We start from the raw sequence: 72,089 nt of genomic DNA on the forward strand, positions 1-72,089 counted from the left end.
TGACTGAAGAAACTTTCCACTTGAATAGGAAGTTCCAGGCTAGCAAATACTGTTCTTATTCATTTTAATAATTTTGATGATGATTTAGTAACTGATTCCTAAGAACTCCTTTTCCTAACCTTCTTATTTGTAACTACCTGCATTCAACAAATACATGTTGTGCAAACTGATGCTAATGAACTCAAGGGTGCCTTTGGGATTTTCACAAGCACTGAGAGGATGGATTGGAGGACGCACAAGCACAAATGATAACTCGTTTTCTTCTTCTTTCTATGTTACAACTGAAGGTGGGGAGAAATGACTTCATAATTGGTTCTTGCCATGTTATATACATTCAGTAATGTCATGGGTATGCTCCTGTTTCACCTCATGGGAAAGTAGTTATAGACACATAACTGTGGATGAACTGTCTGGGGAAAAAAATTTCCAATCTGAGATTTCTCTGTATATTATAAAATAATGAGATATAACCATCCTGAGTGACCTAGTTTGATTATAAAGCCACTATGGAACAGACTAACACAGATCTAAGCCCAGAACAATCCTGTCTCTCTTTTAAGGCTGCATAATTCGCAATCCATGTCTATGGTGGTATAATTTGCTGCTTTTCAGCTAGTGGTACTAGGGCAGTGATTTTCAACCTTTTTCATCTCATGGCACACTGGCAAGGCATTAAAATTGTCAAGGCACACTATCAGTTTTTTTGACAATTGACAAGACACACTGCACTGCTGGTGGGGAATTCACATCTCACAATGACCTCCCCCAACTCCCATGGCACACCTGTGGACCATTCACGGCACACTAGTGTGCTGCCAGTGGCGTAGCTAATGAACATGTAGCCCGGTGCAGAGCTCAAAATGATGCCCCGGAAGTGACCTCACACCCAGGCTTTTTAAAAAGTGCAAATTGGGGGAAAACCTGCCTCCTCCCCCCAGCAGTTCACCATCCACTTGATCCGCCACCACCCCAAGCCAGTGGCATAGCTAAGGCATCTATCTGCTATGTGGGATCAAAGAAGATTTTGTAGCCCCCCTACATGACAAAACCAAATTTAATTAAGTAAATAAAGTGTGCCCCTTATTGGTTAGAGACACTGCTGGGGTGGACGGTTATTCTCTCCCTGTTAAATACAAGAGAAGCACCACTGGAAAAAGTGCCTCTTTAACAGTTAGCAGGAGTAGCTGTATTATGATACATGGAAATGAGAGCTAACTCACATTGACACCTTATTGGTTCCATGCTGTATCATAATAACATCCCATTGGCTCTAAGAATAAGAAGTCTCGTAGGTCAGTTTTGAGTTAAGAAAATCCACTTTTTGTTCCTTAAGGCAGTTGTGTATTTGTTTTCTGGTTAATTGGCCATAACTCTTGATGGCATAACGATATTCCAATGAGGTTTGTTTCATTGCATTCTGCATTAGATTACCTTTCCAATGATATAATCCATGATAGTATTATTCATACATAGCAAGATTTGCGTATTTTTGGCCACTAGTGTCAAGCTCAGCTTGTTGCCCCCCCAAGGCTTGTTGCCTGGTGTGACTGCTATCCCCTGCACCCCCTTAGCTACACCACTGTGTGCTGCAGAACACTGATTAGAACATAAGAACAGCCCTGCTGGATCAGGCCATAGGCCCATCTAGTCCAGCTTCCTGTATCTCACAGTGGCCCACCAAATGCCCTAGGAGCACACCAGATAACAAGAGACCTGCATCCTGGTGCCCTCCTTGATTGAAAATTGTTATACTAGGGATACTTGACTGCTCTGCTCGCTGATCACATGGCAGTGCTGCACAGGCTCAGTCCTGTTGGAAGGTGATATGGCTGGGCCAGTGATAGCCTAGTGGGCAAGATGGGTCTCTGCTGCTGCTAGACCCTTTAAAAAGGGACTGTTTGAGAAACAGACATTCCCATATCATCCTTCCAAAATTTCTGCCTGAAGCTGCTTTTCCTTGAGAGGGGGGCCATCCCCACTCTGGAATGTTCCTAGAGTTTGTGTGCATGTGTGTAATATGCAGTTAGGTTCTTAAGACTCAGTCTTTAAAAGTGTTCTTAACCATAGGTAATGTATTCCTTGATTTACTGGAAATTAGTGCACACCGGACATGCACAATGCTATTGTTTCCATTAGGGTGCTTCTAGGTCTCTCCCCCAATCCGGACTTATTTTCCTTTCAATCCCTTAAGGATAGAAGCAGCAATAATATTTTGTTATTTTTGGGCATGGTTTGAATTGGCACTGATAAGCCACACTCATAAATTTGTACAGGAAAATCATGAGAGAGAGAGAGAGAGAGAAAAAAAAACCAATGTAAATATTAGCCCGTTAATTGATGCAATTTTCAGAAAAGGTAGACTACAGCCTAAGTGGGTAGACTACAGCCTAAGAAAATGGGAACGTTGGATTCATTAAATCTGTTTTCATGGAAAACAAACGAAGCCATTATTACCGTATGAATAACACTCTTCCCTGTGGATATTGTTTTGTACCATTGTGGATTCAAGCACCCATTTATGTAATTGCATAATGACAAAGGCTCCATTTGCAGACAGTGCTCTCGTTTCAGAATGCCTCAGAACTAGAGACTTATTACTGGTTTTCCTCAAACCCATTCATGTACCAGTAAAAGGGCACTGAACTAAGTGAGAATAAGACATCCAGCTCCTTTATTAAAACTGAACATGATTTTTGGACAAGAGTGAGGACAGCATGTAGAAGTGTAGTTCAGGGCTTTTTAATTTTTTTAAAAAGCTCATTCTTAATGGTGCAAAATATAAATAGTGAAATCTGTTACCTAGAAAGCTCTTTTTTACAGGCAAGTGCTTAAGCTTACTGGACCCTGTCTAACTTTCCTTGTTAGACATCTATCCATTTGGATAATTTCATATGTTTTGGTCTTTCCTATCTCCATTAATGCAGATTCTCCAAATAGAACTTGGCTTCTCCTTAACCTTCAGCTTAAATGGTGAGCAGAAGCAGATATAATCCTGCCTATTGGTGCATGGGTTAGGAACTGTAGGTGGATGGTTGCCGGTCCAGAGCATTCCAAACCTGTTGCAGCCATTGAGGGCCACGCCAAATGAGGGGATGCATCGCAGTCCTCACTGGCTCTCTGAAGCATGCATCTGTCTAACACATGGATTGGTTGCAGTCACCAGGGCAGTATTGTATTGTACTGGTGATACTTACAACAGCCTTGTAAGGTAAGCTTGTACCTATTATTATTGTCACATTGCAGCTGAGGAGCTGAGCAGGAATGCTTGCCTAAGGTCACCTAATGGCAGAGGTGAGATTCTTTAGACTGGGGACGCTCTATTTAGAAGTTCACAACCCAGTCCTAAACTGCGCTGGTGCAGTGGGGTCACATGGCCTCTGCTGCATCCAATGTGGGTTCGGAGTAGGCTGGAGTTCTCAGGATATTTTTCCCCTTACCCCAAGTAACATCCCAGCCCCGCCCTATGGGGCTACTAGGATCTCCACCAGCTATTTAGCTGGCGGAAGTCCAAGCAGCCTAGTGTAAAGCTGGCTGGCCCAGGAAGGAGGTTAGGATATGGTGGAGTCCTGCTCCCCTCCTGGGCCCAATCCACCCTCATTTCACTCTCCCTCACCCAGAAATGCCTCTCCCTGCTTCCATTCCACCCTCCTGCTGCTCAGCGCAACTCATACCTCCAGTGGTGGACCTGGCACAAAATGTAGCATCAGTGAGCTGACACAGGCTTTCCTGCTGGTGCTGCCTATACTAGTAGCAAACATGCTTTATGGCACATTTATGACACTTTAGGTCAGTGGTGGCTGCGCTGGTGGAACAGTGAGTAGGATTATGCTCCTAGTGCCTTTGCCATGATGCTACACCAGCCTCTCACCAATCAGTGTGACTTCATGGAATTGATGAAGAGCTACATTGAGCTAGTAGCTGAAAGCACAGGTGGAATAATTTCTGTCTTTCTATTAAATCATCGCTTTGCTCTTTAATTTCTTAGGCCATAAGAAATCTGCATATGGGGTTTAGAATGCCAGGTGAAGTATTTCACCATCCCTTGGCTTTTGACATGCTGTTTTCTGTAGAATTTCTGTACAATGTGAAACTCAGGACATTTACAGATGGATTTGGATATGGGAGATCTGGAACAAAAAGATTTTGAAAATACACAGGGGATTGCAAATCCCTGTGCTCTTTGCCAATAGATTTAGAAGGGAATGCATAAAAGTCACATCAATCTTCTTTGTGTGAAGCTACTTGGGAATAAGATGGCTGTGAATCTATGATAGAGATATACATTTCGTTATCTATTTATCTATTTATCTATTATCTGTATCTATTTCAAGCCAGATAATTTTTATGAGCAATGACAGAATTTGATTTTGATTTATGGGCCAGGAAGTGAGTATATGTTTAAATGTTGTGAGACTCTGCATGTCCTGTGATCTTAGGACTGGCTTGGATGGCAGATACCACTGCAACTAATTTTATGGAGAGAGGTGCAGAAGGGAAGGAAGAGATTTTGTACTCTAGAAATATTGCAGGGTTTTGCCAGGATAATTTTTGACAAAAGAGAAAAGACGGTGGGTCATGGGGGGGGGGGGAGAACCAAGTGATATAAGCCTATTTGTTGTGTAGTTGGACAAAAACAACAAATCTGCATTTTCTAGGTTAGAATACAGAATTCATAATGGGTTGTATTTTTCCAAAAATTGCACTGTGCTGTATTTCAGCGGAAAGCTGATGTCTTGCCCATTTTACCTTGGACCTTATTTGTGAAGTGTGAGTAATGATGGATATATACAAACTAACAGAGCAATCCTAACTGGTACTTAAGTTGGCATACGTTTCCTGTGCTGGCTTCTGGGTATTGCACACGGGCTGTAAAGTACATTAGCACCACTTCTATAGTCACTGAGGCCGGCACAGAGGTCTGCACCAACTCCCAGATGCTGGATCTGAACCCTGTGGTGGTAAGTTTGTGCCAGGCGAAGCAGGCTGGCACAGGAGATGGGAGAGAATGTCAGAAGGGTGGGATGGAGACAGGGAGGAGGCAATTTTGGGCAGGGAGAGGGCAGCCTAGGAGGCAGATAAGGCCTGGGAGGGGGGCGCAGGTTGAATCCCTACCCCTGTCCCTGGCCCAAGCAGCATTTACACGGGCTGCTTGGATACACACTTGCAAAATCGCAGGTGCATATCCGATTAGCCCTGTAGGGGTGACTGGGGTGTGATACAGGGTAAGGAGAAAAATATCATCTTACCCCAAGTTGCCTTCCTGCTGGCACCTGCCTTGCACTGGATACAATGCAGGCAACTCAGCCAGCCTGTTCCAGCACTTGTTAGGATTGTGCCCTAAGATGCCCAATAGAATTTTTCTCCCTTTGAATTATGGCATGTTTATATTTTTATTTTTTTAATTTGCTTTTCTTTTTTGTCCCATTAACAGGATACTTAAAGTGACTACTGCTAAATCAGATTAGAACAACAAAATCACACACATTCCAAAATAAATCAAAACAAAGTCAAACCAATAGGGAATATGTCATTCAAACTACTTTTAAAAGCATCTTTCCAAAGTTAATTGCCATGCGGGGTTCTCTTTGAGAGGCACAACAGAACACCATACAACAGGGGTGTCAAACATAAGGCCCGGGGGCCATATGCAGCCTGCGGAAGCTTTTCATCCGGCCCTCAGGCTCTCAGCTGCTGAGCAGTGCTGAGGTGTTACTACTGAAAGGGCAGCCCACATGAAGATTGGGCTCTCCCATATCTTGCAATATGACAAAGATTTGCGTATTTTCTCTTGTCGTTTGCAGTTAATGAGTTCCTAAGTGAGAAAAAGTGCATATTTTTGGTTAAGACCTGCTTAATGACATCACTTCCTGCCTAATGACATCACTTCTGGCCCTTAGCAGGCATCATGAATGCTGTTTGGCCCTCTGTATGAAACAAGTTTGACACCCCTGCCATACAAGTTGCACAGTTCTTTGGATCTTGGTCACAATTTTTATGGCTTGAGCAGGTTATTAATAATTTCCATTTGAGATCCTTTCAAGTCAGCAAACTCCTTCCTGGACACGACATTCCTTTTTGAGGGAGGGAGCACCTTATTGTCAAACCATATTGTCTCTTTGTACATGTGGTTTGAAAATGCTCCCTACTCAAGCTTATGGAGGATGGTTTGCCCTATACCACTTGCTAAAGATACGACTGGAGCCAGTGACTTGGGGCCAAACTGAGAGGTGGGGCTTTCCTAATGATGCTCTACTTTCTCTTTTGTTTTGTCATGAATTATCATTAACAGTATTTTTATACCACTTTTGAACAAAAAAGTTCACAATGTCACATTTTCAAAAAATGTAACTAATCTGATCTTTGTATACTGTTCTTAATTGCTCCATGCTATATGTTTTGGTTTTTGATCCCCTACTACACTTATATTATAGCTTTTATCTCTTACATTCACCCTAGCAAATCCTGTGTGGCAGATTAATTGCCTGAATTTGTCACTTGTTAACCTATGTATCTCGATTAGATCTTGGTCAGGGATGTAAATACTATTTTTTCTGATTCAAGCATGTTTTGCAATAATTTTGTAATAGTACTATCATCCATTTGAAGTGAACAACTTAAAATGATTTCATGTCAGCTATTTTTAGACTAAATTCTATTTTTACTGCCCTGTATGTACATGTCTTAATTAACCTTGTGTAACTGGTATAGTAAGTCATAGTGATTCTACTTATGCTTGCACATTTATGATAACTTGCTCATTATGCAATACAGTATAAGAAGATTCTCACTAGGTGCATGTTGCAAGAGTTTAATTGAAAGGAGTGGTGTCATGCTGACTTTAGCTAATGATCTTGCCTATATGTGTTAGTTAGACCAACTGAGAAGATAAAGCACATTATTTCACACACCTCTATTGCAGAAATTGTACAACAGAAAAACAGTAGGTTCTTATTCTTATTCAGTTCAGATCCAATAACTATTTCCATATACTCAAGGGGGTCACATCTGAATATTTTAGATACTGGAGACTCCTAATGAGATAATGTTTCTTTATTAATGATATACTGATATACTGAAAGTGCATGAACTTTCACATGAGGGCTTTCAGCTATAATAAGTGAGCACTGGAGTGTTTTCTGTGAGCTTAAGTCATGTCATCTCATAGGGTAAAAATCAGCTATGATATTAGGTTTGTCAAAGTTTGTTTTTAGAATAACATAGTTGGAGGAATTAGAGGTCCAAAATCATAACATAGATTATAGCTGTAATATACACATGACAAAAACCTGTCACGTGATCTTATATCATGCACCTCCAATAATAATTGTTTGTCCATTACCTTCAACTGCTGGTTCATATTTGAACTGGTATGGAGCAAGCTAGACATCTCTTTGCCTTGTCTTGATTTCAGTGAACGTAAACCCTGAATAAATAGTAAATACAGGTTGAGTCTCATTATTTGTGAGGGTTCTGTTCCCAGAACTCACAGGAATGGCAAAAATCACACTAAAGCAAATCAATTTTTTTAAAAAGTCCTTTGCTCAGTGATTTAAAAACAGCCTTGCTGATCTTTGTGATGTTAAGGCAGTCATTAGGCAGCCAATCCATCAATCAGTCTCTCTTCAGGCCAGCCAGCAACCCCTCCCTTCACCTAGAGCAAAGTGATCTTTCTTTCAAGTGCTCAGGGGGAAGGGAGGGGTTGCTTTGTCTTGGAGTGAAACCTGAAGAGAGAATGATCTGATGGATTGTCAACTGGCTGTGTGCTCTCTCTCTCCCCCCCTCCCCCCAATTAAGGAGGCCATTGTTAACTGTCTTCCTTTAATTTATATGGCTCTTCTCATTGCATTGCACAGAGGCATATTTGCAGGGTGGTGGTAGATGAAGCATAGTTGCTGCAGGTGGTAGGGAGTTGGATGAGGGGACAACAGGTCACCAGCTGGGTCACATTCTGCTGCTCCCTGAAAGTGCTGCTTCGCAGGCAGAATCTTCAGGGGCCTTTGGATGTTCAGCTCTATTTGCACAGGTCCATGGGTCACATAAGATCCTGGCCTGCATCTGCAAATTAAGAGCATGTGTTTACCGATAATCACATAAAATGAGCACAAGGCTGGGTTTTAAAAGAGTTCCTGATCTTAGACCTTGAGAACACACTGAGGCACATTCTCGGCCATCTAAAGGGAGTGTGCCAGCAGACCAAGCAAACCTCCTAGTAAATTATTCATCACTAATTGTCTTCTGCCGTGTTGCCACCAAAGCCTAATGTGAAAAGAGATAATTATTTCTTAGAGCAAATGCCCAAATGAACATCATCATGCCATTTTGAAAGGCTCCTATCTTTTTCAGATAAGAGAGGATGTAGCCAAATTTTACAAGCTTGTGTGTACAGTTGACACTTCTGGTCTCACCAAGAACAAGAGGCTTTGTGGGATCAGGGCAATTTGGAGGACTGTTTTACTAGTTCATAAGATGGGCAGTGGGTTGCACCTTTGCCCGTATCTGCCATTTCAGCTGTGGGGGATTCTGAAATGGAATCCCCACGGATAAGGGGGCACTACTGTACACTACCCTGAGCTTCTTGGAGGAAAGGCAGTTTAAAAATGTAAACATATTCAAACCAGAGGAATTATGATTTTCAGCTTTGTCCCTCCAATATGTCTGTCTCTCTCTCTCTCTCTTTCTGAGATCTTCATAGCTGCCTCCAGCCTGGAAACCACTGTGTCCTAGAAAACTCTCCCCATCTGAGCCAGCACTTACTGTTCCACCACAGTGCCACATCTTATTGCCCTCCATTGCTATACAGGGATGCTCTGGATAATTGAATCTATTGCCCAGTATTCCAGCAGGCTGTGCAGCGGGATGTCCCAAAGTGTGCAGATTCAACTGCCTAAAGCGTCCCTGTACAGCAATCGAGGGTGATAAGACATCGCGCTGCGGTGGAATAAGAAGTGCTGCTAATGGGGGGGGGATTAGGTAGGGTGCCGGATCCTGCCTCTGGGCCAAAGTCTGGAGAGTCCTGATGTGGAAAATGACCTGAGGGGAAAGAGTTAGCCACTATTCCTCTCAGGTCAATTTTCAATCAGATTTGGATCCCTCAATAGATGCAGCAAACTAAATAAGAAAATTAAGCTCAAACATTGCCGTGTCTCCTGCATCACATTCTCTTTGACCCTCATTCTGTTCCATGTGTAGACTAGGTCTCAGTTTATGTTCTTGAGATGGAAGAGCGGTTCTTGGCAGTGACTCTGATATTGCAAACCGAAAATGAGCTCCAAAAATGGTTGAGCTTATCTCCAGATTTAAAATATAGGCTTCAAAATCAGATTTTAACTATGGCAGACTTCACATCTGCTGCAGGGTATTTACAGTGATAGTAAACAGTGTGTATATGTATCCCTGTATTCACATAATATATGCACAGTTTTCTCAGTACAAATAATTTGTCTCTTTAGCCAAAGGAAACAATTGAGTTTTATATAAATATCTTTTTAAAATTTTTATTTAGATGCTGTAGTAGTTTTAATTGAAGATGTGATGGTGCACACTGATTTGTATGTTTTCTTCCAAAAGCTGAGTCACATGGTAACTAGACATGTCAGAAACCTTTTGACACTAGGCCACTACCCATGTGAGGGAGGGAGGAAGAGAAAAAGAAATACTTGCATTTATTTTGTCTGAATTAAAAGAGAAAAATGGCAGTTCTTAGTAGTGATGCACACGAGGAAAAAAATAATGGTAATCCAAGATGGCCAAAAATATAGCCATGGCCAGAGCTCATTCTGATCCACATGTGCACTGGGGCAAAACAAGCTATTTCCCAGGACAGTGGCCTTTTTGGATATTGATAAAAGTCCTTTTTCTTTCTTTGCTTATATTTTCAACTCAGGCTTTCTGTTCAGGTATCCTGTGTACTATGTGCTTATTCTGGCTGAGACACAACAGTTTGCCCAATCCAATTACATAAATTTATGCACAGATTTCTACACACAAATCACTTGGGCACTATAGACATACATCAGATGTGCATTGTCTGAATGTGACTGCCACCTGTTGTAGTGCTTTTTATTATAGAAATGTGGCTGGAGCATAATTGAGGTGAGAACAGCTTTCTGGGCTCTGAGGGGCCTCATTAACTATATCTACGACCTGCTCTGCCAATTCATATCCAAACTCCTTGCCTACCCCTTTAATTTAAAACAGTGCAATCCTATGCAGATTTACTCCAAAGTAAGGCACACTGTTCAAGGGGGCTTACTGCTAAATAAGTATGCATACAATTGCATTGTAAGGGAAGTTGTAAGTTTTCACAATCCATTAAATGAATCAGTGATGCGAGTATAGACAGAATGCCCTTGGATGTCATGCTGTTCATCTGTGTATTTACATTTCACTGCAAATTGGTAGAGAGGTAATATATACAGAAGGAATCAAGTTTAATAACTGGTATTCCCAGGAGGACTGGGGAAGACTCTTGTCTAAAACTCTGGAAAGCCTTTAACAGTCAGGGTGGACAACGCTGAGCAAGATGGGCCAGTCATTTGACTCAGTAGAACCAGTATGTATAACTTTCTAAACTGCTTGTATACAAAGGGAAAACTTTCCAAAAAAAGTACACTACAGTACAACACCTTGTGAAACTGAGCACTCTGTGGGCAAGTGGTGTCAGTTCCACTTTTTCATACTTGTTGGCAACCTTCAGTCTCGAGAGACTATGGTATCGCACTCTGAAAGGTGGTTTTGGAACATCGTCTAGTGTGGCTGAAAAGGCCAATTCAGGAGTGACAATCTCTTCCACACCGCGAGCAAGTGCAGCCTGTCCCTGGTCTGTCTCCCTGGCTATGGGCCTTCCATCTTTGCCTCTTTGCCTCAGACTGTTGGCCAAGTGTCTCTTCAAACAGGGAAAGGCCATGCTGCACAGCCTGCCTCCAAGCGGGCCGCTCAGAAGCCAGGGTTTCCCACTTGTTGAGGTCCACTCCTAAGGCCTTCAGATCCCTCTTGCAGATGTATCGCAGCTGTGGTCTACCTGTAGGGCGCTTTCCTTGCACGAGTTCTCCATAGAGGAGATCCTTTGGGATCCGGCCATCATCCATTCCCACAACATGACTGAGCCAACGCAGGCGTCTCTGTTTCAGCAGTGCATACATGCTAGGGATTCCAGCACATTTCAGGACTGTGTTGTTTGGAACTTTGTCCTGCCAGGTGATGCCGAGAATGTGTCGGAGGCAGCGCATGTGGAAAGTGTTCAGTTTCCTCTCCTGTTGTGAGCGAAGAGCCCATGACTCGCTGCAGTACAGAAGTGTACTCAGGACGCAAGCTCTGTAGACCTGGATCTTGGTATGTTCCGTCAGCATCTTGTTGGACCGGACTCTCTTTGTGAGTCTGGAAAACGTGGTAGCTGCTTTACCGATGCGTTTGTTTAGTTCGGTATCAAGAGAAAGAGTGTCAGAGATCGTTGAGCCAAGGTACACAAAGTCATGGACAACCTCCAGTTCATACGCAGAGATTGTAATGCAGGGAGGTGAGTCCACATCCTGAACCATGACCTGTGTTTTCTTCAGGCTGATCGTCAGTCCAAAATCTTGGCAGGCCTTGCTAAAACGATCCATGAGCTGCTGGAGATCTTTGGCAGAGTGGGTAGTGACAGCTGCATCGTCGGCAAAGAGGAAGTTACGCAGACATTTCAGCTGGACTTTGGACTTTGCTCTCAGTCTGGAGAGGTTGAAGAGCTTTCCGTCTGATCTGGTCCGGAGATAGATGCCTTCTGTTGCAGTTCCAAAGGCATGCTTCAGCAGGACAGCGAAGAAAATCCCAAACAAGGTTGGTGCAAGAACACAGCCCTGCTTCACGCCGCTTCGGATGTCAAAGGGGTCTGATGTGGAGCCATCGAAGACAACAGTGCCCTTCATGTCCTTGTGGAAGGATCTGATGATGCTGAGGAGCCTGGGTGGACATCCAATCTTGGGGAGAATCTTGAAGAGGCCATCCCTGCTGACCAGGTTGAAGGCCTTCGTGAGATCTATGAAGGCTATAAAGAGTGGCTGTCGCTGTTCCCTGCATTTCTCTTGCAGTTGTCTAAGGGAGAATACCATATCAGTGGTGGACCTGTTGGCTCGGAATCCGCACTGTGATTCTGGATAGACGCTGTCTGCAAGTACCTGGAGCCTCTTTAGTGCAACTCGGGCAAACAACTTTCCTACAACGCTAAGGAGAGAGATGCCACGGTAGTTGTTGCAGTCACCCCTGTCGCCTTTGTTCTTGTACAGCGTGATGATGTTTGCATCCCTCATGTCTTGAGGTACTCCACCTTCTCTCCAGCAGAGACAGAGGATTTCATGCAGCTCAGTGACGATGATCTCTTTGCAGCACTTTAGGACTTCAGCAGGGATGCTGTCTTTTCCAGGTGCCTTGCCAAAGGCAAGGGAGTCCAGGGCCACGTGAAGTTCTTCTAGGGTTGGTTCACTGTCAAGCTCCTCCAGCACAGGCAGGCACTCAATGTTGTTCAGCGCTTCTTTGGTGACTACATTTTCTCTGGAATATCGCTCAGAGTAGTGCTGCACCCAGCGTTCCATCTGCTGCGTCCAATCCTGGATGACCTCGCCTGTGGCAGACTTCAGAGGGGCAATTTTCTTCTGTGTTGGACCTAGGGCCTGCTTGATACCATCATACATCCCCTTGATGTTGCCCGTGTCAGCTGCTATCTGTATCTCGGAACAGAGCTGGAGCCAGTAGTCGTTAGCACATCTCCTGGCAGTCTGCTGGACTTTGCTGCAAGCAGCTCGGAGGACCTGCAGGTTGCGCTCACTGGGACAGGCCTTGTATGCTGCTTGAGCTCTCCTCTTTTCCTCAATGACTGGTGTCAACTCCTCAGAGTGGGCTTCAAACCAGTCTGCCGTCTTGTTGGTCTTCTTGCCAAATATGGACAAGGCGTTGTTGTAAACGGCATTCTTGAAATGTTCCCATCTGTTGGATGCGTTTGCGTCGGCCGGGCCTGGAAGAGATTCCTCAAGCGCTCGTGCAAATTCCTCCACTTTTCTCTGATCCCGGGTCTTGCTGGTATCAATGCGAGGTCTTCCTTCCTTTTTCGTGTGGTACAGTCGCTTTGTTTGCAGTTTCACTCTGCTGCACACCAGGGAATGGTCGGTGTCGCAAGCAGCACCCTGATAACTGCGCGTGATCTTGATGCTGGGAAGGCTGGAGCATCTGGTGAGAATCAGGTCGAGCTGGTGCCAATGCTTTGAACTTGGGTGTCTCCAAGAGACTCTATGTTGGGGCTTTGTGTTGAAGAACATGTTGCTGACACAGAGACCGTGAAGACAGCAAAACTCTAGCAGGTGTTGGCCATTTTCATTCATCTTCCCAGTGCCGAACTGACCTAAGCAAGTGGGCCACGAACTATTATCAGCACCAACTCTAGCACTGAAATCGCCGAGGATGAACAATGGCTCTTTTACGGGGATCTTCTTGATAGTGGTGGCCAGGTCATCATAGAATTTCTTTGGCTTCTGCTGGAGATGACAGAGTCGGTGCATAAGCACTGATGAAAGTGACAGGTCCTGCTGATGACTGGAGCTGCAGGGACAAAATTCTTTCACTTCCCACAGTAGGTGGGATGATGGATTTCAGCAGGGTATTTCTGACCGCAAAGCCAACACCATGTTCCCTGGTTTCGTTTGGTGGTTTTCCCTGCCAGAAAAATGAGAAATTTCTCTCCTTGACAGATCCGGAATCTGGCAGCCTAGTCTCTTGAAGGGCGACGATGTCCATCTGCAGTCTGCTCAGCTCCATGTCGATGACAGCTGTTTTGTGTGTGTTGTCTATTTCTTGCAGGTCATCAGAGAAGCCAAGTGTCATTGTTCTTAGGTTCCAGGTGCCCAGCTTTAGGGCAGGAGTTTTCTGTTTTCTATTGCTTGGTGCAGAGTTGTCGATCCGCTTGTCGGTTTTCACCCTAAACCCCATGCACCCCGTGAGGTTAACGGACCGTGGCGAGGCAACACCTTACTGGCTGGGGACTGCCCAGCTTAAGGCGGGTGGTAGCTGCCCAATGAGATGCAATGATCTCTCCCACCGTCGGAAGCAGCCCCTGGTGTCACGCTCTACGCCAATCGAGCGAAGACTTATAACCGGTAACTGCTGCTTCCCGTGTTGTGCCGACGCCGTATGGCGAAGTTGGAGTGTCCTCTCCAGTACGCGAAGCCTGGGTAAAGAAGGTATGGAGGATAGGCTGTTACCCATGCAGCAAATCCCCCCCTCTCCACGTCGCTGGAATGATCCAATGGAAAGGCAGAAACCAATACGGTTGGTTCCAGCAGCGTCGCAGGAGTTGCCAGAGCATGACTGTGTTCAGCCACAAACTGCCTCAGGGACTCCGGCTCCTGATTTTGCCTCGAGGTTGACTCCTGAAGCCTTTTCCACAACTGAATGTAGCCACAAGGCAGTGGAGGTTTGAGATCAGAGTTTTCCTTCTCTTAGATGAGCTGCCTTTCCAGGCTGACGAGGCTCATCTACCCGTTTGTCTCACCACTGCTCCCTCTTCAATTTCCTGATACCCACAAACCCCTCTCTTGCCCCTCCCCCTGCATCCCGTTTGTCTCACCACTGCTCCTTCTCCAGTTTCCTGATACCCACAAGCCCCTCTTGCCCCTCCCTCTGCATCCCGTTTGTCTCACCACTGGTCCTTTTTCATACAGTTGTGACATTTACTTACATATAATAGTACACTTTCCTGCAGGTGGGCCCCTTGCAGAGATCCTTCACTGTTATCAGTTTCTTGTTGGTAAGAAGCCCAAGGATATTGTAGTCATCTTTAACTACCCTGTGAAAATATGAGAAGCAGCAATACCATTCCAACTTGTTCCAGAATCCCACTGCATTTTCTCTTCTCAATAGGTTAATCCTGTGAAGGTATGGAAGATGTCCATGTCACATCAGATGCACTTAATACCTAATTATTTGAATGCCGTAGGCATTGCTCATGTCCATCCACTAGAGCTGTGTCAGTTTCTTTTGCATTGTCTCTCCTCTTTCCCTTCCTCTGTCACTTCTTTTTTTAAGACCTTGCTCTGTTCTTGCATGTCACCCTGTCCATTGGCTCAGTACAGAGAAATTTTAGGATCAAGGTAGTGGCTAGTGGCTTGTGGAGCATGTTGGAAGAATGTCAAGCAGGTGACTGAGCATGTTCTGCCTTTATGAATAATTTTAAAGTTACGTTAAAACTGTGGACAATTTGAAAGGGAGGAAAAACATCTATTTGTATGCCTTATTCTTCACAGGAGGCTAAGAAAAGTGCCATTAGTATGATCAGGTTGTGTTTTGCCTTCATTCTTTGAAACAGAAGGGTCTCAAACAGAGTTCTGTGTCAAATTGCAAACCTTAGTAAATAATGTATAAATCATGTCAGGAAGAGTCTGTAGCTGTGCTGAATCCTGCCAGCATTTGCCAGTTATATTTATCAAATCTATTTCCTCATACCTTATTTCTATTGTAGACTTTTCATCCTGCATATATTATTGAAGAAGGAATCTACAGGTTGCATGCCGGGTACCACATGAAATGAATATTTCAGAAGGCCTTTGTTATTAGCATAACGTGTGGATTAAATGTTAAAAACTTCTGAGTAACTCTGCAGCATAAAATAACACGTGTGCCTGCCTTTGATGCTGCTGGGAAGGGAATGGCGCCAACATTGATGAATGGTGCAGGCTACAGAGGCATAGTACTGTAAATTAGTGGCGTTTATTCTAGCTACTCTTTTCTTTGTGGTCTTTGAAGTGTTTTTTTCCACATTAGCCATCATGCAAAATGAAAGGGAGGAAAGTCTGCCGAAGCCAAGTTTGAAGAAAAGTGAGATACAGTGGCCTGCTTCAAATGCAACAGCTTTCCGTTACAGCAAAGTGTAGGAAAAAGCATGCAACCAACACAGAAGTTCTTATTTACATCACACCATAAGCATATTGCATGAGGCACTCATCCATGTGGCTGTGTTAGTGTTTGCAACAAAAATAGACATGTTTACAATTATCACATGACTATTTATACTGCAGAACTAGTTTTGTAGGGGAATTGTCGTGTTTGAGGCAGTCCACAGTAAACACCTGATGACACAGAGACAAGCCAAAGAAAAGGTGCTGGGTGTAAACTTTTGGCAGTTCTGTAGCTTCCAAGTTTCAGATCAGAGATGGACAGTTTGCAGCAGATCATTTATCATCCAAGACAATAAATGGTAACATCCAGGAAGCATGGCAAAGAAGTAGAAAAAAGGATTCTGTGTGCAAAACAAATCTACAATTAGCAATACTTCCTAGAGTTGGGGCTCCACTCCTAAATGCTTGTTAGTTTCCCCTATTTTGTACCTAGCACATCCACTCACTTGGATAAATACACATGGTTTGCTTGGAATTTCACAAGGTGGTATTAGGTTGCTGGATGTGTACGCATTCAGCAGAATGGCAATACTTATTAATGGCAAATGACATTTTGTAATGTTTGAAAATATGTTTTTTTTGTGTTTTACTGTGGCAGAGTGGAAAACTTGGCTTAAAAATCCAACTATCACAGTGCAAGCCTATAAATGCCTACTCAAAAGTAAGCCCATTGAATTCAATGGGAATTACTCCCAGGTAGTGTGTATGGGATTGCAGCCTGAATAAATAATAAAAATTGTAGGTAGCCATCAAGGGGCCCAGTCCTATCCAGCTTTCCAGTGTTGGTGCAACCACAATGCAGCCCTGAGGAAAAGGAACAAATGTTCCCTTACCTGGAGGAGGCCTCCACGACTGTTCCCCTACTGCAGGATGCAGCGCATGCCTCATTGGAATGACAGCATCAGTGATGGAAAATTGGATAGGATTTTGCCCTAGGTCCATTAAAAAACAACCATATCCTAATAGTCTATTTGTTGGCAACCTTCAGCCTTGAAGGACTATGGTATCGCACTCTGAATGATGGTTCTGGAACAGTGTCTAGTGTGGCTGAAAAGGCCGATTCGGGAGTGACAATCCCTTCCACACGAGGAGCAAGTGTAGTCTGTCCCTTGTCTGTCTCACTGGCTATGGGCCTTCCTTCTTTGCCCCATTGCCTCAGTCTGTTGGCCAAATGTCTCTTTAAATTGGGAGAGGCCATGTTGCACAGCCTGCCACCAAGCGGGATGCTTAGAGACCAAGGTTTCCCATCCATTGAGATCCAATCCTAAGGCCTTCAGATCCCTCTTGCAGATGTCCTTGTATTGCAGCTGTGGTCTAGCTGTAATAATAATAATAATATAATATACAGTATTTATATACTGCCTTTCTTGGTCTTTATTCAAGACTTTATTCAAGGCGGTTTACACAGGCAGGCTTATTAAATCCACGCAGGGATTTTTACAAATTGAAAGAAGGTTCTCTCTTTCAAGAACCACCACATTGAAGCTGTTACACTCCGATCTGGTTTAACATTCTGGCCTCCATCCTCCCACACTCCGAGCAGATGGAACAGCTCAGCTGCAGCTTGCCAGCTGCTTCAAGGTCGCATGGTGCCGGTGGCCTCGAACTGGCGACCTTGTGGATGTTAATCTTCAGGCAAATGGAGGCTCTACCCTCTAGACCAGACCTCCTGCCCTCCTGTAAGGTGCTTTCCCTGCACGAGTTCTCCAAAAAGGAGATCTTTTGGGATCCGGCCATCGTCCATTCTCATGACATAACCAAGCCAATGCAGACGTCTCTTTCAGCAGTGCATACATGCTAGGGATTCCATCTTGTTCCAGGACTGTGTTTAGAACTTTGTCCTGCCAGGTGGTACCAAGGATATGTTGATCCGCTTGTTGGTTTTCACCCTAAACCCCATGCACTCAATGAGGTTAACAGACCATGGCAAGGCAGCACCTTACTGGCTGGGGACTGCCCAGCATAAGGCGGGCGGTAGCTGCTCAATGAGATGCAATGATCTCTCCCACTGTTGGAAGCAGCCCCTGGCGTCACGTTCTACGCCAATCGAATGAAGACTTATAACTGGTAAACTGCTGCTTCCCGTGTTGGGCTGACGCCATATGGTGAAGTTGGAGTGTCCTCTCCAGTGCGGGAAGCCTGGGTAAAGTAGGTATGGAGGGTAGGCTGTTACCCATGCAGCAAATCTCCCATCTCCATGTTGCTGGAGTGGTCTAATAGAAAGGCAGAAGCCAATATGGTTGGTTCTAGCAGCGGTGCAGGAGTTGCCAGAGTGTGACTGTATACAGCTGCAAACTGCCTCAGGGACTCTGGCTCTGGATTTTGCCTCGAGGTTGACTCCTGAAGCCTTTTCCATAACTGGATATAGCCACAAGGCAGTGGAGGTTTGGGATCAGAGTTTTCCTTCTCTCAGATGATTCTGTTTATTAGGATTAACCAAAATAATACAAAATCTTGAGTGGCTGAGTTCTTCAGAACCCTTCTGTCATTTATATTTGAATGGATTTCTAATCCATGTGGAGCACTAAATTATTTTTGGTTTTGAGATTGGTCTTGAGTTCAGTGACAGTTCAAGGATCATTGTAAGGTTTCCATGCACCACCTTCTGAGCTTTACTGCCACATTAATAGGTGTGACCTGGTTATGGATCAAGATATCCTTTATCACTACTCAGTATGAACAAACAGCCAATTCCTAATGGGAACTAGAGTTACCATAAGGCAGCCATAAAGTGCTCTTAGGCAGTGTGTGCATCCTGAACCTTCCTGTGCATGTCATCCTAATGCTGGTCACCCAGTAGGGCAAGTAAGTCAGTGCAGGAGTGGGCAACACTGGGTGAGTTGAAGGGAGGAACAGGGGCAGGGAGACTGCAGGTGGGCAAGGATCTGGTGGTGATGGCATGCACCAGACCATATCCTTTGTTGTTGCAGCCTCCCTGTCCCCTTTCTCTCCTCAGACCAGCTAAAGAGCTGGTGCAGGTCCAAGGTGACCCATTGCTGGGTGGGAGGCTTACAGAGGGGAAGGGGGATTTAAATCTCACTTCTTTTTCTGAAGTATCCTGTCCCCCCCCCCCCCCGATACAGTGTGCACCTTTTTGGTGCAGCTGCACTGGCAGTGTGTGTGTGTGGGGGGGGGGGGAGGATAGGAATGAGACAACAGTCTGTTGGCTCATAAATTATCAATACTGTTTGAGATTATAGCATCGAGCATGTTCATTTCCTATTTTGGTAGTTCTTTGGAGTACATGAGTTAAAAAGGCAAAATGTAAATTCTTAAAACCTCTATCATGTTGAAACATTCCCATTTTCGTGGACAACATAATTGCTGGAGATAGGTAACCTTTCTACTAACATCACATTGGCTTGGTAAATAAACTAAACTACTTAAACAATTATAAGTGTTGGAAGATAAGCCAAATCTGACATTCGAAGTCAGCTTTCCATTCAGTCACCCAAACAGGAGCCTTTGGAAACATACATTTCCCAAGAGGCAACAGGGCTCCTAGCACTTATTGTAAGTATTCCAGAAAGGGAGGTAGACATCAGAGCTCCCTTCTTCCCTCTTAGCATGATCAGACTACTATTGCTCCTGGCCCAGTGGGTAAATGTTGGTAAAAGGCGAGGTGTTAGGAAGTTAAGATGAAAATTTTTCTCTGGCTAAGATTTTAATATAAGCTGGAGAAAAATTTGGGTGCTTGTGGTAGCTTCCTTGTCTTTGAGATGGGCATTACATGAAGTATATGTCCAGGCTTGAGTCTAACAAATTTCACCAGTATCTCCAGTTGCTGTTAAAACTTAACCACACATTCAAATACGGTTTCACCATTTCTTCAAAACAGGTAGGATGTTCCTACACTAATGATTATTTTTTTGGTGTGGAATGGTATTGCCTGATCTGTTATGGAAAGTAAGACCCTTATCATGGTGTGTGGGGTGGGAATGTCTCCATTAATAAGAATTGTAATCATTGGGTTGTATCCAAAGAAAGTTAGTCATGACTAAGCAGCACTTAAATCAATGAGTCCAGTTAGTCGTGACAGACTTACATCCCATTAATTTCCAGGGGACTGAGCCATGGCTAACTTTCTTTGGATAGAACCCATTCTGTGTAAATTAGCTGAATTATATCTTTTGGCTGTGCTAGCTATAGCTGGGATAGCACCCCAACAGAACACTACGATCCTGTGCCAAAGATGCCTGCGTACACCATTCTTTCCTGTAATATTGTCTTAGCAGCTGACTGTCTGCTTTTTTTATCCACTGGTTTTTTATTTCTGGCTATCTGCCTGCCAGGCATGCATATGGAAACTGCTGAATTGTTCTTCCTGCCAGTGGCATAGCTTAGGGAGCGCAGGGGGTAGCAGTTGCACCGGGCAACAAACTTTAGGGGGACAACAAGCTGAGCTTGACACTAGTAGCCAAAATTGTGAAAAAAATTGGTATGTACGAATAATACCATTGTGTTATATATCATTGGAAATGTAATGGAATGCAAAATACAGTGAAACAAACCTTATTGGAATACCTGTATTCTATCAAAGGTTATGGCCAATGAACCAGAAAATGAAAACACAGCTTCCTTATGGAACAAAAAGTGGATTTTTTAAAACTGAAAACTGACCTATGAGACTGAGGGCGCAATCCAAACTGCTCCTTGGGCTGATGCAAGTCCCTTGCGCTGGCCTCGGAGGGTAGCGAACGTGCTATAAAGCACGTTTGTGCCTCCTTAGGAGGCAATTGCGTTCGTGCATCCAGATGTGCCAACACATGGAGGCTGAATCCAGCCTCCTTGGCAGCTTCCCTGTTGAGGCTTGCGTTGACTCGGCTGAGCTGATGCAAGCAGCAAAGGGAAGCGGGGAGGAGGCAGGAGAGAGGTGTTCCTGGGCAGGCGGAGGGTGGGGATGGGCGGACCCTGGGATGGGCGGCCAGGGAGAGGGAGGCTGGGCTGGGAAATGGAAGTTATGCCGGATCCCAACCCCCATTCCTGGGGAGAACAGAGCAACTTTAAGCCGCTCCGCTCTCCTCGGACTTGTGCCATCTCCTGAGGTGGCACAAGTCTGAAGAGACCCATAGGGGCCAGCAGCCCTTACCTGGGGGTAAGGGAAAATGTTTCCCCTTGCCTCTGGCTAAGCCGCTTCTGGCCGCAATCCTGTGCTGGATACAGTGCAAGCCTATTGGCTTGCCTGTTCCAGCGCAGGATAGGATTGTGCCCTGATTGTTTTGAGAGCCAAGGAGATGTTATGCTATAGCATGGAACCAGTAAGATGTTAATATGAGTCAGCTCTCATTTCCATGTAACATAATACAGTTACCCCTGCTAATTGAGTAAAGAGGCACTCTTTCAGGTTGTGCTTCTCTTACATTTTGCAGGGGGAGAATAACTGTCTTCACCCCAGCAGTGTCTCTAACCAATAAGGAGCACACTTTTAATTTTTTTACTCAATTAAATTTGATTTTGTTGTTGGTGGGGGGCGCTACAAAATCTTCTTTGACCCCAGGTAGCAGATAGATGCTTTAGCTATGCCACTGCCTGGGGGGGGGAGGTGGCAGAGCAAGTGGGTGGTGAGCTTCTCAGGGGAGAAGGCAGGTTTTCCCCTGATTTTCACTTTCTTAAAAACCGGGTGTGACATCACTTCTGGGCATCGTTTTGAGCTTGGCACAGGGCTACATGGTCATTAGCTATGCCACTGCTTCCTGCTGTACTCCTCAGGCTGATTTTAGGATTGCTAACCTGTGTCCTGTAACTTTAACATGACACACCAATCTTTTGGCCAGGGAAGGTGTTTCCAGTGCATAACTGAAAGGATGGGAGGAGCTTTGTTTGCTAAATGTCAACTTGTCATGTACATGTTGAAAGACATGGAATCATTTGGCACTGAGTGTTCAAAACATTTTGCATGTTTCATTTTGTTGTAATGGTTGCAACAACCTTGTAAGCTGAGTATTATTATTCCCTACTACAAACTGAGGGTTTAGGCATTATGGCTTGCTGAAGATCACCTGCTTGAGTTTATAGAAAAAACATGAGTTAACATTCAGACTTCCTAGCTGTGAACTTCATAGTGTGAACTCTTAATCACTATATGATGCCAGCTCTTGTGGTTTTTAAAAACTTTTTGGTAATGTAGTGACAAACTTTGGATTGTAAACAATGGACTGCCTTGATCTGGGGTGTAACTGAGCATGTGAGGGGTCGAGGGAGGACAGATGTGGAAGAGGCAACACATGAGCCTGAGGTTCATTGATACAGCACCAAACCATAGTTTGGTATCAAACAAGTATGTTGCTACTTAATCAACCTCTGGGGTGGCCAGGCTTTGAGGTAAGTACTCCACAGAGAAAGTCCCAAAGATGAACAAACATAGTACGGTTGAAGTACGCAGCTGCCACCGCAGCTCCAGAGACTCAAGGTCAGGCAGATGCTCCTGGTAAATAACAAGGCACAGACACGGCAGTGCTCCACCACCAGATGTCCTTTACTTGAAGATATATACAATATGTACAGTGCAAAGGCAGCTCAGCAAGCAAAGATAGCACTCTTCTTAACTCTCAGATCACCAACTCCACTGACGTAGCTTCCTGCAGACACTCCACATAACATCTCCCACATAGCAGCTTGCACACGCTGCAGTATATATTGGCACTGGCCAATGAGAGGCGGGCTACGATTGGTGACTGCATGACTCACTGTCTGGTGACATGGTATTGCGTCATCCCTGCTGTGCCCTGTTGCATCAGCCAATTCCATGATGCACCTGGGCTACACTACATGTATGCAGGTCAAGGCATCAGGGCCTAGCCTTGCTCTGTCCAGCCTATAAATTGACTGTAGGCCTGGGTCATATATCATAACATGGAGCATACATGACACCCCTTGGCAACTTCTCTGAGAATGACTTTTCCTGCAGAATCCTGAGCTTGGGATTAGACAAAAGCCTAGCAAGGGGGAAAGGCAGGTGGGCAGGTAGGCCTGACTCAGTGCCATAGCTAGAAAGTCAAAAAGAATAGAACAGAGTATATGTGACGATTGACCACAATTGAGCACGCATGCCACATTTGGCATTTATTTCTTATATTCTCTCTGTAATCCTGATTCAGATTTAAAAACAACAACAAAAAACTCTTGTGGGTTTGGAAGTGTTACATACTCACCAAGTTTTTTTTTATTGACCAGATTTTAGTCTTGCCTCCATTGGTGTAGGAGATGCCACAAAATGAGAGCAACTTACAAGCAAACCATGAATCAGTGGCATAGCTAAGGGGGTGCAGAGGGTAGCAGTTGCACTGGGCATCAAGCTTTAGAGGGGCAACAAGTTGAGCTTGACACTAGTGACCAAAATTGTGAAAATCTTGGTATGTATTAATAATATCATGTTATATATCATTGGAAAGGTAATTTAATGCAGAATACAATGCAACAAACTGCATATCTGTATTCTACCAAAAGTTATGCCCAATTAACAAGAACTGCCTTGTGGAACAAAAAGTGGATTTGCTTAACTCCAAACTGACCTATCAGACTGATTGTTCTGAGTGCCAATGAGATGTTTTTATGCTACAGCATGGAACCAATAACTATTTATTTATTTAAATTTGATTTTGTCATGGGGGGGCTACAAAATCTTCTTTGACCTCAGGTAGCAGATATATGCCTTAGGGTGCAATCCTAACCCCTTATGTCAGTGCTTTCCAGCACTGGCATAAGGGCAATGCAGCTCCAAGGTAAGGGAACAAACATCCCCTTACTTTGAGGAGGCCTCTGTGAGTGACACCCAACTGCAGGATGCAGCACATGTCCCATTGGCTGGGACATGTCCCATTGGCTGGAAAGCACTGACTTAGGGGTTAGGATTGTGCCCTTAGTTATGCCACCGACTGGGGGGAGGCAGCAGAGCAAGTGGGTGGTGAGTTGCTGGGGGGAGAAGGTGGGTTCCTCCCAATTTTCACTTTTTAAAAAGCCTCGGTGTGATGTCACTTCTGGTTGTGATATCACTTCCAGGGCAACATTTTGATCTTGGCACTGGGCTACATGATCATTAGCTATGCCACTACCGTGAATGGCAAAGGAATAACACAGCTGGTTTTTTGGTTCTTATATAGTGCTTCTGCTGTGTATGGTATCTGTGAGAGAAAGATGAATTATAGTGTGGTTATTGAGAGAGCAAAGTCCTAGAGACATCCGTACCTGGAAGAGAGTTCAAGATTATCATGATGGCATTTCTGTCTGAGGAAGCTGAAAACTGGAAATGTGCACATATTAGACTTCTGTTACATGTCTCTAGCAGAAATAGGCAACAGAGTTGCGCGTCTTGCCACTAACTACTTGAAATTGGAGTGAACGAATGATGTACTGAAGGGGTGCATGCACTCTGAGGAGGAGGGGGCTTAGAAGTGGGACTAAACTCAGTGCATGGAGCCAATGGCACAAATCCTCTAACTTTATCCAACTGAAAACATGGCCCCTACAGAGGAAAAAAATTATTTGCCAACCAGGTGTTTATAGAAATTGAAAATTAAAAAAATAAGCAGCTTTTTCCTAATATAAGCTGTTTTGTTTTGAGTTTTGAATTCATGTAATATAAGAGTATGGCGCTGAATGTCATTTCCCCCCCAAGTTAACCTTTCTTGTACAGTATTCTAAACACACTCATTGATGTGAAAATACTACTCGATGAAGAGCAGCTTTCTCATTTGGTCCAAAGCCAATGCCATTTTCTGGCAGGGAGTGTGATGTAAAATGTGTGCTGAAGGGAGTTTTAGGAGATCATCAAATATCAGCAAGCAAAGAGTGAGCCACTTCCTAGTAAGCTAAAGAAAGGTCAGCCGATATTGGATCTGTTTAGTCTCACGATGTTAAAGAGAACAAGGGAGATATTGTATGAAGAGTAAAGCCGAGGAAGAAAAACTCTTTTGAAGTGACTTGAGAGAAAGGGTCAGAACTGCAAAAGTCTAACAGAAAGTTTACTTCCTTTAAAAAGGGCAAGACCCTTAGCAAATGTTAATGGTAGCTATGCTGAAATCAATGAAGTGTTCAGTGTTTGCCTAGTTGGGAAAGTGACCTGAGATTTGAGGCAGAGCACTGCAGAAAAAAGTTGTATACCGAGCAAATACTAGTTAGCAGAAACATATGTTTGGAGAATTGCAAGGTCAACTGAATGCAAAGAAGAAGTTGACTTTATTTTCTCCCCCCCCCCCCGACATTTGAGTAAGGATGTGTTACTGTTCCATGAGATTTTCCTGTAGCAGTTATTCTATTATCGAGAATCTGCTTCAGGTTCAACTGAACCAGACTTGCCTGACCCAGGTAGCAGCCTGCCAGATGGGTAGAGAGCTGGGTTCAGGCTGGGAGAGGCTGGAAAAGCCTCAGTGGAGCAAGGATAGGCCGTTGGGCTTGTTGAGTGGAGTATGCCTGAGCATGCTGGAGCAAATGCAGAGCTGCAAGGCACATAAAATGTCTGTAGGAGCCTTCCCATTTTCCAGATGAGAAAGTTAGACCCAGGAAGTCACCTGGCTGGCTGAAACCAGAAAGGACAAGGCCAGGGCAATATAAGGAAATGGCCATTATATGGCATTATATGAGCCAATATATTGCTCCAAGGCCAGGGCAATATAAGGAAAGAGCCATTGATGAGAGAGGGAGAGCTGAAGACTGATCAGAAAGGAGGCCCTAGAACAGTGATTCCCCACCTGGGGTACATGTACCCCCAGAGGTACTTGCCAGGACCTTTAGAGTACTTGCCAAAGAATTGCATCATGGCGGGAAAAGGCAGGTCTGTATTAGAATGCCTTGCAGGTCTAATATGAGGGGTACAACTTATAAAAATGGGCTACCAAGGGGTATGCAAATAAAAAAAATATTGGGAACCACTGCCCTAGAACCATGTGAGACTGGAGGAAGCCATGAGGCTGAGCAGGAGTAGGGTGCTGTAAACTCTGTCCATGCTTCCTGTCTGAGGCCCAACGGGGGGAGGGGAGAAGATAGCCCTGAGGACACAAGCTAGTGGGGATCCCTACATAGGATCCTGCCCCTGTACAGGTAGGGACACAGGCAATGGGCAGGAACCCAAGACCTCCCTTCTTGATGCCCATGACGAGAGCCTTCTCCAATATGGAGCTGAACAAGTTTCACTGCATTTCCCTCTCCTCAGAAAATACTGAAAACCATAGTTCTCTGCAGGTGGGGGAGTATCTCAGAACAGAACAGGATTGGGGGGGGGGTCATGACAAGTGGATATAGATGGGTCCAAGAATGACAAACTTAACTGAGTGAGTGAGTGAGATCTTTGTTACTCTCTTGCAGACTCCCTGAAAGTAGTATACTGATGGGCTGTAGGTCACAGTTTAAAGAACTGCTGCCCTATTCTAACTACAATTCCTTTTCCAATACAAGTGGACTATAGCGCACTGGCAGACTGCATAAAAAGAGCCTGGGTTCAATACCTGGAATCTCCTGGTAGGGCTGGGAAAGAAAATCTACTTCCAGTGAGGTGTAGACAATAGTGAACTTGATGGACCACTTCATACTATTTCTTTATCTGATGGCTTTGTAAAGAACATCTCTAATATTGAATCCCTGAGCCAAAAAAGACTAATCATTGTATCCGACATACCTTGACCCTTCATTTCATTTGTGTTTTTAGTAGTTTTAAATATTTTTAAATGTGCTTATATTATAATTAAGTAATCATTGGGGAAAGCTTTGAACATCATTTTTATTTGTTACACATGTTTGGGGGAGCTGCGTCATTAGAATTAGAAAGATAAATAAATTAGAGCGACATGCCAGCATCTTGCACAGAATTTGGATGCAGACATTACAGGCGAGAGTGCATGTATTTAGTCTCCCTACTGTAGCTTAAACAATCGATCCTGTAAGATTAAAATGCCCCACCTGCATACTTACACACTTCTGTTTTTGCCACGTCAAACAATATTAAATGAACACAGCACTTCTCCTTCCCTCCTTCTCTCTAACTAATTGAATAATTTACTGTAAATAGCTGTCATTTACTTTCAGAGGAGTAGGGTATCATTAGCCAAATGGATGTGAGTAAGTCATGGCTTTAATGCGTTTGAGGGTCTAAAATGGAATCATCTTAATGGGACCATCAATACAGAAAGCTGAATAAAGCCTATAAGCACTTAAGGCTTCAAGTCCCCTTTCTTGTAAATTACATATTCAGTCACCACGAGAAGAAAAAGAATCAAGAATTCACAAAAAAATGGCATCCCCCCCAAAGCTTTGTTTTTCATTAATACTGCAATGTATTGATGTAACTGTGTTTCGGATACCCCTCATTTAATTATCTAGCCCACCCTCTGAGTGCTTGCAAGCAATGCTTGTGCTGACTAATATTGGCTGAATTCTCTGGGGAAAAGTAGAAATGAGCAGGTAATAAAATAGCGTGGACATCTGGCCTTGCTAATTGCCCAGTTTCAGCCTGCATTTGTCTACAGCCAAGAAGCTGCCTTATATTAGCTTGGCCAATTTACTTCTGAAATTCTAAGCACTGTTAGGGATCAATGAAACGTCTGCTTGAAAGTTCTGCTTAAGTTTTTCTTTTCAAAGATCTCCTGCTTGCTGCCTCTAGCAGCATTTGAAGAAAAATGTATCATGAAATGATCTCTCACTGAGGACATAATCAAATATAAGTTAAAATCTGTCAGAAGGCATGCTGTCATGTAGAAGTGATAGGCGACTTTTGAGCAGAGCCAGCATGAGACTTCTCAGTGTCTGACATGATGCACCAAATGCTGTGTCATGCCATTTTGTCAGGCACTTTACCTGGCAGTGAATTATTATTATTATTAACAGTATTTATATACTGCTTTTCAACTAAAAGTTCACAAAGCGGTTTACAGAGAAAAATCAAATAACTAAATGGCTGAGCCACTGGGCTTGATAGACCAGCACTCTGACCATCTTCACATGGTGATTGGCATTACGGTGAATTGTAGGATCAGCGAAGCATTCGAAGCAGGATTGTGAATGTGCAAAGTTGAGTGAAATACGCCAAGAATTTTGATCTAGATCAGGGTGGTTCAACTTTCAGTAGTGGGGGGGGGGCTGCATGACCCCTGGCTGGGCTGACCCAGCTGACGTGATGATGTCAATGCCTGTCTGTCATAGTAGTTAACAACTCTGGCCTGTTGCACATTTGACCTCTGTGGCATAGTAGCTATCCAGAAGATATATATCATCACCTCAGGAACATGTAAAAAGAGCTGATCTTGCAGGTTGCCCAGATGTTGCCGCTGTTTCCCACACTAACAGTGTTTTTCTATTGGAGCTGCTGCTGTGAAAGGAACCTGATAACCATTGACACTTTTAGCTCTTTCATATAGTCGTTACGACTCCTCTGAGATAATGTGTCAACTGGGCCTTTGACAATGCTTTAAAAAAAATAAATGATCATTTTATTTATTAAGAATATTTATATACTGCTTTTCAATAAAACCATTCTCAAAATGGTTTATGTAGCATAAGGATTGAGAAGACGGTTTCCTGTCTGCAGAAGGGTTTGTCATCCCAAACACATATGGTAGGAGGTGCCTGCAGCAGTTGCCTGGAGGAACACTTTGCTGGGATGACTGGAGACAGTTGCTTTGCCCTTGCTAAATATTGGAGAATCACCATGTTACCAGGTGACACAACATTATCCAATGATTCTATGGATAAATCAAAATGACAGACTTCTGCTGCAAATGTGCACACAGTCATCCATGTATGCACTCCAGAACCACTCCATGCCCCAGTACCTCTTTGTATATGTTTGTTACCATATGTACAAATCCTACTCATAATGGAATGGAGAAATGGAGTGGGCATAAATGGGTTAAAATGTGGTATTGAATTTTGCAAAAAAAAAAAACAGCTTTTAACTCCCAGCCATGGCATCACTAGGGTGTGTGTGTGTGTAGGGGGGGGGGGGAAGAGTTACCTGGTGATGCCCTCAGGGTGTGTGTGACACCACTACTGGCCAAAATTGTGAAAGTCTTAGTATTTTCAAATAATACCATCATTCAATGGGTAATGCGATGCAGAATGCAATGAAGCAAACTGTGTTGATAAATTTGTATTCTATAAAAAGTTAAATCAGACAGATCAAGCTAGCCTGATTCGGGGTCTCTTATCTGATTCCCCACTCTTTCCAGGCTTAGCTCTTTTAAGCAAGAAAATCTATTCTATGGGGCTCACCTCAGATTTGTTAGGTGCATTATCCTCTGGACAGGCCTATAGAGCCATGAAAGAAAGGCTCCTTGACATCGAACAACAGGATCTCTATAGTAATGCTTACAAAATCTGCTCTCCAGTACATCTCCATCTTACCTGTAAGGAGGCCTAAGTATTTTTATTTTCTGGAATGCCCCCAAGAACGAAGGGTGTTTACCCTTGCAAGATGTAATGTCATTCCATCTGAGCAGTTATTTGGCAGATATAGGGGCATCCCAGTTGCAGATAGAGTTTGTCCTTGCAGGCAGGGGAATATAGAAACACTTCCCCACATGTTGTTACACTATCTGATATACCAGGATCTTCGCTTAAGTTACTTATTGCCAATCTTGGCCACTCTCTTGGGTTGGAGTGATGGGAATAAAATTGCCTACATACTCAGTGGGGTAAATGAAGAGCTTGCTGGGGTGGTAGCTAAATATATAAATATAATAATCAAGAGACGAGTCTCTATGCTGGTCACAAATGGTTGAGCCTATGTAGTAAGATTCACTCCCGAATCGGCCTTTTCAGCCACACTAGACGCTGTTCCAGAACCACCTTTCAGAGCGCGATACCGTAGTCTTTCGAGACTGAAGGTTGCCAACTATGTAGTAAGGTCTGGTTGGTCACGGCTGGAGGTGGTCTGATTCATGCATCCCTCCATCCTATCTGTTGTTTTACACTGTTTGTATTTTAAATATGCCAATAAAGGTTTCTTGTACTTTATTTATACTTGTACTATAAAAAGTTATAGCCAAATAAACAGAAAAGGAAATCACAGCTGCCGTATGTGATAAAAAGCGGATTCTCTTTAACCAGAGAGTCTGATTGTTCTGAGAGTCAATTAGGTATTGTTCTGACACAGCAGGGAACCAATAAGGTGTTAGTAGGAGTCAGCTCTTGTTTCCATGTATCAGAGCCAGTACTAGTAGAACTCTTCAGTTGTGTGTGTGTCATCAGGTTGGCCACTGATTTTTTTGTTGGCTACTGATTGTTGGTGACCTTTACTGTTATATATTTAAATAAATAAAGCTAATGGGGATTACATTAACTTGAGTAATGCCACTGCATTTAGGCTGTGTGTATGATATTGTAGTTTATTCTGTATGGTCAGGTACATCATGGGGGTGATGCAATGAGCTCTTGCACTGGGTGATGCAAACCCTAATGATGCCTCTGATTCCCAGTATTAGGTCTCAGAACAGGGCAATGTTTCCTGTAGTTTACAGTCACCTGTGGCTTAGACTAGGTGACTTTTTAAGTTCAAGTGTTTAGTTTGTCCTTTAAAACTCTTGAGATTCTGCTTATGAACTGCTCTTGCGTTGATTGGATGAGTCATGAAACAAAAATTCCTATCTTGAAGTTTTGCCATGAGTATTGGCAACCTGTATTGGCAACCTTCAGTCTCGAAAGACTATGGTATCGCGCTCTGAAAGGTGGTTCTGGCACAGCGTCTAGTGTGGCTGAAAAGGCCAATCCGGGAGTGACAATCCCTTCCACACCAGGAGCAAGTGCAGTCTGTCCCTGGTCTGTCTCCCTGGCTATGGGCCTTCCTTCTTTGCCTCTTAGCCTCAGACTGTTGGCAAAGTGTCTCTTCAAACTGGGAAAGGCCATGCTGCACAGCCTGCCTCCAAGCGGGCCGCTCAGAGGCCAGGGTTTCCCACTTGTTGAGGTCCATCCCTAAGGCCTTCAGATCCCTCTTGCAGATGTCCTTGTATCGCAGCTGTGGTCTACCTGTAGGGCGCTTTCCTTGCACGAGTTCTCCATAGAGGAGATCCTTTGGGATCCGGCCATCATCCATTCTCACGACATGACCAAGCCAACGCAGGCGTCTCTGTTTCAGCAGTGAATACATGCTAGGGATTCCAGCACGTTCCAGGACTGTGTTGTTTGGAACTTTGTCCTGCCAGGTGATGCCGAGGATGCGTCGGAGGCAGCGCATGTGGAAAGCGCTCAGTTTCCTCTCCTGTTGTGGGCGAAGAGTCCATGACTCGCTGCAGTACAGAAGTGTACTCAGGACGCAAGCTCTGTAGACCTGGATCTTGGTATGTTCCGTCAGCTTCTTGTTGGACCAGACTCTCTTTGTGAGTCTGGAAAACGTGGTAGCTGCTTTACCGATGCGCCTGTTTAGCTCGGCATCGAGAGAATGAGTGTCGGAGATCGTTGAGCCAAGGTACACAAAGTCATGGACAACCTCCAGTTCATGCTCAGAGATTGTAATGCAGGGAGGTGAGTCCACATCCTGAACCATGACCTGTGTTTTCTTCAGGCTGATTGTCAGTCCGAAATCTTGGCAGGCCTTGCTAAAACGATCCATGAGCTGCTGGAGATCTTACTCATTGGAGATCTCCATTGGAGTAAGATCTCCAGCAAGATCTTGGAGCTGCCATGAGTAATGCTTACTATTTTCTTATATTTGCTGGATATTTTAATTAAACGAAGAATCCTTTCCTTTCCTGCTGTCTTAATGGATAGTTAGGTGGCTGAGCATTTCAAATGATTTATATTTATCACTGCAATAAAGACACAAACTGCTTTCCTAGCAAGCCATCACTTTTCCACCTTGGAATCAATAAACTGCTATGTGATTTCATTTCACAGAAAACACTAAAAAAATTGGGTAACATTGATCTAATGGTTATATTAAAACACAAAAGTTAAATGCTAGCTCTTAGTCATAGTTTTGGAGGGAAGTGTAGTGTTGGTTTGATGTGGCCTAAAAGTCAAACCATAGTACTTATTCCAGGTAGCTGGAATAAAGTTATAACTATAAACTTAGTTAGAAAATGATTACCATGCAAATTTACTAAGATGATACAAGGAATATATTCAGATCAAAAAGCAAAGAGAAGAGTAAATGGAGAATTGACGAGAGAGATCAACATTCAACAAGGAGTAAGACAAGGTTGTCCACTTTCACCACTGTTGTTTATTTTGACACTAGAAATGTTGAATAATGTAATAAGAAAAGATAACAGGATGAAACCGCTTAAAATTAAAAGTGAAGAATACAAATTACAAGCGTTTGCAGATGATTTGGTATTTATTTTGGAAGATCCACTTAACTCCATAGAATTTTTGATAGAAGACTTAAAAGAATATGGGGAAGTAGCAGGTTTAAAAATAAATTACCAGAAGATCAAAATTAAAAATACTTTAAAATACTTATACTTAAAAATATAAAAGACAATGATATAGAGCGATTAAAAGAATTTGGACTACAAATAACAAAGTAAAATATCTAGGAATTATAATTACCAAAAAGACAAGTACATTAATGGAAGACAACTATATTAAATTAAAGAAATAAAAAAAGATTTGGAGAAATATAATAAACTGCAATTATCCCTAATGGGAAGAACAGCTCTATTGAAAATGAAAATATTACCAAATTTAATGCTTTTATTCCAGACTATTCCAATTATTTTGAAGATAGCTTTTTTTGAAGAAATGAATAAAATTATTACAAAATTTGTCTGGCAAGGTAAAAAACCGAGAATAAGATGGAAATTACTTCAAGAGGATAAAAAAAAGAGCAGGATTTGGATTACCAGACTGGGAATTATATTATCAAGTGGCAGCCCTAAACTGGATAAAAGATTGGGAACTCATACCAAATTCCAAAATTTAAATTTTAGAAGCACATGATTTACAAATAGGCTGGCACGCATTCCTGTTTTATGATAAAGTCAAACAGCATGGATATTTTAGACAACACATTTTAAGATCTTTAATTTGGATGTGGGAACAGATAAAATACAAGATATACTCTAAATTACCCAGATGGATAAAACCACTTGAAATAGCAACTCCAAACTGGATTAAAAAGATCAAAATAAATCATATAATGATCTGTTGAATATTAAAGGAGAGATCTTAAGTAAGTTTGAGTTAGAAGAGAAAGGAATAAAATTGGACTGGTGGAATGAAATGCAAATAAGAACAAGATTATGAGAAGAACAAAAAATAGGTTTTTATGAAGAAGATATAAGTTTTGATAAAATATTTTTGATCCATGAGGGGAAATATATAAAAAAAATGTATAGTCTTCTCCTGGAGATAACGGAGGGCGAAATAGTTAAAGATGCAATGGTGTGCTGGGCAAAAAAATTTGAATATATCGATGGACAACTGGAAACAAATTTGGAATATAAATATTAAGATAACTCAAGCAGTGTCTTTTAAAGAGAATTTATATAAAATGTTTTATAGATGGTATTTAACTCCAGAGAAATTAGCAAAATGAAGTGTTGGAAATGTAAAGAGGTTGAAGGAACCTTTTATCATATGTGGTGGATGTGAAAAAGCAAAGAAATACTGGAAAATGATACATAAATTCTTGCAAGAGATATTGAATTGTGTATTACCATTCAAACCAGAAATATTCCTCCTAAATGTGTCATCAGAAACTAAAGACCAATATAGAAAATACCTTATTGTACATATTGTTACAGCAGCAAGAATACTGTTTGCGCAAAATTGGAAATCTACAGACGTGCCAACTAGAGAAAATTTAATAGACAAAATTTATGAAATAGCAGAAATGGAAGTTTTAATAGAAAGAATGAAAGAGAGAGATTTAGGTAGAGTAAGAAAATATTGGAAGCCTTTTTATGACTGGATAGATAATTTTAGTTAAACGATATCGAGTATTTATGTTGGAAGGTATTAAAAGCAAGATTCAGTACTCAAGGGTGATCATTTGCAAGCTTTGTTTCATTGCCAGCAACAGGCATCTCATGGGACTAATGTCCAAAGCATTGAGAGCAAGTATCAGTGTTAACCAGACTCTTTAACATTCTGGGTTCTTTGTTTGAAGATTTGAACTTCCCATTGGCTGAAGTTTGACATCATAGATGGGGCTAATTCTTAATAGGCCTTAGATAGCCTTAGAGACACCTGATAGGTGAGCTTCAAGTTACAGGTTTCCAAATAAGGTAAAATTAAACAATTAAACATATTGTATTACAAAATTTTCAAGAGCCAGCAGGGGATGCTATAACATTATTTTATCCAGGACTGTCCCTCTTGGCAGAACTTCAAACCCATTTCTTGGCATACATTCCCTTCAGACTCTTGGGATGGCCTTGCTTGAGCTACCTGTCTTATCTCTCCTGCATTCCTTCTCCTGGCTTTAGCAAAACACTGTGGGGCCATCTGCCAACCTCTGCGAGGCAAAGTCCTTTAAACTTCCTTTAACTGTGTCACTAAAATTATCTCTGTATGACTATTGTGACCAGTGATACAAGATGAAAGGACTGTTGGGTATGTTCAACAGGAATGCTCACCTGACGTTCCTGCAGCATCCTTCTGGTCCATTTCTGCCTGAATGTTAAATTAGGGTAAAGAGGAAAATGGTTTCAGTTCTATAAGTCAGGCCGAAGGCAAGAACTGGGCGGCCTGCCACAGTGTTCTCAGTATAACAGATAAGATGCAAGCACAATGAATAGGTCTTTGTTTAACCCGAAGAAGAGAGAAAAAAATTTTCCTTGGTGCTTTTAAAATCCATTTGTCTTGCTTTGTCACACACAGACTCTATCAAAGCTTTAAGTTTAGAGACTTTATATATGCATATGTAGATAGCTACACAATATTATTAGAGCAACAGGCTGCACACACGCGCGCTAGAACAGTATAAGACACCAGATCTCCCAGATATATTATAGAGGATCAAAGTTTTAAGCTTAGCTCTCCTTATATCTTGTTTTTCATTTGAAACCAGTTTGTTGTATACACAAGTGTGACTAGCAAATAGTAATATTTTAAGTGAGTTGTGGTAGTCTAATAGCATTAAAGGTTTAAAAGAGAACACACCAAAATCATTTCCAGGTTCACAGGTCAAGTTCCCACAGAAAAGCAAAAGATAGCAGTTTTTGTTTCCAAAGACAATTATGTTGCATTTCACAGGCTACGCCCGAAGGCCACAGTAAAGTCATGTGATAGTTATGAGTGAGGTCAGCTTTTGAACTAAGGGGTTGCAGTACCACCTACGGCCTGCTCAAATCTGTATGATGTATAAATGAGATGTACGAAGTGAACAACTGGTGATGTGTAACAGACCAATGAATTGTCTCCATGTATGTGTTTCAAAGAGGGAACCCCACATTGTAATAAAAGTCAGCTGAAGGGGGCGTTACATGCTTCTCTTCTCCCCATTTCTGATGCACGCAGTCTCCTTTGGAGACGTGGATGGATTTACAATCTTTTGCTGATGGATTTACAATAAAGGCCTGGATTTGATCACCACTGTCTACTGAGTTTGCTTTGGAACCTGGGATTACCGTGCAACATCTAGGGTAACATCTTGGTTTTTGCACCTTGCAACAACCAGTTACCTATTAAGGGGTATAGTGGTGTGTATCTTTGCCAAGAAGTGACCTCTTCCCTTTTAGTGGTTGCCTAGCACCCTCTAAAGTAGGGGTGTCCAAAGCTTTTGGCAGGAGGGCCACATCATCTCTCTGACACTGCGTCGGGGGCCGGGAGAAAAAAAGAATTAATTTACATTTAAAATTTGAATAAATTTACATACGTTTACATAAATGTATATATTAAAGATGTATATGAATGAATGAAGTTCTTGCAATAGCTCATGGCCTATAAAAGGACTGGCACAAAGCAAGGCCAGCCTTCCCTTTGCTGCCGCTACTGCATTACAGATGTGAAACAGCAAGCAGTGGAGGGAGCCCTCAATCCCACAGCTCATGTAAGAGGTCAAACAGTTGCCCTCACACTGAGAGCCGTTGTGTCGGGCCAGTGCGGGCTCCAACAAATATCTGGAGGGCCAGAGGCTCATTGGAGACTGGGGGCTCCCTGAGGGCCGCATTGGGAGTCCTTGAGGGCTGCAAGTGGCCCCAGGGCCGGGGTTTGGGCACCCCTGCTCTAAAGTGTAAAGCTTCAGCCAACTTCTTATGATTCCCTTAAACTTTTCAAGTAACTTTTGGTCCCTATGGTTTGCCTCTAATTCTATTGCAATTCAAACAAAGAGACTAAAAGCAGAAGTTTTCTGATTCTCAAGAAGGCTCTTGTTTACCCAATTAAAATGTGTACTGTCTTCTAAATTTGTCTCTTGCAGGTGTCTATGGTTAGTTAGCTAGACGCTATATTAGTGTGCCAAGAAGCATTGCCAGCAGCTAAAACTTAATTCTATTGACTATAATTGTTGCATATATGTGTTTTCTCAGCGTTGTGATGTCCTTGGCTAGACGTGCGCGTGCCAAGATGAAGCCTATCTCCTTCATTGTCCTAGTTGCACTATCTTTCTAAATTCCAAAGTGTACAGCACAGCCTTTGAAGCCCAAGGTCTCAGCTTCTGTGAAACTAGCAAAACAGTTTTCTAAAATGAGTCTTTCAAGCAGCTTTTTCTGTGAGACTATGATTTTTCTAAATAAAAACAACCTTTCTATTCTGTATGCCTTTATGCTTTAGCAGTGTGACTTTTAAGCTTTTGCCCCAATGGCATATTACCCTGGTTATTCTGTCACCTTCCATCATTTAGACAAATTTAAATTTTTATAGTGGCAAATATGATAGCTTTTGTATGGAAGATTATTGTGTTTTTGTTCAGTCATTTGCTTTCCTTTTTCTTTTTTTGAATAATGCATGTTGTAATCTAAGGCCATATCCTTATGTGTAACCTGTGTAGTACCTGCCCAAAGTCTAACCCATTTTCCTTACCTGTATCTGTAATAAATAAATAAAATAATAATAATAATAATAATAATTAATAATAAGATTGCCATGCACAATGGAGTGCAGGTAGATGGAATGAGGCAGCACATATGACCCATTTTAGGGCCCAATCCTATCCAGTTTTCCAGTGCTGGTGCAGCTGTGCCAATGGGATGTGTGCTGCATCCTGGGGAGCTGGGGCAGTCACAGAGGCCTCCTCAAAGTATGGAAACACTTGTTCACTTACCTCAGGGCTGCATTGCGGCTGCACTGGTGTTGGAAAGTTGGATAGGATTGGGCCCTTAGTCAATACTGTTTCTGTAGACCTGGGGTGACTGAAGTACTTTCAACTGTAATCTTAGGCACACACTAAAGTAAGTCCAATTGAATGTATTGGTACTTCCTTCTGAGTAAACAGGCAGCACTGACATAAGGGGTTAGGATTGCGCCCTTTGCGTCCTAATATAGTATTGACCACTTTATGGAATCTCACATAAAATGAAAGGATGTGGCAAGAATTCTTATTTATATGTAGTCATTATTCCTTTGCTGTGGCTCCTAAATATCTTTAAGGTTACCAATATGTAGTAGGCTTTTGTTAACAGAAGTGTGTTGATGAAAGTCAATCTTATTATCACTTTCTAGGAAGTTGAAGGAGGTTACAAAATGGTAAGATTCTCAGTGCCTTTACCTTGGTTCCTTGCTGAAGCTGACCTGAATTTCTTGCTAAGGGACCAATCCTATCCAACTTTCCAGTGCTGATGCAGCTGCAATGTAGCCCTGGCATAAGGGAACAAATGTTCCCTTACCTTGAGAAAGGCTCCATGACTGCTCCCCCCTGCAAGATTTAGCACATGCCCTGTTGGCATGACTGCATTGGTGCTGGAAAGTTGAATAGGATTGGGCCCTCATATTTTGAATTGAGCTGAGATACTTAAATAGTATGTTGTTTCCTTATAAATGTACAACTACTGCTATCACCTTCTTCTGCTTTCTTCCTTCATACTGGGGGAAGAGCATGGGAAAGTAAAAGAAAAAGATGCTGAAATATTATTGAATAAAAACATCCTGTTTACACTGTTGCGAGAGATAATTGCTCAGTGACCTTTCCATTTGTCTTTCTGGCTGCATTACATTTTTCAAGGGCATGGACATCTTCCTATCGGCCCAAATCTGGTTTTGAAATGTTCAGGTTAATGTCAAAAGCTTTAATCTGTTTTAATCAACTCTGTGCTGAGAAATACTAGTGACAGCTTGCAAATAATGTGAAATGCCACCATTGTTTACCAGGCAATACTTTGCAGTACTTCAAAAACATGCAAACTATGTGCTGAATTAAAGTAGTATTTCTCATATCTTCAAAAAAAAAAAGTTCAAAACAAATAAACTTTAATTTTAGATGCTTAGACGATGCTTTTATGATATGGATTTTTTTTTGTTGGTATCATTTGAGATCGTATGTTTGCGAAACCCTTTTTTTTTTTTTTTTTAAAGCAAGGAGATGAGCAGCCCAATCCAAAGTGGGCCTTTCACTGCTGTCCAGAGGCTCATTGTTAGAAATGTGCAGGGCTTTTTTTCTAATGGAACGCGGGGGGATGGAGTTCCGGCACCTTTTTGCAGTGGCCCCTCCCCTTCGGAGGCATTCCAGGAGGAGGGGAGCAAAACAGAGGCATTCGCTGGGGGGTGCAGGGTGGGCGGGCGCCTTGCCCCTGCCTGACCGCACAACGACCCCCTCCTGCCTCCATCTCCAAGCTCTCACCTGAGCCCAGCCCGCCTCCCCTCCCCCCCGCGATCTGCTTCCCCGCGCAGCTTCCAAGCCAGTGGAGGGCGCGGGGGACATGCGCTGACACCGAGGAGGAGGATGGGCAGCCAGCCAGCCAGGGAGACGGGCTGCAGCACCCACGGAATGCCCAGGTACTGGCTTGGCGGAGGAGGAGGGGAAGGAAGCTGGCTGGTGCAGCTCCCGTGCCAATCTGCAGCATGAGTCGAGACATGTCTACTCAGAAGTAAGTCTCATTGTGCTCAATGGGGCTTGCTCCTGGGAAAGAGTGCATAGCCTTGTAGCCTGAGTAGACAGGCAGAGGAGGGACTCTGAGGCTGCAGTCCTCTCCACACTTTCCTGGGAGGAAGCCCCACTGCCTCTAATGGGACTGACTTCTGAGTAGATAGGCACAGGATTGGGCCCTGAGGCTGCCATCCTATCCACAGTAAGCCCCATTCACTATAATGGAACTTACTTCTGACTAGACATGCACAGGATTGGACTCTAAGGCTGCCATCCTATCCACAGTAAGCCCCATTCACTAAAGTGGACTTCTGAGTAGACATGCATAGGATTGGGCTCTTAGGCTGCAATCCTAGGCACTTTCCTGGGAGTAAGTTCCATTGACTAGAACAAGACTTACTTCAGAGTAGACATACCTAGGATTGGGCTCTTAATCCTGGCAGAAATATATATCTGCACCCGTTTTCACATGCTAAGGGCAGGTGAAAAGGGATTCTACATGTGTACAACGTGCTGTCCAGCCTTGCCAGAGATCCTCCTCATCCTTCCCCCACAAGCATGCCCTCTGCCAGCCTGCAGCTTCTCTCCAGCAATGCACAGCAGCTGCTCAGGGCAGCAGAGAACATACTACTGCATGCCAAGTGTCTTCCCAAAGACACAGAGTATTCTGATACCGGAATTAAACCATATTTAATCGCTTATTTGCAAACATAGCTGTTTCTGTGTGCACCTAAGGACCCCTCTCATGTAAGAATTCCTTTTTTGTTTTTACTCCCACAGTTGCTTAGAGTAATTTTACTACATGGAACTCATGTAAGCCATTTTTTGGAATCCATTCACTGCTTTCTCTCCTCAAAGTAGTGCCACACTACATGCTACAAGTGCACCTGTACAGTATTTTTCCCCATGTGTAGAAAAAGTAGCTAGGGGGAAGGAGATGTGGAGATTGGCAGCCCAATCCTATGCATGTCTACTCAGAAGTAAGTTCATCTTTAGGGGGGAAGCACATAAAAAATATTTTATTTCTTTAATAAATAAATAAATAAATAAATAATAAAAGATTAACAAGTTGTGAGTTCCTGCACCTTTTCTTTTACAAAAAAAGCACTGGAAATGTGTAACACTGGCTGCAGGAGCTGTAGGGAATGACACAGCATTCTGTGGGTAGGAGTGTTCCATGATATAGCAGTTACCACCTGTCAATCATCAATGATAGTTTAACTGTCTTTACCTGAACTTCTAGAGAGATGGACATGCTTTGCTGAGCTCTTTCAACAGTTTGTTTATCTCTTTTGGTTTGAGAATACTAACTAGGTTATGTTTACGTGTTCAAAGCTGTTAGAACCTCTGGTCCTAAACCAGATGCTATACAAATAAGTATTTGAGAACTGAAAGTGAAGTTGTTGTTTTTTTTATCTCAGCCTTAGTTTTTATTCCTTATGTCAGTGGTTCTCAAACTCCCAGGGAGTTTGAGCCCTGCTGTAAGTCTTTGCAGAGAAGGGGGGAAGCAGCAACACAATTGCCAGGATCGCATCTCTTTGAAGGGGCACAGGGGCTTGGCTGCACTCACCACAGCCTGCTGTAGCCTCCCAGGGATGCAGGGAGCCCTGCACCAGCCTCCACAAGGCTCCCCAACATGTGGAGACACTCAAAATAACGACTGGACCCACTTCCAGTTTGCAATCCTTCCAGGCCTCAATCTGCCTTCCTGGGTCCACTCAGATTGTGCCAGAGAAATCATTTGCGTAGGTCCAAGTAGACCTGTTTTGGTGCCAGAGGCTTAACCCAGGTAGGAAAACAAATGTTGCTCAAATCTTCTGGGGAGACTGTTGCAACCTAGGGAGAATCCAGTGTAAGCAACCCAAATCCCAAGCAAGAAGGAACCAGACAGAGATTAGCATAAAATGTGAAAGGACTTTATTTGCAACTGTTATCCTGCACATGCCCAATCTCATCTGATCTTGGAAGCTAAGCAGCGTCAGGCCTGGTTAGTACTTGGATGGGAGACTCCCTGGGAATACTGGGTGCTGTAAGCTTATACCATAGTCTTTAGAGACTGAAGGTTGCCAACCATTTTATTTACCCAACCCAGGAAGATAAGGTAAGGACAGGGACAGGGAAGGAATGGATAATTCACCACAAGGTACGTTTGACAAGGTAAGCATTCCCTAACTGTCAACCCTTACCCCTGTCCCACCCCTCCTCCAGCTAGATTTCAGCGATATTGAAAGAACTTGGCTGAAGCGAGGAATCAACACTGTCAAGGAGCCCTGATAGAGAGAGAGAGAGAGCCCTGACTCCTGATGTTAAGAGCACCCTCTATATTTGCCTCTTTCAGAAGGACCTTGCTGAGGCAAGAAACCAACGCCACAGAGCCCTGACGCCTGATGTTAAGAGCCCAGACTGCTGTGAGAGATCTTCCTTTATAGGCTGAGTTTGCACACCACACACTAGAATTTTGCACTTGGCCCTCAAGTCTCTGCACACGGCTTGCCAAAACTACAAGTTAAGAACATAAGAACAGCGCCACTGGATCAGGCCATAGGCCCATCTAGTCCAGCTTCCTGTATCTCACAGCGGCCCACCAGATAACAAGAGACCTCATCCTGGTGCCCTCCCCTACATCTGGCATTCTGACTTAACCCATTCCTAAAATCGGGAGGTTGCGCATACACATCATGGCTTGTACCCCATAATGAATTTTTCCTCCAGAAACTTGTCCAATCCCCTTTTAAAGGTGTCTAGGCTAGACACCAGCACCACATCCTGTGGCAAGGAGTTCCACAGACCGACCACACACTGAGTAAAGAAATATTTTCTTTTGTCTGTCCTAACCCGCCCAACACTCAATTTTAGTGGATGTCCCCTGGTTCTGGTATTATGTGAGAGTGTAAAGAGCATCTCCCTATCCACTCTGTCCATCCCCTGCATAATTTTGTATGTCTCAATCATGTCCCCCTCAGGCGTCTCTTTTCTAGGCTGAAGAGGCCCAAACGCCGTAGCCTTTCCTCATAAGGAAGGTGCCCCAGCCCCGTAATCATCTTAGTCGCTCTCTTTTGCACCTTTTCCATTTCCACTATGTCTTTTTTGAGATGCGGCGACCAGAACTGGACACAATACTCCAGGTGTGGCCTTCCCATAGATTTGTACAACGGCATTATAATACTAGCCGTTTTGTTCTCAATACCCTTCCTAATGATCCCAAGCATAGAATTGGCCTTCTTCACTGCCGCCGCACATTGGGTCGACACTTTCATCGACCTGTCCACCACCACCCCATGATCTCTCTCCTGATCTGTCACAGACAGCTCAGAACCCATCAGCCTATATCTAAAGTTTTGATTTTTTGCCCCAATGTGCATGACTTTACACTTACTGACATTGAAGCGCATCTGCCATTTTGCTGCCCATTCTGCCAGTCTGGAGAGATCCTTCTGGAGCTCCTCACAATCACTTCTGGTCTTTACCACACGGAAAAGTTTGGTGTCGTCTGCAAACTTAGCCACTTCACTGCTCAACCCTGTCTCCAGGTCATTTATGAAGAGGTTGAAAAGCACCGGTCCCAGGACAGATCCTTGGGGCACACCGCTTTTCACCTCTCTCCATTGTGAAAATAGCCCATTGACACCCACTCTCTGCTTCCTGGCCTCCAACCAGTTCTCAATCCACGAGAGGACCTGTCCTCTAATTCCCTGACTGTGGAATTTTTTCAGTAGCCTTTGGTGAGGGACCGTGTCAAGTTTTAAGTCAGGTCCACCTCACTCCTGACCCCCTTCTCTCCCCAGCTACTGGGCGAGTTCATCTGAAGGTCAAGTAACTTGCCTCAGTCTAACTTTGTGGTGAAAAGAAAAGCGGAGGCCTATTGGCTACTCAGAGTGAGAGTAAAGGGGAGGTTTGCTGGCCACTCAGAGTGAAACAACATTAACAGCAGGGCTTTTTTCTAATAGAACGCACCAGAACGGTGTTCCGGCACCTTTTAGATAGGACTACAATCTACTGCCTGCAGCAATCAAGACTAGGCAGGACTACAAGGAGAGAAAAGAGGTGCGTGATCTGCCCTGCAATGCTCTCCCCATGAGGTACTCACAATTCCATGGAGGGCGGTGCTTCTCATGGACATGCCCATTTCCTCTCTCAGCCAATCAGAGCCTTGTGGTTTGCGGGCGGCTGGGCGGTTGAGATTTGGCTCTGGGTTGAGGGAGGCAGGGCGAAGTGAGCCAATCATGGCATTTTATGAGTCAGAAACGGTTGGGGGGGGGGCAATGGGAATTCCCTCAACACAGCTGCTCCTGGGACAGTCCTGCAGTGGGCCAGCAGGACGTGGTAGATCCCGCTTGCCCACCCTGTGCCACTATCACCCCCTTTTCCATTATACTCAGCGTAGGGAGCAGCAGCTGCCGCGCAGCCATGAGCAGCGAGCAGGTGAGAGGAGGGTGGAGGGGGGCAGGCTTCAGAGGGACTCATCCTGCCAGCTCAGCCCCTCCCATCAGTGTCTCTGCCTCCTGCATCAGTTGCCAGCCAAGTCCTAGGCATGTCTACTCAGAAGTAAGTCCCATTTGTCAATGGGGCTTACTCCTAGGAAAGTGTGGGTAGGATTACAGCCTCAGAGCCCAACCCTATGCATGTCTACTCAGAAGTAAGGCCCATTAGAGTCAATGGGGCTTACTCCCAGGAAAGTGAGGATAGGATTGCAGCCTTAGGAACCCATCCTAGGCATGTCTACTCAGAAGTAAGTCCCATTAGAGTCAATGGGGCTTACTCCTAGGTAAGTGTGGCTAGAATCACAGCCTGAAGCCCCAGTGCCCCACACTTACTGGTCAATCAGTTGCCACTGTGAACTAGCCAGCAAAACCGACCTGCTGCTAGTGTGCAAAGCTTTAGCAGCAGGTTGATATGCAGAAATCCAGCTGCTGAAGCTTACCCTGCTGATAAACACCACTGGAATAAGAGCTGGTGGAAAATGTTGGCAGTCTAATCCCAAGGGAACTCAGGCTACAATCCGGTCCACACTTCCCTGGGCGTAAGCCCCATTTAATATAATGGGACTTCCTTCTAAGTAGGCATGCATGGGATAAATAAATAAAAGATTAACAAGTTGTGAGTTCCTGCACCCTTTTTTTTTACACAAAAAAGCACTCCACTTTACCCCAAATATACCCCAAATTTAGTTCATTAAAACAATGTTGTAACATTTTGTTTAGGCATTGGCAATCCTTTAAACAATAGCACATTAGTATATTCCCTCCTATGACTATTACCACAATAATCAGGGCATCTGAGGTGTGTCTCCATGCATATCTTTCCATGCAGATCTTTCCCGGAGGGCAGGGAGGAGGCAGCAGCAGCATGATCCAAGGAGGGATTGCAGGGGACTGCAGGGGCTTGGCTGCACTTACCAGAGCCTCCTGCAGCCTCTCTGCAGGGGGTGCGGGGAGCCCTTTACAACTGTCTGCAGGACTCCCTGATGCTTTAGAAGTGAAAGTGGAGTGATCACGCCCCACCTCTTCTAAACCAGAAGTGGAGTGCGATCGCTCCACTTTCACTTTTGAAGCATTGGGGAGCCCTGCAGACAGTCGTGCAGGGCTCTCTGCACCCCTGGTAGGCTGCAGGAGGCTCTGGTAAGTGCAGCCAAGCCCCTTCAGCCTCCTGTGTGGGGCAATCCTGGGGATCACGTCGCTGCCTTACCCCCACCGGCTCCCCCTGCCTGTACAATGACTTAGAGAGGTTCAAACTCCTAGAGAATTTGAAAACCACTGCCCTAAAAGTTGGTTCAAGCCTTAAATTCATGGTGATGTCCTTCTTAGTCAGCCAATGTTGAATATGTAGGTGGTAATGTGGTCTTTGGGGCTCATCACTGTGGGTTCAGGTTTTAAATTAGTATGCTGTTACAAAAATCTTGCTGATGTGTTTTTTTCCAGTGAGTTATAAAATATGGAAGGACCTTGGCCTATGGTAGAATGCACAGATGGGAATGGTGATAACTTGGCTTGTTGATACTTTCTCCTCCCTATATAGTGGCTACTAATCCTTTAGACCAAAGGTTCCCAAACCTATTCAACGGGTGGCTCCCTTGACTTACTAGGCCATTGGCCATGGCTCTCTAGTAGGGCTACAATTCTATATATTGCATAGGCTGGCAGGGTTTTCATGAGGATTCTGCAGCTCCCTGGCTGTTTTCCAAGGCTTGCTGAGGAGCCACAGCTCACAGTTTGAGCACCTCTGCTTTAGACCCTTCCATTCATTATAGCAATGACTGGCAGTTAGCAGATGGGCATAGTCCAGGGAGATACTCTTATCAGTCACAGCCACCCAGTAGGATTTAGAGGGCAGCCATTCTGTATATTAAAAAGCATTTTTGGGTAGTGGAGCCTGCTTGTCAAAGGAGAGGTGAAACTTGGATTTGAAGGGATGGAGGCGTAAGAAAAGAAGAAACTCTGAAGTACACTTTTCTTGTGAAAATGATAAGCAGTATGTGGGCATAGGAATCTGTCTAAGTGTGTCTCCTTCAGGGGAACAGCAGCAGTGGGAGGGCAAACTGGCAAATGTCTTACTCTTTCAGGGACAGTATCAGGAGAGGACAGTGGCTAGTTTATCTTTGTCAGTATCAGCATGAGGTCACAATGACAGCATGAAGTCATAAAGGCTATCCTTGAGGGCAGGCTGCACCTGCAAAATGATCCTACATGTAGATGGTGAACCCCACTAACCAATTTGCCCAGTCTTTATCGATTTTTGTTTTCTGGACTATCTCCTATTCTGGCTCCCTAGGCAAAACATCAATACTGTAAACTTCTCCTGTGAAATCTTCATACTGGCCAGTAAATTATCCTCTAATCAGAGAGTAATAATTACCCTGAATGGTAATTCTGCTCAACTGTAGGTGCCCCTTGGCTAAAAGGCATAACTTGGCTCCAAGGGGTATGGATTCCCAGCCACCAAAGAGCTATGGGTGTGCCAAATTTGCCTGCAAGTGTTATATGGCTACTGCCACTGAGCTGGGGCTCCCATGCCATAAATTCCAGCTCTCCTGTCTGGTTTAAGGCTATTAACCAATCATCAGAATGCATTCAAGCCTCTTTTTTGCAGAAGATTTTGTGTTTACCCAGGTGTGTTCCCTACCTGGTTCTGTGTCTCGAGGTGGGGTTAATTCTGTTAAAGACCACTGCATGGCTAAGATTATTGAAATTTTGGTTTAGGATTTTATTTAACCCTACCTCTACTGGCCTAATGCACCAACTACTGTCAGATTCAGTCCTGCCTTTGGAGATCGCTGATCTTTTAACTAAACTTAAGCCAGTAGGGCTGGACATGGCAGAGCTAGGCATGATGGGCCGTGATGTAGCTTACAGACTTGTCAAAGAAAGAATTCTTGACATTGAACAACAAGAGCTGTTTAGTGCTGCCAAAACCACATGCTCTCCACTCTATCTCCATGTTCCGGTTAGTTTTGGGAAACCAGCCTCCTTCTTTTATCACCTGGAGTGCCCGCAGGCTTGGAGAGCTTTCACACTTGCCAGATGTGACGCTCTTCCATTGGCCTTGTTAACCGGCAGGTTTAGTGGTATTTTTTCTTGGAGAGAAAATGCAAATGTAGTAGGGATTGTATTGAGACACTAACACATACCTTTTTCTACTGCCCGTTACATGATGCTTCACACATGAATATTTAGGCCCATTGTTAGCTAGGATGCAGGGCTGGGAGGATTCAATCATGCTTCATTTTCTCCTTTCCACATCTGAACCTGAGTCCCTGGATAAGGTCGCTTCCTTTTTATCCTTGGTAATAGCCAGGCAGAATTCTGGGTCTCTGGGCAGTGTGTGAGAAAAGGACTCTTTTCTCCTGATTTTAGAAATGGGTTATGTCAGAATGCCAGATGCAGGGGAGGGCACCAGGATGAGGTCTCTTGTTATCTGGTGTGCTCCCTGGGGCATTTGGTGGGCCGCTGTGAGATACAGGAAGCTGGACTAGATGGGCCTATGGCCTGATCCAGTGGGGCTGTTCTTATGTTCTTATGACTGATGATTATGTTGTGATGTCATTGTATATTTGTGTCTTGTTTTGTTTTTCCCCCTCTGTATTTTATGCCAATAAAGGTCTTACTGAACTGAACCAAGTATCAGTACATAGTAAAGAGTACATTTAATTTTATGTAAACATCACTATTCCTCTGAACTGGTTTGAAATCAGACTCTTGTGGCAGCTTAAAACTTTTGAAAATGTAGAAGATACCAGCTACTAAAATTACAAATTAATAACAAATGCCGGTGCATCAAAAATAACAACCAGCTAATTCTAGAAAAGCTGTCCTAAAAAGTTGTATCTTGACCTGCCTTTTAAAAGAAGCCGAGGTACAAGTAGACTATTATGCGCTTCTGTGTTGTCAGCTGCATTGATTGCTGGTTTGTTTCTAGGTGCAATTCAAGCTGCTGTTTTTGACTTAAAGTCCTAAATGGCTTGAGATCAGAGTATCAGAAGGACTACCTCCCCTGTTTGAAAGTGCCCATCTCCTGAGAGAATTGTCTTGCTTGTCTCAGGTTGCCTAGGCTGAGGTATATTTGGTGCTGAGATGTGGGAGTGTTTTCTGCAGTGGTGCTCAGGTTATGGAACTCTTTGCCTGGTTGTAAGACTGGCTCCATTGCTTCCAACAATGACTGAAAACATTTTTGTCCCATTTAGGGTGCAATCCTAACCCCTTATGTCAGTGCTTTCCAGCACTGACATAAGGGCAATGCAGCTCTAAGGTTAGGGAACAAACATTCCCTTACTTTGATGAGGCCTCAGTGAGTGACACCCAACTGCAGGATGCAGCACATGTCCCATTGGCTGGATAGCACTGACATAAGGGGTTAGAATTGTGCCCTTAGCCTGTGAGGCCTTAGGTGATGTTACTCTATTCTGTTTCTTCTTAGTTACACTGCTTTGGTACTTTTTTTCTGATGTTGTATACTGCTTAAAATTGAGGAGACTTTTTGTTTTGCTAATTATTAATATTGTTTTTGCGTGTTAATATGTTGTGAGTTATTTGAGAAACAAAAAAATAGCGCTATAAGTGTGAGAAATATTAAATATCTTTGTTTTCCAATTTAAAAATTCAGTTAAAAATATTCAGAATGTTTCAGAGAACTGGCTTATGAACCAAACAAGCCTGGAAGAATCCACTAATGCACTTCATGAAAGTTTCAAGCTATGTGAGGAGATGGAACATCTTTTGGCTGGCAAAAAGTATTCATTGATGCTAATTTAAACCACAAGAGCTGTTCAGATTGTACTATTATACTTCATTTTCAGTATTTATTTCTTAGAGATGCATCTTTTTCTAAGTAAGTGCATTGCTTCCTGGAAAAGAGACTTTTCAAACAAACCATGTTATTATATGAATTACTGATGAAATGAGTAACTGTATTGGCCACATTTGTACTTTTAGAAAACATTTGAGGGTTTTCATATGCAGATCTCAGAGTAATCCAAGGAAAATATTAGCAACAGTATCCCTTTGTTAGGGAAAATGTTTGGGGCCCTCATCTGGGACAATTTTACATGCCAACTTTGTCTTTCTGAGTTTTCTGTTAGATAAAGAGGCACCTACCCTATGGAACTACCTCCCTCCTGATTTGTGAACTGCTCCCTCTTTACTTTCTGGTGGAGCCTGAATTCAAAGCTTCTGAAAATGTCAATTATTTTCCTTCCATTTTAGATTTTGGTTGTGGAGAAGCTCCAGAACAAGCTGAGATAGGCATGGCTTTTCTGGCTTTCCCAGTTCAGCGGTAAGTGTGACCAATATTTTGTTAAATAATTTTTTGTTATTAAAAATTTTTGGTTAAATGTATGAACATGTATGAGATTCCTCCTCAGAAATAACTGGGTTCCCCCACAAATGCAGGAGTTCATGTATATATCAGAGTCCACAGGGAACTCTATGTAGGGGGTATAGGTTCTTAGTATATGTAGATTATTTGTGGTAGTAATATAATAAAATCAATTGTATATAATAAATGGCACAGGCTCAATGCCTCCAGTGCTTACAGTAGGCAGAAAACTTGCAGGCCAATAAGCAGTATTCCAAAATTTGTGATTCCGTGTAACTAAAAACAATAAAAATAAACTCCTTGTTCTTCCCTTGTCAAAATGTTTGGAGCTTCTGGAAGGAAACAGTAGATGGTATAAAAATAATAGTTGCCTAATAAAAATTAATGTAATGTTTGCAGCATGTGTGGGGAAAAAAGCGTGTTCAGATTAGAGAAACGTAGGAAAGTGGCACAATGGAGCACATGAAACAACTGCAATATGGAGGTCACTATAAATGGTTTAGAACAGCCATTTTCAACCACTGTGGCACACTGGTGTGCTGCGAATGGCTCCCAGGTGTGCTACGGGAATTAGGGAAAGGGTCATTTATCAATAGGACCATTGGGGGATGTGAGCCCCCATTGACAGCACAGTGTGCCTTGTCAATTGTCAAAAAGCTGATGGTGTGCCTTGACCGTTTTAGTGCCTTGCCAGTGTGCAGCGAGATGACAAAGGTTGAAAATCACTGGTTTAGAAGGTGGCTCTTGGCATGTGGCAAGTTGATGGTGTCTCATTGCCTAAGACAGTGTTTCTCAAACTTTTTGGTTCCCGGAGGCTTTATACTCCTAAACAGAGTCTCGAGGAGCTCTACAGCACTGGTTTGTGCACAGAGTAGCATGGCAGAGGGCAGATAGTAGTCACTTATGGCATGCTTGTGGAGCCCCTTAAGCGGTCTCAGGGAGCCCCAGGTTTTTCTAGGGACACACTTTGAGAAACACTGCCCTAAGACATTCTGAAGAAGTTGTAAAACCTATTATAAAGACTGACTTTGCAAAGGGGTTCTGAAAATTTCCACTTCAATAAAAAAGAGCTGAGGCACCTAAGCTTTCTTTTTTTAAACACTAGAGCTACTTCACCCAGTGGTGTAGCTAAGGGGGTGCAGGGGGTAGCAGGCGCACTGGGCATCAAGCTTTAGGGGAGCAACAAGCTGAGCTTGACATTAGTGACCAAAATTGTGAAAATCCTGGTATGTATGAATAATACCTTCTTGTTATATGTCTTTGGAAAGGTAATTTAATGCTAAATGCAGTGAAGCAAACCGCATTGGAATATCTATATTCTATCAAAAGTTATGGCTGGTTAACTAGAAAATGAAAAGTCTTATGGAACAAAAAGTGAATTTTCTTAACTCAAAACTGACCTATGAGACTGATTGTTCTGAGAGCCAATGATGTTATTATGTTATTGACATATTGCAATGATATGTTATCATGATACAGCATGAAACTAATAAGGTGTTAATATGAGTCTGTTCTCATTTCCATGTATCATAAATAGTTACCACTGCTAACTGGGTAAAAAGGCACTTTTTTCAAGCGGTGCAGCTCTTATATTTAGCAGGGGGAGAATAACCATCCGTCTTCACCCCAGCACAGTGTCTCAAACAAATCAGGGGTGTACTTTTTATGTATTTACTTAATTAAATTTGATTTTGACTGGGGGGGCTACAAATCTTCTTTGACCCCAGGTAGCAGATAGATGCCTTAGCAATGCCACTGACTGGGGGGAGGCAGCAGAGCAAGTGGGTGGCGAGCTGCTGGGGGGAGAAGGTGGGTTCTTCCCAATTTTCACTTTTTTAAAAGCCCCGGAATGACATCACTTCTGGTTGCGACATCACTTCCAGGGTAACATCCGGGCTACATGATCATTAGCTACACCACTGACTTCACCTCAAAATAAATGTGTGAATTGGCCCTCAGTCTTGCTGTTTGGTGATGTTGATTTTTAGATCAAAATCCCACACTGAACTCTTGACTAGACCAAAACAGTGATTCATGGTGGGGCTGGCTTATGGACCTAATTTTGATTAACTGAAGGAGTCCGATGTGGGTCATTTACCTAACCATCAAGCAGCAGCACATAAGATGAGTCTTGCTGAATTAGACCAAAGATCCATTTAGTTCAGCATCTTGATTCCCATAGTAGCCAACCAGATGCCTTCAGGAAACCACAAACAGAGTTTGAAAGTAATAATGTTCTCCTGCTGCCACTCTCCAGCAACTGGTATTTAGTGGCATACTGCCTCTGAATATTGAGGCTCCATATAGTCGTTATGACTAATGGCCAGGGGTATATAAACATCCTTCACAAATGTGTTTAATCCTCCTTTAAAGCTGTGTAAGCCAGTGGCCATCACCATGTCATCTGGCAGTAGCTTCCATGAATTAATTGTGCATTGTGTGGAGAAGCATTTTCTTTTATTATGCTTTAATCTGCTACTAATACATTTCATTGGAGGATTCTGACTTATAGTATATAGCGCTGAGTAATATTCCCTCATGAGAAGTTTTGTCGTGGAGTTTTATAGGCTAGGAAAGAGAAAGGGAAATGACCATGGGCTAACTTTGTTTGCTACCAATTCCTGTTTTGTGGTAGTGGAGCTCTTCCAGGTAGCCTCATTTTTATTGCCTTGCAGAATGCCCCTCAGAACCAGATTATGTCATGTAATGTCCTTTTGAAGGAATTCTGGGGAAAAAGTGATGCTCCCCGGACTGCAAGGATCACCATTCTTCCAGAAACCTCCTTGGAATGACACTGCATGTTGACATTACCTTGTTCTGAGGGACATTCTGGGATATGACAGTGGTTGTTGGAAAAGAGTGTTGGTTAGTTTTGCTTCCTGCCCACAAAAATCCACATCCCCACAGCCAAAACCCCCACAGAGGGTTTGTGAATGGAACTGCAAAATTGCAGAGACCATTTTGGCCCATTCCCAGGAAGACTTCTGTCCATAACATACATAATTATATAAATCTCTATCATGTTACTCCCCACTTTTAGTAATCTCTGCAAGCAAACTATAAGTCAGTTTCACAGATAAGGCGAGATCAGGTTTTGGGCCAAAAATAATGGAATTTTCTATGACCTTCAGATGTCAGGCCATTAAACATAAGGGGGTGTCTGTAATTTTGTCTGATTTTGACCAAGGCCAGATCCTGAAAAATAACTTACCAGTAATTATTAACTAAGAACTGTACAGTCTCTAATTTACTCGTATTAAAAACATAGTAAAAGATCATTTTTATTCATTAACTTTTTTAATTCTGGTTTTCACAACCTTTTTGTAAACACTATCAGAGTAAGTGCTCTGTAAACAACATACCACCAAGAGAAGCATTAATCAAATCTTTCTTTTAAGGTGCCTGGTGTGTTGAACCAGAGGCTCAACATATAACGTACAACTTATAACACATAACTGGGAGTGTGTAATTCAATTCACAGTGGAGAGACAAGCAGGAACGAATGAGCGTGAGTGTGAGCAAGCACAGCTTCACATAGTTGCAACCCAATTTACTCAGAAGTAGACCCATTGCTTTCCATGGGTGTTATTTTTAAGTAATGGTGCACTAAATTGTAGCTTTGGACTTTGTTTCAGTTGGAAATGAAGATTACATTCTGGCGTTTTAAAAACCAGACTTCTGCCAAATATTTGCAAAATGGATGGAGGGTGCAGAAGGGTCAGGTTTGATCCTGCCAAAAAGAGTGTGGCTTGCTTGATTTAAATGGAAGTGCTGAGCTCTGGCTTACTTTTTCAGGAGGAGTGTGAAGGTTAACTTTGGCTGCAACTTGCCCTGCAGCTTGCCTGGTTGCCTAAAGACTAATAGCCCTTTAATTATCTCTGCATTGTCCTCTTGCTCTCCTCTGGACTTCATGGCTGCCATGATGTGCTTGAACAGCCCTGACCCCTGAGTGACCCACAGATAAGGCGAGGTGATGATTTACACTTGATTTATTGGCAGAGATAATTTGATAGACGAGTTTCTAAGGTATATTGTATTGCTAAAAACCATTCACATTTATCTACCCCTTCTTTTTCTGGAAACTGGGCACTGGAGAAGCAAGTCATGCCTGAGAACCGAAGGGGAGGTGGAGAAGAAGCGAATAATCAGGCTCCACTTATTCACTCCCCCCCTCCCCCATGGTTGAACATGGTTGTTGGCAACCTTCAGTCTCAAAAGACTATGGTATCGCGCTCTGAAAGGTGGTTCTGGAACAGCGTCTAGTGTGACTGAAAAGGCCAATTCGGGAGTGACAATCCCTTCCATACTGGGAGCAAGTGCAGTCTGTCCCTGGTCTGTCTCCCTGGCTATGGGCCTTCCTTCTTTGCCTCTTAGCCTCAGACTGTTGGCCAGGTGTCTCTTCAAACTGGGAAAGGCCATGCTGCACAGCCTGCCTCCAAGCGGGCCGCTCAGAGGCCAGGGTTTCCCACTTGTTGAGGTCCACTCCTAAGGCCTTCAGATCCCTCTTGCAGATGTCCTTGTATCGCATGATCCTTGGCTCAACGATCTCCGACATAGTTGAACAATGACTTTACTTTCTGGGTTAATTGAGACATTCAACCCTTACCACAATAGGTGGGGCCTCGGTATCCACAGTGGATCCATTCACAGACCCCCTGTGGATAGTCAAAACTGTGGTTTTGGGCCCCTTAAACCCTCCAAAGGCAATAGGAGCTATGAACGTGCAGAGGCTGTGGGCGGACATGTGCTGCCTCTGCAGGCCTCAGAATACCTCCTGGAGACAAAAAACCACTACTTCCAGTTTTCAGAGGAAAACCTTTTAAAAGCATTTTGAGGGCTGCAGAAGCCACAGGCATCTGCCCATGGGCAGATGCCTGTGGCTTCTGCAGGCTTCAGAAAGTTCTCCGAAGATGACCGGAGTGAACCCGGAGTGTTCAGGTTGGGCCAAGTCTGACTGACTGCGGGTCTAGGGAACTCGCGTTGTGCCAGACACGCAGATAGAAATCCGTGGATAAGTAGGCTCAGCCTGTACTCATGGATGACCAGCAGTAGATTCTGAAGGTTGCTGGATGCATCCAGGGAGGAGCATGTGATTAGTTGCAAAGGGAAAGTATTTGTTCGTGATTTGTTGAAAGGGAAGGTAAAAAGAGTTCAATCTCTCCAGAGTGCGTGGAGGCTGTTTAAAACAGTGGTAATACAGGCATAGGGGAAACTAGCTAGTTCGTATACTGCAAAGGAAAATGGGCTCGACTAAGTCCAGATGGGTGCCAACATGGCTAATGAGCAAAGTTAGAGAGGCTGTAAAGGGTAAGGAAGTTTCCTTCCGTAAATGGAAGTCTTGCCCTAATGAGGAAAATAAAGACAAACATAAACTGTGGCAAAAGAAATGTGATTTGGGAGGCCAAGAAAGACTTTGAGGAACACATGGCCAGCAACATTAAGGGAGATAATAAAAGTTTCTTCAAATATGTTAGAAGCAGGAAAACTGCCAGAGAAGCTATTGGTCCACTGGACGGTGAGGGAGGGAAAAGGGGAGATAAAAGGAGATTTGGAGATGGCAGAGAAATTAAATCATTTCTTTGCATCTGACTTAACATCAGAAGGCCTCTGGGAGATACCACTGCCCAAATGGCCCTTCCTAAGGAATTAAGGGCACAATTCTAATCAGGTCTACTCAGAAATAAGTCCTATTTTGTTCAATGGGGCTTACTCTCAGGAAAGCATGGTTAGGATTGCAGCCTGTGTCAGATAGAGGTTTAAAGAGAAGATGTTTCAGACCTAGCTGACAAATTAAAGACCAGTAAGTCATCGGGCCCAGATGGCATCCACCAAAGAGTTATCAAGGAACTGAAGAATAGTTGCTGATCCCTTGACTAAAATATGCAACTTGTCCCTTAAAATGGACACGGTGCCAGAGGATTGGAGGATAGCAAATGTCACACTGACCTTTAAAAAAGGAAGGAGTGGGGATCTGGGAACTATAGCCTGGCAAGCCTAACGTCTTTTCCAGGTAAGATGTTCGAATGTCTCATCAAATTAAAATCTTAAAATACATTGGGCGGAATCCTAACGTGCGCTGAAAACTGGCAGGCCAGTGGATGTGCGCTGCATCCAGCTCAAGTCTTGGGCAGTTTGTGGCTCACCTTGAAGCAAGGGAAAACTTTTCCCCTTACCCAGGGGAGAGCCATTGCAGCCCCATTGGGGCTACTCGATCTGTGCCACCTAAATCAGCGGCACAAATCCAGGTTGCCAGGGAATGGGGTCAGGATTCGGCATAACTGCCGGATGTGTTTCCTGGCACTTTTGCAACACTTCTGGGCTGGCAGAAGTGACTTTCATCAGCTCAAGTGCTGATCAGGATTGTGTCCATAGACAAGCAAGCCTTGCTGAGGGAAAATCAACATGGCTTCAGTAAGGGCAAGTCTTGCCTCACAAACTTTTTAGAATTCTTTGAAAAGGTCAACAGGCACGTGGATGTGGGAGAACCTGTGGATATTATATATCTGGATTTTCAGAAGGCGTTTGACATGGCCCCTTACCAAAGGCTGCTGAGAAAACTCCACAGTCTGAGAATAAGAGGGCAGGTCCTCTCATGGATTTGGAACTTGTTGAGGACCAGGAACAGTGGCGTCGCTTAAGGGGGTGTGGGGGGTGGAGGCCGCACTGGCGGACGCGCCGGGAGTGTCGCGCTAAAATTGCGGCTTTAGGAGCTACCCCATCGGGCCATAAACTCTTGGATGCGGAATGTCCAGCGGAATGCAATGCAAAAAATGGAATTGAAATACCTTCTTTCCTTCAAAAGTTATGGCCAAAAAACCGGAAGGAAAAAATGAATGGATCCCTATGGAAAGTGAACCGTATCGTGCGTTTACTTGTGAGTAGGCGTACTTGCCATAGTCTGTTGGAAAGGGCAGGCTGAGAGAAATCCAACGACACCAGAATGGTCCCGATCCAATGAATGCAGCCCCCAAAACACCGGAGAAGGTCCCTCCTTCCCTCCCAGCTGCAAGTTTATTGAGCCTGAAATGAAGCCACATGGCCGCGTTTACTCGCGAGTAGGCAGACACGCCTTGGCTGGTGGTCAGGCCAGGCAAAGGGGAATGTGAGGACACCAGAATGGTCCTGATCTGATCGAACTGGAGCGCAACAAATGCTCCAGAAGGCAGCCTCCCCCCATCCACTAAAAAGAACAAAAAAGAGGCTTCAACTGGTAAGGGAAATGTTTTCTATTTTGCACTTGTAAAGCCAGGTAGGTCTTTATCCTGATATGCCTGAAACAGAAGAACTTTAGACTGGGTAGGGCTGGAAATCTCACTGATTCTTTTTTTTTTGGGGGGGGGGGGGTGTAGTTGCAGGCAGACTACAGAGTAAGCTCCATTGATCACTATGGGACTTACTTCTGAGTAGACATGCATAGGCTTGAGCTCACATGCTGCAATTCTACCCACACTATCCTGAGAGTAAGCCTCATTGACCACAATAGGACTTACTTCCGAGTAGATTCACTTGGTGGAACAGGACTGGCTCCCCCTTATTTAGTTATTTCTTTTATTTTAATTTAATTATTTCTAATTATTTATTTTAATTTGCTTGATTATGTCACTTCTGACCATGATGTCACTTCCAATGGGTCCTGGACATATTGTCATTCTAAAAAGTGGGTCCCAGTGCTAAAAGTTTGAGAACTGCTGCAATAAGGTGTTAGTCAGTTGACATGGGTGTGTGTGTGTATGTGTGTCGCTCTACAAGTTTTCAAAATCACTAAAATCAGAGTTTGGAGGAATAATACCATCATGTTATATATCCATCAATGCATAATTTCATGCAGAATGCAATGAAACAAACTACATTGAAATGTCTGTGTGGTACACAAAAGGTACAGCCCAAAAACTAGTGGGGGCGGGGCAATGGTACATCACCATGCCCACTACCTGGGTTGTTGCCCTGCCCACTGCATGGGGTGATGTGCAGGCCTCCCGCACCGGGTGACGCAAATCCTAGTGACGCCACTGACCAGGAAACAGAGTGGGTGTCAATGGGCAGTTTTCACAATGGAGAGAGGAGAAAAGTGGTGTGCCCCAAGGATCTGTCCTGGGATTGGTGCTTTTTAACCTGTTCATAAATTACATGGAGACAAGGTTAAGCAGCGAGGTGGCCATGTTTGCGGATGACACTAAACTTTTCCAAGGGGTGAAGGCCAGAAGGGATTGTGAAGAGCCCCAGAAGGATCTCTCCAAACTGGGAGAATGAGTAGCAAGATGTAAGTTTCAGTGTAAGTGTAAAGTAATGCACATTGGGGCAATAAAAAAAACTTCATATATAGGGTACTGAGCTGTCTGTGACAGATCAGGAGAGAGATTTTGGGGTGCTGGTGGACAGCTTGAAAATGTCAATCCAATGTGCATCAGTGGTGAAGAAGTCTAATTCCATGCTTGGGATAATTAGGAAAGATATTGAGAATCCGATGACAAATATAATGCCATTGTAGAATTTGATGTTAAGGTCACACCTGGAGTATTGTGTCCAGTTCTGGTTGCCACATCTCAAAAAGGGTATAGTGGAAATGAAAAAGGCGCAGAAGAGAGCAACCAAAATGATTAGTGGGATGGGGCATCTCCCTTATGAGGAAAGGCTACAGCGTTTAGGGTTCTTCAGTCTAGAAAAAAGGTGCCTGAGGGGGGACATGATTGAGACATACAAAATTATGTGGGGGATGGATGAAGTGGATGTTCTTTTCCCTCTCTCACAGTACCAGCACAACACCAGCACCAGGGAACATCCGCTAAAATTGAGTGTTATTGAGTGTTTTATGTAGAATTTTACATATTAAAAACAAAAACAAAAAGAACTGAAGCGCTGTTTTGTTGAGATCATTTTGTTGGATTTCTGAATATCTATTTGTTATACATATGCATATAAAATGTTGATTGTCCCCGTATAGGGTTAGTTTAGGCATACAAGAATTCTCAGTTTTCCACCCTTAATATTGTATTCCGGTTCTGTTTTTTTTTTCCCCTCCCCCTTTTCTGGTTTTGTTTCCTCTGTGTTCTTTTACAAAGAGCATAGATTTCAAAATCCCTTGGGTATTAGTGTCTAGTGACTTTCTACTGTACTGCCAGACTGATGTACTCTAATTGACATCTGGCTAAAAGAACAAATACAGAGGAGAAAAACAGATCCATTGTGGCAAAAATTCACTTAGCATTTCTGAGCTATAACAATGTAATAGTGATAAATTTGATTGAGCAATAAAGAATTTGGAAATGAAAGTGCATCTGAATTCCCTCTTCTTTTCTTGTACTTGATTAATTTGCAATATGGCTTCTATCCATAATAGGAAAATCTGTGGGTGGGACTGTTGTTAGAAAGCAGGGCATTGGTGCTGGTGTCAGTGCTGATCTGTTTGCAAGTCTTCCTTGTGATGGCATAATTTGGAAAGAATTTGCATTTGTGATCTGTACCAGAAAAATGTTCATGTGCATTTATGTGTGTGTGAACTTACTTACATTGTACTATATGAAAGTGAATTCTGAAAACTAAGAATTCTTGATAACGTGGTTTTGAATAACAAGAGTGCTACTATGTATCTCGTATGTTGTTCACTTTACTAAACTTATGTCTATGCAATTTCATTAGATTTCTAATGTCTCACTCTACAACCTGCTTGTTGAGAACAATGAGATTGCAGAAATCTTTTATAAAATTCAATTTAATCTTGAAATACCTTTTATGTGAACAAAAAAAATGGATAGATGCCATTTCTCCTCTGATTATCTCAGTTGTGCTGTGGAGGTACTTTAGTACACAGCTTTATCAAATTAGTGAGTTTTAGAAAATATTTCCCTACAGTATAAAGCCTGATGTTTTTGTCTTTGACGCCTTATAGCATTTTAATTGGCAATTGGTTCATTTTTTTTGGAAATTCTAGCCAAGTCGCAAAGGTATTTGATGGTATTAGGTTTTCCTGCTCATATTATAGAGTATACAAATGGTTATTTGGTTTATAGTGGTTGATACTTGTGTTACAGCTATGCTTTGTTATATTAGTCCATAAAACAGCAACATTTAAAACTCAGCAGATGGTAAAAGACCTGTGAAAATAAGATCTTCCACCTGGCATCAGAAAGACATCATCATAGGTCCCAACAAGTCTCCCTTGGGAGGAGAATTCTATAAGAGGGGTGCTACAATCTACAACATTCTCTTTCCAGTTGTCACCAAACATACCTCAGATGGGAGAGAAGAGGGCCTCTGAACATCAGTGCACTTGTGCATTAGTCAGACAAGGGCTATATGGCTGGTTGCTATAGTAGCAGCATCACAAAATTAATCCCTCCCCCTGAAAGCATGTAACACTTTTGTGTCACTTGTTTCAGATATTTACAAAAGTTATGTAAAGCTAGGGATTTTGAATGTGAACTTGGAAGAATGTCTTAAAGAAGGACTCCTTACCTGCCCCTGCACAGGTATATGTGGACTACAGCTTTTCAGTACATCTGCAACTAGTGGGAATAGACAGTCTGTCTGTAAAAAGAGAAGGGCCCAAACTTTTCAAGAGAAACTATTTTTACGCTCCCCCACTCCTTGCTCTTTTTACTTTCTATCTTCAGAGATCCAAATATAATTGAACCTTTGAGAAAGAAAGGAAACAAGATGATTGAATAGCTTTGCCCCTTCTCTCACTTCCATCCTGCTGCAGTAGCACACCTGTTTTTTCTAATGAATCCCCATATTCATTCTGCAACTCCCATGGTTAAGTGAAACCATGGATACGGGCACACCCACCCACCCTCTGGAACTGAGGGCAGCTCCGCACCTTTCACCTCTGGAGGGTTGTCTGAGCCCAGCAGAGGCCACGCACGTCCATCTGCAGCCTCTGTAGACTCACACTGGGCCTTACAGTAGGGAAGACGTCACTTGCGTTTTTTTTTTAAACCAGCTCCAGAGGGGGTGCGTGGGTGTGTGTGGATTCGATCCACTGATAAGTGAATCCGCAGATATGGGATCCACAGATATTGGGCCCCCCTTGTAGTTACAGAGAAGGTTTTCAGTGCCTGGACTGTGCCTGTGTCCAGTTCCATTAGTGAATGGACAAGTCTCTTAAAAACAATTGATTGCTAATCTCCTCATGCAGTTTTGGGCCTCTTCTTCAAAGCATTCCATCTCATGCAAGTGTTGCACATTCACAGTATTCAGTGGGGGAGAATGGATGCGGTTTTTAACACCATCTGTGCAGCTTTGTGAACTAATAAATTCACTTAATGCTCTTAGGTTAAAGGAAGCTATCTGCTTTGCAGCTGGAGCTGCCTATAATAATAATAATAATAATAATAATAATAATAATAATAATAATACAGGTATTTATATACCGCCTTCCTTGGTTGTCAGATTTCTCCTCAGACTTTATTCAAGGCAGTTTACATAGGCAGGCTATTTAAATCCCCGTAGGGATTTTTACAATTAAAAGAAGGTTCTATCTTTCAAGAACCACAACATTTCAGATGTTTCTTTCTGATCTGGTTTCACATTCTGGCCTCCATCCTCCCACACTCAGAGCAGATGGAATAACTCAGCTCAGCTTGTCAGATGCTTCAAGGACGCACGGTGGCCTCGAACTGGCGACCTGCGGATATTACCTTCAGGCAAATGGAGGCTCTACCCAATAGACCAGACCTCTAGACCAGACCAGACCTCCTGCCCTTGAAGTCTTTACTTCAAGACTAATGTACTCTGCACATGCCAGGCATTGGAGAAAATCTATACTCCTTTCAGGATTCATGAAACTGATTACATTCTGTGCTAACTGCGAGCCAAACTAGATGTGACATTAATAATGTCATTTGACCCTGTGTTAAAAAAATGCAAATCATTGTGGAGGAATCGAATACACTTTGGGACCATGGTGTGGGGAAGAGTTTTTTTAAATCCTTTATCTCCTCTGTAGTCCTTTTCTGGATTTGTTTCTGTTGCTTAATGGCTGCTTTTTGCACCAGTAGGGTGACTGCTATTGGAACCAATGGAAGCTTCAGTAACTGTGAAAACCTAATCTGGATTGGATACCACAGTGTAAGGAAAGGGTTAAAGACTTCTTCCACATTCACTATGGTCTCAGTCTGGATTCCTCTCCCTCCCACCCCATGGGTGCTATGCAGGGCACAATGGCATGATTAGTGTCATGTCTAATTAGGCCTTCACACATACTCTCTTTAAATGTACAGAAAGTTTTCAATATGAAAGTTAACCTCTGTGAAATTTGGTTTCAGTCTTCTCTGGTGTCTCTTTGTGGATGGGCAGGGAACTGGTGGACAGATGGATAAAAAGAAGAAAGGGCTAGAGGAGGCAAACATAAAATGAACAGGTAAGCAGACCCAGGTCAGGCAGCAAACACATTGAACAGGTGGGCAGAGAAACCCAGGATAGGCAGTCCACTTCATTACAGCCAGGCAGAGTAGGTCAGCAGAGTCCACCAAGAGAAACAGGCAGGCAGGCAAGCTGACAGAGTAAGTGAGCATGTAGGCAGGCAGACATGGAATAGGTTGGCAAGCAGACACACTAAGTGACCAGACAGGCACAGAGAGGACAAATTCAGGACAAGCAGATGTCAGGCAGGCACAATTAATAGGCACATACAGAGCCAGTAAGTAGAGAGCAGGGAGGCAAGCAGATGTAGGATATGCACAGTGTGGACTCAGCGAACAGGCAGGCAAGCACAATGAGCAGTTAGATGGGCAACAGACCTTGTGAGAGAAGGTAGGCCAACACAGGTCAGAATAGGTAGACAGAATGGGCTAGCAAGCACACCAGGAGGGGAACATAGAGTGATCAAGCATGGACACAGATAGGGAGGCAGCTTTGCAGGTAGACACAATGAGTAGGATAACATGCAGACAAACACAGTTAGGGAGGCTGAAAAAATACAGGCAGTGGTGGAGAGACTAAGAATGGACAAAACTGACACAAGTGAAACAAGAAGAAAAGTGAACCTAGGAACTGACACTCACAGCCCAAGCCTATGCATGCCTACTCAGAAGTAAGTACCGTGTAGTTCAATTGAACTTACTTCCAAGTAAGTGCATATAGGATTGCAGCCTTAGTGAGTGAACTGGGAGTCAGACACACACAGCAAGCAGGGAGATAAAATAGTCAAAATAGATAAATGCAGGGTGGAGAAACACATGCAATGAGAGGCAGGCAGATGTAGCCAGCAGAAAGACTGCCCTGACACAGGAGAGGAACAGCATAGACAGACAAAAAACTGAGCAGGCAGGAAGAGACCATACAGAACAAAAAACAGGTCATACATGAAGCAGGTGCACAGGTGCTCACACCAGCAGTGGTGTCACTAGGGTTCATCCCAGTGCGGGATGCCAGTGCGTCACCCCCCATGCAGTGGGTGGGGCAACACCCCTGGTGGTGGTCATGGTGATGAACCATCACTCTACCCCCACTGGTTTTTTGGCTGTACCTTTTGATAGAACAAAGATAGAACACATTCTGCATGAAATTAAGCATTGATTGATTTACAACATGATGGTATTATTCTTCCAAATTATGATTTTAATGATTTTGGTCACTAGCGATATCGCACACACTCCTGGGTGTCAACTTACTAACACCTTTTTGCAGCAGTTCTCAAACTTTTAGCACTGGGACCCACTTTTTAGAATGACAGTTTGTCCAAGACCCACCAGAAGTGATGTCATGGAGGAAGTGACATCATCAGGCAAATTAAAATAAATAAGTATAAATAATTAAAGTAAAATAAATAATTAAATAAGCAGAAGCCAGCCCTGTTCCACCAAGTGAATTTCCTCTGTAGCCTGCCTGCAATATCACCCCCCCTCCAAAATCAGTAGGGTCTTCAGCCCTACCCAGTGCCCAGTTCAATTTAAGAACTTCTGTTTAAACCAGATTGCTATCATCATCCACCTGGCTTTGCAAATCTCAAAAAAGTTCACCTTATCAGCTGAAGCCTCTGTTTTGATCCTTTTTAGTGGGGGGGGGGGGAGGCTGCCTTCTGGAGCACTTGTTTAGCTCCAGGTGCATAGGATCAGAACCATTCTGGTAGCCTTGCACTCTCCTTCACCTGATCTTCCACACCAGCCAAGGTGTGTTTGCTTACTCACGAGTTTCGCTTAGTTTCAAGAGTGAGGCTTAGTTTCGCTTTCCATAGGACTCAATACATTCGTCTTTTTGGAGGGAGGGACTTGCTTCTCAGGTGTTTTGGGGGGCTGCATTCATTGGATCAGGGCCATTCTGGTGTTGTTGGGTTCCTCCCAGCCTGCCCTTTCTGATGGACTAAGCAAGTTTGCCTATTCACGAGTAAATGCACAATACACTTTCACTTTCCATAGGGATCCATGCATTTTTTGTTCTCTGGTATTTTGGCCATAACTTTTGATAGAAAGGAGATATTTCACTCTGATTTTTTGCATTGCATTCCACTCAAAGTTCTGCATCCAACGGTATATAATATGTTGGGGTTACTCCTAACCACCGCGATTTTAGCATTTCACCCCCCTATGCGCGTCACCTGGTGCGGTCCACACCCCCTGCACTTCCCTAGTGACGCCGCTGCACACCAGCAAAATGAGCAGGCAGACCAATACCATGTACTGAAAAGAACTATATTCTGCCTTTCCACCCTTCTGGGAATTCAAAGTGGCTATCCAAAATGAGTGGACAGGTAGGTGTACAGGCAAATACAAGGTACTCAGGCAGATAAACATACTGAGTAGAGAGAGAGAGAGAGCCACAAGGAAGGGTTGCATCGGACAGCTAGGTTGCTGGAACAGACCTTTTGAGAAGGCAGACAGGTGCACAGACACTGACAAGATCAATAGACATCAGGTAGGCACAATGATCAGACAGCTTTTCCCAATGAGGGGGCAGACAGGTAGATGCGTGAATTGGGTGGACAGACAGAGGCAGACTGACCAGGAAATAACAGACATAGAGCAGAAGATACACAGCGAATGGATGAGTAGACAGACTGAATTGCCATGAGGACAGTTGCTAGACAGAGACCCAGATGGAGGGTGGGCGGGCAGGCAGGCAGGCAGGCAAACAAAGATTAGACAAACAGGCACAGAGCAGATAAAACAGATATAGGAGAGTTAGCCTAATGCAACAGACACTGCACAGATGGGCAGGCACAATGAGCAAGCAGGCCAACATGGGATATAAACATGGGCTAGGCAGGCAGGCAGACATGATGAAAAGGTAGACAGATGCAGATGAAACATGGAGAAACAGACTTCTTTTACATACTAAGGAGTACTGAGCACTTTGTAAGATTTACTGTGTTTTAATAAGTAAATCTAAGTAAATCTACACAAACAGTGTAGTACTGTTTGTAAGTAGTTCCAGATTTCCCTCAGGCTGTTCCTTTAAAGCTGTTTTTTTTGTTCCAAGAGCTCATCTGTCTCCAGAACAATAAAACTGACTATCCAGCCAAAGTACAGAGTCAAGAACTAACACAATTCATTGCATTGCCCACCACAGTGGTGTAGCTAATCCACCTGGTGCCTGTGGTCAAGAAAGATTTTGGAGGCCCCCCAAACAGACATCCCCAGTTGCTGGAGCCTATAAACAGGGACATTTGGTTTTCACAAAAAATGGAAATCTCTGTTTAAAGACTCTGGGAGCATCCTCCTGGCAGTGTGGAGCCCAGGACAGTTGCCCCTGCCCCCCCTAGCAACTTAGCCATTGCTACAGAACACTGTCTGGAAGTTACTTGTAAATGTTATTTGAGGACATTGCTTATTGGCCCTAAGTGCTTTGAGGCAAACATAGTATGTTAGTAGATAACAAGTATCTGCATGACATAGCCTCAAACATTTTTTTCTTTCATTTCTAAAACACATCTGTTGCCTGGGTACCCACCACAAATCAAACGAGATAAGGGTGACTTAACAATTAATTAACTTACAATTGCAGCCAGTTCTAGCTCCACAAGCTCTACCACCCAAGTGTAGGCACCTACCCTGAAGGAGACAGCCCAGCTGCCAAGGCTCCATTGGACAAAACTACTCTGGCTCCAAACTCAGGTTGCCTCTCAATAACCCCAACTTTTTCACTGTCATCTCATGGGAAGGGTTCAAGGAAGCTGAATAGTTTTTCCCACCCCAGACTTGAAATAGACAGTGCCGTTCAAGCCCAAGGGATCTTGACTGCCTCCCTGGACTCATCGGTTCCCCATTGGCTCAATAAGTTCTTTTCTCTTTTTCCCTTAAAATTTTGTGCTCTGTTTTTGATATTGTTTTTCACCATGTAATGTTAAAATTAATGTTTTAATGCCTTGTTTTTATTAATTTGTTGTGATACTTTGTACTTGATTATAAAGCTTTGTAAGGCACCTTGGGCATTTGCTGTGGCATGGGAAAGGTGGGGTATAAATTTCTTAAATAAATAAAATAAAATAAATCACCAGTCTTCAAGCCAGATAGCCTTTTGAGACCATTTTGGGTTCTCCCTCTGACTCTTGATTACATAAAAGAAGTGGTGTAGCTAGAGGTGGTGCAAAACACTAAGTTTTGCATGGCATTTCACCGTGGTGTACAAGCAGTCTTCCTCCCTTCTCCTTCAGAACCACTCTGGGTGGCTAGAGCAAAATGCTCTAGTGGCCCAGAATGGCTCCAAAGGGGAGGAAGAGGGACCGCTTGCATGCTACGGTAAGGTGCCATGCAAATCTTTGGGTTTTTCACCTCCTCTAGCTATGCTACTGCCTAACCAGCCCCTGAACTGACTGTTCTAGCATGCAGGCAGGTTAAGTCACAAGCTCAGCCATTGAAGGAATGCTGAAGCCAAGCATAAACAGCACTACCCTGGCCCCACCCCAGGCTGCCTCAGGCATGAATCAGGTGCAAGCCCAGTCCCCTGCTTTCTACGGGCTGGAGACCAGGCAAAGGACCCCCTGCTCACATGCATAGATGAGGAGACAACATTTCAGTTAACATTAGGCATCCTCAAGCAGTTTGCGTTGTCTGAGGTAGCTTAAGTAAGCATAAAGTCTGAGAACCTCTTCTCTAAACCAAGCTTGTTTTGCCACCAAAGCCTTTACAAGAAGGTGCTTTTTTAGACTGGCTAACGTGTCTGTGTTTATTTCGCCTGTATTTACCCCATATGTCCAAAGTGGTTTACAGATATAATAAAAATCAATGAATGCAATAATCAAAATATACAATAAAACTTTCAGCAAACAAGAGAGAATCACTATTCTAAGATAGCACATTCATAATATATAAACATTTATTTATATTATTATTATTATTAACAGTATTTATATACCGCTTTTCAACTAAAAGTTCACAAAGCGGTTTACAGAGAAAAATCAAATAACTAAATGGCTCAGTAAAATTATACAGTGCCAGTAATGTCTATCACACTTTACATAGAATGGGCGGACTGGTCCCTCTCCTGAGAACTTTACAGTTTAAACAACTGCAAGGGAAACAACAGAGGAAATGAAGGCTGGGGAGGCACAGAAGAATTTTTGGTTAATTTCAGTTATACATCCTTTATTGCAGTAGGGAGAAGATAACGTATCTTATTAATTAATTAATAATAATAAATACAGTAATATCTTACAACATGTTTCAAACTATTCAAGGTAACTTTTTAAATTACTGCATCATTATTCACTTTTATATTGTTGCAAATTATTTTTCTGTGTCTCAAACATCTTTTATGTTTGTTTTTGGGCATCAGCATCTTTCTGGAACTCTCTTAATCAGATGTTTAAGTAGGAACTGTCTTTATTGGTTTGCCTTCCCTCTGCGCTATTTTAAGAACCATTGTTTTGCCAACAGGTTATTAACCTGTGCGCAGAGGGTTGTGCTATGAGTGGGAATTCTCATTATTGTGTTTGTGTTCAATATTGAAGATGACGCATTATCTGACACAGGTGCCTCTGGTTTTGTTGTCTGCTGAATACTTTGTTGGAGTATCAGGGGTATGGATAGGAAATATTTTGCAAAAACCCACCACCACCCACCAACTCTAAAAATGCCCAAAGAACACAATGTCATTTTTTGGCTTTCGTTTTTGCATTTGGTATGAAAATACTGAAGCATTTTTGTATGCTTGCGAAGCTTATTTGAAAGATTTCTAGCTCCTCTTCCAGGGCAGATTCTGAAGGTTTACAATATGCATTGAAAATAATCTCAGAAAACAAGAACTGTGAAAACAGCAGAGATAAATTTCTATAGAATTGAAAGGCATTAAAATCCCAAAATAAGCAGAAATGTTTTCAGCTGGAATCTAAAAGCCAGAGGAGTAGGTGCCAGTTGAATGGGTGTGAATAGAAAATGATGCCACCACTGGAAGTTTCCTGTTATTGGTAGACACTCCACCCCAGGTGAAGGCATCCAGAGACAGGTATCCAATGAAAAGCTGAACAGCTAGGCAGGTGCATATGGAAAGAAGAGGTACATTCAGGTACTCTGAATCTGCCATAAGGTTCCAAGTATTCAAAGAGATGTACCCATATAACATAAGCTTTGCTGGATGGGGTGAGGATTTGTTTTGCTTTCATTTTAATTGTTTTTATAAATGTTGAATAAAGGAAGAAAATTCTAGTGCACTTAGATGAAGGAATGCGTAGGAGCAATTCTGTGTGGCTGTTATAACCAACCTCAAGTTGCATCACCTGCATCTTAGGTACTTGTACATTTGCAACAAAGCCTTTGCAATGTAATATATCTATTCTTATTAACCCCACAATATCCAAAAGGCGTGGTCATGTAAAGTTAGGCAAATGTCTCTAACCCAGAAGCAGAAATTAGAAATAACGAACATCCCATTCCTATTGAAATTCCTCCATGCTAGTGCAGTGTGGCCAGCACAGCTTGCACTGTATCCCAAGGGGGAATAATATATAATAATAATAAATGCAGTCTAGAGGTCTCCTTGAGGTAAAGGGATATTTTGCCACAGGGAAAGACCCAGCCCCGATAACGTGTCTACTTGAACCTCTGCCTGCTAAACTGCAGGCACAAGTCAGATTAGATCCATGGATCTGGCCCGGGAAAGGGGACAGGATATGGAGCATGCCGGCGCCACCAATCCTGTACCCTCGCTGCCCTCCTCTGCCCCATTCCATCCTCTCCCCACCCTTCCCTTGCCCCTTTACTACTTAGCCCAGACTTGCTCTGGTGTGCACTGGGTCCTGCACTAGTGCCGGTGGAACAGTGCAGGGTTTTCTGCTGGTTCTACTAACTCCAGTGCTGTTGCAATGTGTGCTTTACAGCACATTTGAAACAGTCTGCACTGGTGGAGCACTTGCTCCACCAGTGCAGAAGAACAGTAGTATATGCCATAAATTACAAGGCATAACCCGAGCCAAAGCAGCACTGGGAGTAGCTCTCAAATTCTGGGTTACAATGTTTGCTTTTTGCTTTTGATCTTGGGAATAAAGGTGGTTGAAGGAGAACTTGAATGAGACATAAAATTAGACATAGTATGGAGAGAGGTTTTATCCCTTTCTCACAGTACTGGAATCAAGGATCATCCAATAAAGCTGATTGCTGGGAGATTTAGGGTGAATAAAAGAAGGTATTTCTTCACACAGTGCACAATTAGTTTGTGGAATTCATTGTCACAAGATGTGGTGATGGCCAATACTTTGGATTGTTTTCAAGGGGGATTGTAGGATCCACAATCCTACTAGTTTGTGGGAGCAATGGCAGGAGAGAACTATACCTTTCTCTCCTATTTGTTGGGCTTCCCTGGGCCGGTTGGTGGCCACAGTGGTAAACAGGATGCTGGACTACATAAGAACACAAGAGCCCCATTGGCTCAGGCCAAAGGCCCATACAATCCAGCTTCCTGTATCTCACAGTGGCCCACCAGATACCTCAGGGAGCACACAAGACAACAAGGGACCTGCATCCTGGTGCCCTCCCTTGCATCTGGCATTCTGAGGTAGCCTACTTCTGAAATCAGGAGGTTGCACATACCCATCATTGCTTGTAACCTGTGAGGGACGTTTCCTCCAGAAATTTGCCCAATCCCCTTTTAAAGGCATCTAGGCCAGATGCCATCAGGGTTGAGCCTCCATTTGCCTGAAGATAACATCCGAAGGTCGCCAGTTCGAGGCCACCAGCACCGTGCGACCTTGAAGCAGCTGACAAGCTGAGCCGAGCTATTCCATCTGCTCTGAGCGTGGGAGGATGGAGGCCAGAATGTGCGACCAGATCAAGAAAGAAACATCTGAATGTTGTGGTTTCTTGAAAGATAGAAACCTTCTTTCAAATTGTAAAAATCCTTACGGGGATTTAAATTGCCTGCCTATGTGAACCGCTTTGAATAAAGTCTAAGGAGAAATCTGAGGACCAAGAAAGGCGGTATAGGTATAGAAATACCTGTATTATTATTATTATTATTATTATTATTATTATTATTATTATTATTATATTGTGGCAAGGAGTTCCAACTACACCCTGGGTAAATAAATATATTCTTTTGTCTGTCCTAACTCTCCCAACACTCAATTTTAGTGGATGTTCCCTGGTGCTGGTGTTGTGCTGGTACTGTGTGAGAGGGAAAAGAACATCCACTTCATCCATCCCCCGCATAATTTTGTATGTCTCAATCATGTCCCCCCTCAGGCACCTTTTTTCTAGACTGAAGAACCCTAAACGCTGTAGCCTTTCCTCATAAGGGAGATGCCCCATCCCACTAATCATTTTGGTTGGTCTCTTCTGCGCCTTTTTCATTTCCACTATACCCTTTTTGAGATGTGGCAACCAGAACTGGACACAATACTCCAGGTGTGGCCTTAACATTGAATTCTACAAAGATATTATATTAGTCATCTGATTCTCAATATCTTTCCTAATTATCCCAAGCATGGAATTAGACTTCTTCACCACTGATGCACATTGGATTGACATTTTCAAGCTGCCCACCAGCACCCCAAGATCTCTCTCCTGATCTGTCACAGACAGCTCAGTACCCTATATATGAAGTTTTTTTTATTGCCCCAATGTGCATTACTTTACACTTACACTGAAACTTACATCTTGCTACTCATTCTCCCAGTTTGGAGAGATCCTTCTGGGGGTCTTCACAATCCCTTCTGGTCTTCACCCCTTGGAAAAGTTTAGTGTCGTCTGCAAACTTGGCCACCTCGCTGCTTAACCCTGTCTCCAGGTAATTTATGAACAGGTTCAAAAGCACCAATTCCAGGACAGATCCTTGGGGCACACCACTTTTCTCCTCTCTCCATTGTGAAAACTGCCCATTGACACCCACTCTATTTCCTGGTACTCAACCAGTTCCAAATCCATGAGAGGACCAGCCCTCTCATTCCCAGATTGTGAAGTTTTCTCAGCAGCCTTTGGTGAGGGGCCATGTCAAACGCCTTCTGAAAATCCAGATATATAATATCCACAGGTTCTCCCACATCCACATGCCTGTTGACCTTTTCAAATAATTGTAAAAGGCAACTTGCCCTTACAGAAGCCATACTGGTTCGCCCTCAGCAAATCTTGTTCATCTATGTGTTTTAAGATTTTATCTTTAATGAGGCGTTCCACCATCTTACCTGGAACAGATGTTAGGCTGACTGACCTATAGTTTCCCAGGTTCCTTCTCCTTCCTTTTTTAATGATTGGCATGACATTTGCTATCCTTTAATGCTCTGGCACTGTGGCAGTTTTAAGGGATAAGTTGCATATTTTAGGCAAGAGATCAGCAACTTCATTCTTCAGTTCCTTAATAACTCTTGGGTGGATACGAACCGGGGCTGGTGACTTATTGATATTTAATTTGTCAATTAGGTCTGTAAAATCTTCTGTTTTAATCTCTATGTGACTTAGGGCACAATCCAAACTGCGCCCTTGGCTGGCACAAGTCCTTTGCGCCGAGTCGGGATTGTTGCAAAAGTGCCATAAAGCACTTTTGCGCCACTCTGAGGGGCGTTAGGCTGGTGCCTGGATGTGTGCTGACATCCCTGCGCTGCCATGGGTCCTGGGGGAGAGGTAAGTTTGCACTGGCTGAGCTTGGCTGGTGCAGGCATTGGGGGAGTATTCAGGGCAGTTGGCAGGTATTCCCAGAGGTGGGCGGGCGGGTGGGAAGCAGGGGGCAGGGCCAGGATCTGGCACCTATACTAGATCCTAACACTGCTCTTGGGCAGTCCTGGGCTGCTTGGATTTGTGTCACCTCCTGAGGTGGCACAGATCCAAGTAGGCCCATTTGGACTGCTGTGGCTCTCCCTGGGTTAAGGGGAAAAGTTTCCCCTTGCCTCTGGCTGCCTGAAACTTATGCTGGATGCAGTGCAGGCCCACTTGCCTGTCTGTTCCAGCACAAGTTAGGATTGGGCTGCCTATTTCTTAGGGCCAAATCCTATCCAACTTTCCAGTGCTGGTGCAGCTGTGACAATGGGACATGCACTGCATCCTGTGGTAGGGGGAAAATCACAGATGCCTCCTCCAGGTAAGGGAATGTTTATTCCCTTTCTTTGAGGCTGTATTGCTGCAGCACCGGCACTGGAAAGTTGGATAGGATTGGGCCCTTAGTTAGGTGGGGCTGTTCTAGACTAGATAGAACTTTGGCTTGATTATGTTAAATTCTCAGGAAAATGTGTGAAACTTTGCTTGCTTATGAGTGCTCTGCCAAATGTAAGAATGGGATGCCTGGAAGCAGAGGAGAATCTCCTTGATTGCTCACTGTACTGATGAATTTTACATGGGATTTGAAAGTGATTGGGGAGTGTGGGTGTTTTTATGCCTTCTTATTCCACTGGATAGCCTTAACCATGTCATTTTACCTCCCTGAGGCACTTCATTTGAAGCTGCTTCTAGGTGTGATATATTATCTGTGGACTACATTATACTGAAATGTTGTTAATGCCATTGAAATATTTTTTTATGAAGTTTGGAATGATGAATCCAGTCACAACCTTAAATGACTATGTGTGAAAAATGTAATGTGCAGATCATGTTCATCCATGATCCATGCCTTGTTACTGACCACATCTTTCCTCCCTGTCATCTAGTAGTCCTGCTAAACTTCTTTTAATCAGTGAATCTGACAAACTAATGGAACATCTTTTTCACATTGTAATTTTTAGATGTGTCTGCCTTCAGTTTTTGAAAACAGCCAGCTCATTTCCTGTAAGTTATGAATGAATCCCATACAAATTCATTTTAAAACTGCTTGTAATTTCTCTCATGGAGGTGTTTTTCCTGTCTAAAGAGACTATTTGCTGTTTTTAGTTGCTCTTTACCACCTTCTTTAGTTGCCTTGATTTGGTTCACTGCTATCAAAAAGCAAGATGAAAAAGAAAGATGACAAAACTGTTTCACTTTGTCGATGGTTGGTTTTAGCTTCTGACAAACCGGCTGGTGGTCTTGTATGTTCTGACCCAATTTCTCCACATTAATTTATTTGTTGCCTATTGGCTATAATTATAATTATTATTTATTATTTTATTAATTTGTACCCCGCCTTTTTGCCCAATGGGCACACATAAT

The sequence above is a fragment of the Tiliqua scincoides genome, chromosome 1 (assembly GCF_035046505.1).
Source record: "Tiliqua scincoides isolate rTilSci1 chromosome 1, rTilSci1.hap2, whole genome shotgun sequence".
Lineage (NCBI taxonomy): Eukaryota > Metazoa > Chordata > Lepidosauria > Squamata > Scincidae > Tiliqua > Tiliqua scincoides.